Source organism: Oculina patagonica, chromosome 9 (assembly GCF_052425735.1).
Source record: "Oculina patagonica isolate OP01 chromosome 9, crgOcupat, whole genome shotgun sequence".
Taxonomy (NCBI): Eukaryota; Metazoa; Cnidaria; class Anthozoa; order Scleractinia; family Oculinidae; genus Oculina; species Oculina patagonica.
The window spans coordinates 20,595,032-20,658,069 of NC_135766.1; the positions used below are offsets into that span (position 1 = coordinate 20,595,032).

The 63,038-nt window shown below is 38.2% G+C and overlaps 5 protein-coding genes and 2 pseudogenes across 5 annotated transcripts in view; 3 read left to right on the top strand and 4 right to left on the bottom strand.

Moving 5' to 3' along the window:
- Positions 1 to 1,698, bottom strand: part of LOC144665014 (uncharacterized) — an 18,031-nt gene extending 16,333 nt beyond the window's left edge. Inside the window, exon 1 of the mRNA XM_078526200.1 lies at positions 1,629 to 1,698. Within this exon, the coding sequence (XP_078382326.1) occupies positions 1,629 to 1,698 (70 nt within the window). The remainder of the gene's footprint in view (positions 1 to 1,628) is intronic.
- A 16,686-nt stretch (positions 1,699 to 18,384) lies between these two features.
- On the top strand, positions 18,385 to 19,389 carry LOC144665016 (melatonin receptor type 1B-like). The gene has a single exon (XM_078526201.1). The coding sequence runs from the start codon at positions 18,385 to 18,387 to the stop codon at positions 19,387 to 19,389; it is 1,005 nt and encodes a 334-aa protein (XP_078382327.1).
- Positions 19,390 to 24,794: 5,405 nt separating this feature from the next.
- On the bottom strand, positions 24,795 to 25,745 carry LOC144665017 (melanocyte-stimulating hormone receptor-like). The gene has a single exon (XM_078526202.1). It carries the CDS (start codon positions 25,743 to 25,745, stop codon positions 24,795 to 24,797), a length of 951 nt encoding a protein of 316 aa, XP_078382328.1.
- A 10,221-nt stretch (positions 25,746 to 35,966) lies between these two features.
- LOC144665018 (uncharacterized) lies at positions 35,967 to 50,644 on the bottom strand. The gene is made up of 4 exons (XM_078526203.1): positions 50,603 to 50,644; positions 47,566 to 47,785; positions 44,776 to 44,885; positions 35,967 to 36,200 (listed from the first exon to the last, which is right to left on the bottom strand). The coding sequence occupies exons 1-4, from the start codon at positions 50,642 to 50,644 to the stop codon at positions 35,967 to 35,969; spliced, it is 606 nt and encodes a 201-aa protein (XP_078382329.1).
- Positions 50,645 to 56,301: 5,657 nt separating this feature from the next.
- LOC144665019 (uncharacterized protein KIAA1958-like) lies at positions 56,302 to 57,892 on the bottom strand (annotated as a pseudogene).
- Positions 57,893 to 58,553: 661 nt separating this feature from the next.
- Positions 58,554 to 59,899, top strand: LOC144665598 (uncharacterized protein KIAA1958-like; annotated as a pseudogene).
- Positions 59,900 to 62,518: 2,619 nt separating this feature from the next.
- LOC144665020 (uncharacterized) overlaps positions 62,519 to 63,038 on the top strand; it is a 1,868-nt gene continuing 1,348 nt past the window's right edge. The window contains exon 1 of the mRNA XM_078526204.1: positions 62,519 to 63,038. This exon is cut by the window's right edge and continues 158 nt beyond it. Within this exon, the coding sequence (XP_078382330.1) occupies positions 62,519 to 63,038 (520 nt within the window).

Genomic DNA, 63,038 nt, shown 5'->3' on the forward strand with positions numbered 1-63,038 from the left:
GCTAAATAACTCCTTCTGTGGGTATGACTCCATTTTGACGGGAACACTTTATAAACTTTAATTAACTTCGCCGCTTAACAAATATACCATAACTGAAAATAGATAAAAATCGATTAAAAAGATTTTGCACCTTTTGAAATTGCAAACTAGGCAAAATATGCCATGACCTTGACTCACGTTGGCTGAACAGGCGGAAAAAGTATTTTGTCTAATTCCATAAATATTTCATTCCTTTTAAATGTAAAGTTACTGTGAATAATATAATCATGATTTACGGTTGAAATATTAATAGTACTTTGATTTGAGAGAAAGACGCGGTATTGAGTAGCAGAAATGTGAAAAAAGAATACCTCTTGACTTAAAAAAGAATATGCTATTAGACGTAATTAATCTTACTTAGTATTTAGGTAAAATAGCGTTCGAAAGTGATAACCTTTTTTTTCTTTTGCAATATTACTGTTTTTGCCAAACAGGAAAATGTATTTTAACTAACAAATGTTATTATTTACAGATTAAACGAGCTATTATTAATTTCTGCGAACACTGCATTAAAACCCACACCCCTATACAGGTTGATTATTTATTGGCAATCAGTCACGACAGTACGCCAGAAAAAAATGATGAAATATTGAAAGGTTTTGCCGTAAACTGTTTCTTGCGACACGGATTATTTGGAAAAAGTTTCTGACTTCTACCAGATGTTTGTCAATCACTTATTTCAAGTTGAGTGCCAGAGTTGCATACAGTCAAGCAACCCTTCAAAAATTGGAAATAAATACCAAAAACCTGTGACTGATCCGTGGAAGCTATAGCTTGATTCAATTCGTTTCCATTTGTGATTTTATTAGGGGGTTTCCCGTCATTAAACGAAGGCAAGATTAATTTCTGCTCGAAAAAAACTTTTAAACCTTTAACAACTAAGTCTACGCAGAAAGAGCTACGTACAAACACGAATGAGTTATATTTAAATGACTCATTAAATATCATCGATTTGAGCTAATTCAGTGCATAAATGAAAAGCCCTTTTCCGAGTAGCTGCATTGTGCCTATTATATAGGTGACAAAATACAATGCATCCAATCAGATTAACCTTAATCCGTTAAGTACGAAAATTATCAGCGAGTAATGGGTTTTGAGCTAATGGCTGTGAAAAATAGGAAATTAGGACAGCCATTCCTTTATGTAGTGAAATTGTCAGCGGGTAATAGGTTTTGAGCTTTTTGCTGTGAGCAATTTGTAAATTAGGACAACCATTTAAGTGGCAACATCTACTCAGAATTTAAACTTCATCTCAGCTAACAAACAAAGAGTGGTAAAACTATAGTGTACTTTCAAAACACTGCTCACTGTCTCCATTTTGAAGATTGGTAAACAAACTTGTAGAATGGTCCATGCACTCTTTACCACTCAACCTATTTCCGAATAATTAAGTGCTTCCTAACCAATTTCTTGACACAGTGCAATACAATTATCTAACTGCATTTTTTTACAACCCAAGGATGGACAGAGTATCATAGATTACATTTAGTGGCAAATAAAGATTTGCTCACGTTTGCAAAAAGATTATGATTTTGATATAGAAATTGTGTAGAGGGATCAAATGAAAGGTTTGTGAAACCGGCACTTACCAGTAAGAAGCGACGTAGTTGCGACGATTATCTGAATGAACTTAATTCCGTTTTCTCCAAGGAACGCCATGTGGATTGAAGCAGGTATCCGTGGATGTGTATCTTGCAGCTCTTGCTTCAGTGCAGAATGAGACTGTTGTCTCTAGCAGGACATCTCATGGCGATAATGTTATGTCTGAAAAAAATATCAGGTTATTTATGGTTAGCTGTCAATCATTAGAAACAGGCTAATGCCACGCTTCGTCATTTATTTTTTACGGCAGGACCGTGACAGTGTGACAAAAATCACAACGTTTGCTTTGAGCATTTACATCAAGGGACAGTTGTCACAGGGACTTGTCTCTTCGCGTATTCCGTGGTTAAAGTTGATGAACAATTCCAGGGAACTTGGACCAATTGAAATTCAAATTACCCGTTTGAATTCGAGGAATGGGTCGCTCATCGAGGAATGAGTACTCATATTTTGACAAAAATGAGTAGTTCACACGAAGAAACGTGTCTTCGAGACTTGTTGCAGGAACCAGTCGCATGCAGGGATTTGGTCTCGTGCGTGCGATGCCCAACGTTAGTATTTCTGTGAAAAACCAAACCAACTGACAGACATTTTTGCCCTAAGCATTCATTAATGTTTAGCATTTAAGACCGTTAATGTGGAGTTGATAGGGTGTATGTAAATGTATTGGCCACTATAATCTTACATTCATTTTTATTTATTCTTTCATGTCCATTCAAAGAAGACCTACCATCCTCAGTCTGTTTTTAGTCCGTTTATCGTGAGAATGAGTTTAATACTAAATATTCTGCACGTTTTATAGCACTTAGACACTTAACAAAGTTTATATTATGACCAGGATCACTTTCCTTTTCCGTTTGCACTTATAATCGCCAGATAAAGAAAAATAACATTCAAATGCACATTTTTCTTTGGAGAAGTGGAGTAAATAGCTAGGGCGATGCGATATAGAACGAACTGTCATCGATGCATATGCATGACTATATGTATCTATATTGAGCATCAAACCTGAACATACAGTCAAAGCTCTCCTTGAAGGCTCTATTTGCAACCACCGTTATGAAACCCTGTATAAATTGTCACTCAAACTCTGTAATCAAAAGCCCTCAAGCGACCGTGACCACCTCTGGGAATTACAAACTGGTTTTTTTCTTTGTTTTTTAGCTCTCGTAATCGACTAGTCAAAAATTCTGATAAGAAGTAGTCAACAACTTGATCTCATTTGCCGTAATATAACGTTATCTAATAATAAATTTAGGTTGATAAAGATCTCCGATATAAAATTTCAAGATAATTTACGGCTGGAGAAAAAAGGTTTCTCCGAGACTTAGGTAGTGAGCTTTATGCTAAAAGAACCGTAATCATTCTCTAATGTTGCAGCGTGTGGTCGCTTACGAAAGTTTGGACTGTGACTACCGTATATTTCAAGCTAAAGCTACCTTCAGTTGAACTTTGTCAAAATGATTAAATCTTACTGTTTTCAATAACAAAGCAAATATCTTAACTGCAAGTGTGTATCGGAAAGAAATGAAGAGAGAGAAAGATTTTACCGAGCTAATTTACTAACTCTTTAATATTTTCATTGCAGTGTGATATCGATGAATCGATAAGCGGCGCGTTAGAAAATAACATAATGTTTGAATGCTATATTTGTGTCTGGTTATATTTGTTATATTTGTATTTGATTCCGATTTTTCGTTGAGCATATAAAGGCAAAAAAAACTTCTCTGGAGTTTGCGAATTGTGTTTACAAAATAATTGACCAGGGCGTCATTTTTGACTCCCTTCGCCGTTCAGCAAGTCGGTCGTTATTACTTATCACCTTCTTTTATTCCGTTCTTTTATTTACTTTGGGGAAAAAGTCTTATATCTTGAATTCAAAGTTCCATTTGGCAATGATCATTAGCTTTTATTTGAATGTTTGCTTGTTATGGTTTCCTTCACATTATTAAAAATCAGCACCACTTTAACAACATAATAAACAGCGCCACAAGAAAGTGCTGCTTAACAGCATTTATTTGAATGGCCACTCACCATGGTTTACTACAAGCTTCTTGAGAAGTAAGAATCGTATTAATGGACGAAATATTTGACTGTGGAAATGAAAAGCTTGTTTTAAAAATATAAAATGCGTGAAGTGCGGTTTGGTTGGCATTTATTTTTGCAAGCAAAGTCGTTTAATTAACATCAATGCAGCAACTCTCATGATAACATGTTGTGTGCGACACAGAGGAAACATGTCACAGAATACCACCTGTTCTATTTGAAGCATCAATTCATGCACTCGTCACTAAAACAGTTTACTAAATTTCCTTGCTTAAGAGCATACGTTTGCTTTAAAGACTTAGGTTGAATATAGTGAAGAAACTTTGCAACATATTGTAATGTAATGGTTTCGTGTATAGCACATTTGCAAAGCTCAATGTGCAGCACTTTAAGAGTCAATGGATGAGATCAGACATTAGCATACTCCCAGGCACATTTGGCAGCCGTTTATCCATCCATGTATATGATTTCGTCCCTTCACCCAACCCATGGATTCATGTGAATAGGACAGACCACATATTCCTGGTACAAGATCGTTTGTTTACTAATATCGTACTATTGAAATACAGGTACGTTACGAGAGATCTAGGGATTAAAGTTTTTGAATATATTATCAAAGGCTGGAGTTTGAAGAGCTTTTGGTAACATTTGTCTAAACTATATGATACTATTATAAAAGTCAGCTATGCTTCTTTTAACTTACAACCTACCTTAAAATCCTAAGAAGCCATCAGTTGGATAGGACAGGTTCTCTTTTTGAATAACTAAGCTCTCCTAAATGGTAATTTATGTGCAGAAAGCCGATCTAGGGCTAAAAAACAGCAATGCATAATTTATAAAACACGAATGTGTCATTCGTTGTTGTGCAAACACTGTCAATTAAATAGACAGTGTTGCAACTTCTGAATGTATCATGATTGCTTTTTCGCGCCAACATAGCGGTTCTTTGCTTTTTAATGAGGAGTTTTCAACGTAATCCTCTTATCGTTCTAAAAACGTCTCTATCGATCTTATCTGTGTTTCAATTTCTGTTTTAGTAAGATTTCGATTTTTATGAAGATTTTGAATCCCAACATTTTTTTATTTTCATAACAAAAATATTGAAGATTTTCTGACACTTCTAAAGGGCAGGTACAAGCTCAATATGATGCCATATCACCACAAAAATAAATACTTTTGGATGCCTTATACTCCACATTTGGTCGATTCTAATTGATCGAATACCTTTTGAGATACAGAGCACTGGAACTCAGCAGCACCCAATGAAAAGACAATACAGTCAATCCACTTTTTCCATTGTTCCCCCAGAAGTCATATTCCTTTATAAACAGCCTCATATATCAGTAGCAGTTCTTGGTTTACAAAACATCCCAGTAGCTTTATTAACTTTATCGTAAATGTGATGACTAACATGCGATGCAAGGTTGGCGATTCGGTAAAACAAAAAAAGACCCTTTTTATGATGAAGTGTCCCATGGAATATTAGCAAGCTACAATAAGCGATCTTGTGCTGTTTAGAAAATCTTTTTAGTTGTGATTTAATGTTTGATTTTTCATTTTAACTTTTATTAATCACTAAATATACGGCTAGACATAGCTATCTTTGCGCGTCTTTAATTAATAAGTAGCACAAAGAAAATGAACCGAGTCTTGTTTATGGTCATCCTTAAGACCCATGAGATGAACAGATGACACACTACTATCATTATGTGACACACACGTACGATATCATATTTTCAACAGGACCTTATGCCAGTTTTCCCATTTTGACATATTAATTTATGGTCAGGCAAATTCGTAAATTTCGCTGTTGCAAAGTTGGTGATTATAAGGCATATTTAAGGTTCTGCATGTACATGTGTCCACGTAACCTTTCTTCGACATGCAAACATACAAATTTTAGCATAAACGGAAAAACATTGTGGAATTCTTGTTCTAAAAGTGAGTTGGTCTCCTAAATGAGCTACACTGAGTAAACTTAATATGGACAAATCTGCTCGGTTGTGTCGACAACAAACAAAGAACGAATTTCAAAAACGCTGGAATTGGTTTTGCCGATATTTCGGTTGTATTGACAACAAACAAAGAAAATACTAATAATAATAATTTCTAATTCTTCTATCGTACTTTGGATCGTTGAAACGATTCAGGGATTCTACCTTTGGTCTGAATTCTATACACGGTAATATCGTTTTGCAAATACAGATAAATTTTATCACTTTGAATTTAGTGTTGTGATTAGAAAACATAAATTTAAGTTCCGCTCCTCTAAACAAAGAAAACATTTACAGTAAATAGGTCGTGTGTGAATCTATTTTTTAATATCTAACGCACCACGCAAATTCGACCAATTCTTTTCTTTAAAATAATCTTAATCAAAATCTATATCGAAAGCCTCATTACAATGATGTTGAAAAACAAGCACTACCACTTTTAATTAAAGTACCGCTTAATAGCTTTCATTTGAACGTTTACACGCCGTGGTTTCGTTGACATTATTAAAAGTTTGAACCGCCTTTTACAGTTTAAATAAACAGCACCACATGAAAGTGCCCGCGTTCATTTGAATACACACTAGGGTGTCATCCACAGACTTTTGCTAATGTTACAAACACTTTGAATAAAGGTTTGAATCTCTTTTAATGAAAGAGTTGTTTTGAGTAAAACATTGTGTGACGAATTCGGTTAAAATAACCTTCAGCCAGCTTCTCTGCTGGGTAGAATTGGCATTGTAAAGAGGCGCCGACTGCCTCGATAGCGCATGTATAAGAAAAAACGAAGACACATCTAAACCACTCCATCTGCTCCATCTCAAATATTAGACACAGAACCCTAAATAAATTTTTCATATAACTCCCGATCTTAACAACACAGGATCTCTTAATAACTCTCTTAAAACCATAAAAAACGTTATCTTTACACATCTAAAGGAAGATATAACCTTAATTTGCCGATAGAAATCAAGCTACGGCTATAAATATCGATTTTTTTGAAGACAACAACTTGAAAAAGTAAGCCTTACTTTTTTTAAGTTCCAATCATTTCCACCAGAGCCATCCGAAACCAAAGATACTCATTAACAGTTTCAGTGCTCTAATATAGCAATTTTTAATAGAAATGGACCATTATTAAATTTTGGCTGTTCAAAAATCTGGCGCGGAGTTGAAATCTCGGACCATGTTGCTGTACCACTGTGTTTCAAACTTTCAATACATATACGTGCTTGTAAAATGTACGAGCTAGAATAAGTGATATGGGCAATGAAACCGACATTTTGATAATATTATCTAAAGCCGTATTCTCAAGCTTTTTTCTGGGAAGTTCATGGTGGAACCCAGATCTCTCGGACCCTTGATTTCTCGAGCCAGCCAATAACTCGAACCAAAAGATTTAGTTAAAACCTGAAATTTCCGAACCAATCGTTGTTTCGTTTGTGAAAAAAAGCTGTTATAAAAGTCTGTCATGTTGAAGTTTTTCAAGGGCATCTTACCTGAGAGTTACAGGCGTTTGTACGGGTGGGTTTTTCCAAAAGGTAATTCCTACATAGTATTTTCCGTGCGTAAGACTGATCATTGTCATAGGAAAAAGCATGTTGATTTATTATTGATGGATCTGTCAAAACTTTTATGCAAAATCTGCCAATTTACTACAGCGATCTTTAATTAAGCGTTGGACCACCTCATCGACACATGAAAAACTTATCAAGAAAAGGTTGATAAAGTCTTCTGTATCTCTCAATAACCTTAAATGGCTATAAACAGACACATTTTAAGGTCCATTTTAAGGCCATAGATGAAAAATCGGCAAGTCAAAATGAAATGATGGTTGGTTACCTAGGCCATTTGACATGCATTTTAATTAAAAAAGAAGGAATGTATTTTGTTTTTAGACAGGGTACTGTTTCAACACAACTCACGACACAACTTCACAGTTGTCCTTTGAAGCTGTGTGAATCCTTCTTTTGATATTATAATTATCAATACTTTTTATGCTTAGCAGCCGTAGGTATAAAGCATCGACTTGATTTTAATGCAGGAAAATGGCAAGGGTGATGTTTAAAAGCATAAGTTACTAGCATAGATTTTCGACCAGCGGGTGGTGCGTATTCAAGTGAAAATCATCCTGCAGGGTCGTCAAGGATCCCGGACGTTAGTCGGAAAAGTTGTCTCGATCATTGCTCAGCCAAGCAACTTGTGTTCTTTTTGGAATTACATATTTGGCTTTTTTTTCTAACTTTGTCAAAATTATCGTTTCAAAGTTTGCTTCGATTTGAAAAAGAGGTTATAAAGCTTGAAGAGTGAGTCGCATAGTCATGCCGTAGGCATACCAATAAGACTAGCGTTGTGTTCGATCATGTCGATTGCGAGTAATATAAGTATTCGTTATTTATTTATTTTTTTCAAAAGACGCAAAGTTTTGTTAGACTTCTGCGCCCTACAGATTGAGAAGAAGAATATACACAACCTACTTGGTTTAACAGGCGCCAAAATTACAAAACGACATTGGATGATTAGAACGGAGAAATCGGGAATCAGGAAATGCCAGTTACTGAAAAGAACCAAGATCCGGAAAGTTCAGTGACAAAAATGTACAAAGAAAATCTGGTCGTGATATTCGTCAACGTCACAAAAAGCGACGCAAAAGCGTTTATTATTAGTTAAAACGAGTTATCCGCGTTTTAACGTGCCACTCACACGGAAAGAAAAAAAAATAAGCTTACAAGGTTATTGCCGGCGAACAAAGACTTCAAGACCAGTGACGTGCTTGGAGAGAATATGCACCCACTGAAAAGGTCTGCCTTTTTTGGTAAGGGACTAAAATCGGGATTGGGATTAGCCGATAAAAACCGTCGGGATTACGGGATTAAGGTAAAATTTTATTCGCGATGGCGGGACTCAAAACCCCTACTGGGAGCATCGGATAAAACTGACGCAAAATATTAATATTTCCAAGTTGCCCTCTGGCCTCTGTTGCCCTCTTCCTGATTTAATAGAAAGACATCTCGTCTAGTAAGCCAGTTTTTGCATGCCAACTTCCCCTCGAGACCATTGCCATATCAGTTGACATTAGAACCGCCTTTTTTCAGCTTGGATAGATAATAATAATAATAATAATAATAATAATAATAATAATAATAATAATAACAATAATAATAATAATAATAATTTAATAATTATATAGCGCACATGTGCTGATCAAAAGCGCTTTAAGATAGCACCAAATAAAAAGAACTGCTAGATGCAGCGTTCACTTAAATATGTTTCATCCACAGACTTAAAAAAAAGTTAAGAGCACATAAAATATGAACTTAAAAAATGTTTGACTCATGGACAGGTTGTTTGTAAGTAGAAAATAGTATGTTTTGGTTAAAAAAAAAAAAAATAATAACTTTTGCCAGCCATCTAAATTAGCATAAAAATGGAAACTGTTAACGATCTGTTTATAGTGTATGATAAGAAAAGAAGGAAAAAAAATAACATCTGTTGATCTCAAAAATCAAGCAGACTCGGCCATTTTATTTTCTAAATTCTCTTAAATACGCAACACACCACGGACTGAAAGAATAGATCTAGAGGAAAACACTTCCGAAAATTTGGGTTAAGACCTTTTCACAATTGAGACGCATATTAATCCATACAAGATATACTCTGTCTAGTGCCTTCCGTAAAAACAGCGTCGTTTCCGTCTCGTGCTTTTCCGGCTTCAGGTACTGAAGGGAATGACTATTTAGACTGTTTATCCGTCTCAGGGAAGTTCGCGTCTTAGTTTGTCGTTTACGGGCTAGACGTACCTCCACTAAATACTTTATCTGAGGCGATTATCTGCTCCCTTCAAAACTGTTATATATATACTAGTTATGCAACGCTTTCAAGTGGTATATTATGGAATATCCCCGTTTTTTTTTTTTCTTTATCCGCTTTTGGGGAGTGTATAAAAAAAAAAAATAAATGAGATATGGGTATTTTTTTTTATGAAAATTTTTTTTTTTTTTTTTTTTTTTTTAAAAAAATATTTTTTTTTTTTTCAAAATAAAACCCCGCGGGAGGGGGGTGTTCATATTAATTTTTTTTTTTTTTTTTTTTTTTTTAATATAAAAAAATATATAAAATCAAGATGCATCTTACCTAGAAAACTGAAAGAGCCTCCGATTTTGGCGACACAAATCTCTCCTAGACAGATTAAGCCCTAAATAATATTTGTTGTGCGGAAGGCTGATCTATGTTAGAAGAGAAAGAATATTTAATTAATTTGTAGCAGGTGTGTCAATAACCTTTCTGAAATAAGTTTTAATTGGCTAAGGGTGTCTTAATTACGCCTTAGCTCCTCTTTGGAGCACCTTGACACCAAAAAGATGGCAACGTACTGTGAATTAAACGCCAGAACGAATTTCAAAAGTTAAAGTCTCTCTCTACAATCATATATAGATAAAAAAAATTATACAATAAAGTCTTAAAGCCAAAGGTAACAAATTTGAAAAAAGGGAAATAACCGTTAGTTACCTAGGCGATGTAATGCATTCTAGATAATCTTGGAACGCAAACAATTGGACGTGCATATAGTTGTATTCCAACCGAGTGTTCCTTTGCAAATTTGAAATGTACTGTGAAGTTATACGTCTTTTTTGCTTAGTTCCTTGCCCCCGGGTTGGGGATAGGGGCGAAATGCGTCTTTTACGTCTCTTTACATGTTCAATAAATTTCATTTTAGCAAGCGTCACTTAAGCTAGCGCCTTAAATTCAGTGTAGTAAGATGTTTGCATTAGCAGCATTTTTTTCTTCCAGCAGACCGAACGCATCTTTAGGCGAAAATCGCTGTTAAGGAACTTGGCCCAGCTTACGGAAATTGAATAAATAATTCATCTTGTTAATTCCCCAGTTTAACGGTTTTTGTTCCTTATAGTTTAGTGCTTATCTGTTTGGTATTTTTCTTATTATTAATATTATGTCATTCGAAGTTCTCTGTGAATCATTTTCTATGTGAGCAAAGCGGTAAATCTGAGTAAAATGACTCTATTTATCGTGGCATAACGATTCGATCAGTCACATGCACTCTGTTGGCACAGACTGACAATAGTAAGCGTTATGTTTTCGTTTTCTAATAAAGAGTGAGTGATGTTATTTTAAAAGAAACAAAGTTTAATTACTTGTAGACTTCCGCCCCCTAGTGTCCGAATAATGCAAAACGACATTGGAAGATTTGAAGGGAAGATATGAGCATTATTATGTACATATTGACTGGGTGGCAGGGCCGGAGAGGTAAAACCTGGCTCGAGTTCAGGACGTACGGTCTGAGCCAGCCAAGTTTTAATTGTCGTAATTTTAATTTGTGCATATTAGGGTTTCAATATAGCCCATAATCTGTTGGCATGTGTTCGTTTTCTGTATGCCAGGGTCCTTAGTATGCGGTTCTTGTGGTTACCATAGAGCATTAGGAAAAGCAATCTCTTCACTTTCCTGCGACTCTCGGTTAGCTAAGTCTGGGCCTTTTGTTTTGTTCCCTTAGACTTAAGTAAAAATGTCAGTTTCGTTTCTGCGTACGGAGTAAAAAAAAATAGTCGTTTACTGCAGTTTAACGAAACTAATTATAAAAGCGGTATCGTTTCCTGGCGTGTTACAAAGCGTGTTTAATTTCTCGATGTTTTGCATCACAAAATCGGCGATGATAATGAACTGAAGACTGGCTAGCTATGGCTGTTCTTTTGCACCTTTTTGTTGCATTTTCCTTGGTTTTGATAGTAAGACGATTTAAGAAAAAGGTTCAGTGTGCTTTTGTCTGCAACGGTGATACAATAACAGTAGATTGATGTGGTGTCTCGATACATGTGGCAATTGAGTGTGGTTGTTTAAATAATTTGTTTTTTGTGTGTAGGTGACATAAAATATTTTTGTTGGTTTTTAACAAACCCCTGAATAAGAGAAAAAAAATTTTAACCCCCAATTTTTTTTTTTTTTTTTTTTCGTTTTTTTGGTTTTTTTTTTTTTTTTTTTTTTTTTAAAATTGTTTTATCGATTCAGTACCCAGTATCAACCTTTTCAGTTCATATTTAATTCGCAGAACTTTATACCAGCGTCAACGTTGCTCCAAGTTCACCTGCTTTCTTAGTAATTATCATAATAATCAATTACGTACTAATCAACTCGCACAGGTTCTTTTAAACCAAGTTGGTATTCTAGCTTATTCTAGGTGTTGGGACTCGCTCCATTGCGAGAATTCTATTCTATAGACTGGCTTCAAAAAGTGCGGTTCGTTCGCTAATTAGTATTAATATAAACAAGCATTCGCGCATAATAAGACAGCGTTGATGCTTCCTGCTTTTTATTGACACTAATAAAAAGAGCTTGATTTCAATACCGTATTTAAAACTTAAAAACGTATGACTAAACACTGAACATTTGTTCAAAGTTGACGGCTGATGATTTCACTACTTCAATTAATTTTCATGTTTTGCAATTATACCTACATAAACACTGTGGTTTTTATATTCATATTCAAATGTAAACACAGATCTGGATAGCCAACGGATCTATAATTGCTTCGCTTCAAGTATTTGCACAGATTGGAAGGTTGGGTAAATTATATGGCAAAAATAGTCCAAATGAAATGAGAAATCTGTAGACATATATGTCACATCTAAACAGCCGAAACTATATCCTACAGAATAAAAAGAAAGACAGGATGTTTGAGCTTTTCTGTAAAAACTTTTTTTCTAAATTAAAAATGTAGTTCAAATAGCTTAGATACCTGAATGAAATGAAAGTCTTTGATAAACCGATCCACTAATCCCGTATGTTTAGACGAACAGAACTGCATTTTAGTAGCATATAATAAGTACTGCAATTCGAGCCACTGAATGACTTTGTACTAAGCTTTGTTTAAAAGGTAGTTTTAATTTAATACGTTTTACCTTTGATGCATTTAATTCAGATTGATATATTTTCCAATGTTTGCCGAATACTAGTTTAAAGACGAAAATTGATTTTTAACTTTAAAAACCGCGCAGATACCAAGGTGGACGAAAGGATTTAAATACAAATAAACCAAAATTGATAAATAATACTACAAAAAAAATACTTACACATTAGCTCGCATTCTATACGCAATGTCGTTACATTTCTACTTTCTCTCCGCAGTTTCTTCCACCTCAGAGATTATTCGTCTTCAATAACTATAAGTGGTCTGTGATAACACTTTTTACGCTTTTATTAGTTTTTTGTTTTGTTTGTTTGAGGACATCTGTCTGAAATGCCAATAATGAATTATGTCTCAAATCAAATTTGTAATTTGTTTAAATTCTTGTCTTTTCCTGTTAATTAAAAGCTAAAGCTTGGCTTGTCATTGGTTAGCTCTAAACCCGAGGCAATATAAAAATGTGTTTTCTAAATAGGCAATTTGTCATCTGGCTATTTTCATTCTTAACATGTACATGTCGTTGCAAGTATTATATTTTTGGGGGAACCATTTCAGCTGCCTCCTTTGAACGCTTTCAGAGATTGCATAAATTCGGATTGGTTAAAGCAAATTGGTTATGATTGTGTCCCCCAGAATCTATTTTAAGTTAATGCCAGTCTGACGTTTTGTTGTCGACCTAAAATATCTCAGACAGTAAGGAAAGACGTTTTCAATCATTAACGTTGAAACCAGTTCTTCATATATATATATAGGTGTAAATTGATTCTGGAGAGAATGTGTTTACTAGACAGTCAAAGATATTAAATTGTCCAGTAAGCCGAGTAAATGGCATGCTTTAGTAGTATGCCATACATGTGTATAGTGCTTTTCGCGCGCTCTGATTGGTTAACTCTAAGGTGATAAGCAAAGTACTGTTCACCTCCAAGCAGCTGACGAGAAACAAAATGGCTTCCCTTTTCGATTTAGTTACCGAAAGTGATGTTTTGGTCCGCTAGTTAGTCAACTTGTGTGGTATATACTAAAACAATGATTCACCTTAGTGTCGGTGGAAAACTGTCATTATAAATGCCAAACATCGCTGTTACAGTCAACTCTCTTTTAACGACCACTCTCGTAAGCGATCACTTCCTGTAAGCGACCACTTTGTAAATAACCGTTTTGTTTCTCAGTCATGTACTGAGAATTACTTCTCTCTTGAACATTATGCTAGTCTATAGTTGGCAATTGAAAGCTGCTAAGAAGTACTTTTATGTAGTACTGTTTATTTTTCAATATTTTGCATTGTGAAGTTTGGGGAGTATCGGTGCCAGCCAAGAATATGCAAAGCGCAAAGGACAAGAAAATTTCTTTAGCCAATTCTTTTTTTACTATGATTAAATGTGGTCTAGGATTATCGCTTTCCCGTCGTTAAACTTAATAAATAAGCATTATCGGTGATAGTAATTTGTATTCAGGAAGTAGCTGAATGCAGTGAAAGTGTCATTTGTAATAAGAAAAGATTAGCGTCTACAGTTAATTTCCAGTTGCCAATGTTTTAATCAGAATACTGCCCGGAAACTTAAAAGTACCGGCAAACTATGTTTTAGCTGGGATATGTAAAGTAGAGAGTAAACTCTGCAGTTAAGTGCCGGGAAATAATCCAGGATTTTCTTCTGAGCGATAGCCTAAAAAGGAAGTTGGGGACCACACAAGACAAAGAAAAATTGTTTGGCCTTAGTGCGATTCGAACCCACGACCTCCGGATTAGAACATTTGCTCTAACGACTGAGCTACGTGGCCAGACGGTCATTTTTTTGTCCAAAATTTATATTACCTTCAAATTGAAAGAAACTTCAAAATAGCAGTTTTCTACGGTAAAAAAAAAAGAAAAAAAAGCAATTCATCACAAAAACAAAACAAACAAGGATGCTTGATGGATGTGCGAAGTCTTGGGTTTCTGTAAACAACGACCAAGATTAAAAGGGGGCTTAGTTACAGATTTTAACAGATTTTTGAACAGCCGAGATTTATATTTGTGTCGTAGAAAACTTAAATATTATGGTCAATTTATATTAACAATTGCTCTCTTAGAGCACTGAAACAGTTAACAAGCGTCGTTGGTTGAGGATGGCTAGGATGGAAATGGATTGCAACTTGAAAAATTGAGGCTAAACTTTTAAGTTGTTTCTGCACGTTTTCAAAAATTGATATTTTAAGCTGAAGTTTGATATCTCTCCATAAATTACGGTTATATCTTCCTTTAGATGTTCAAAGATAATTTTTAGATGGGTTAAGTTACCTACTACTAATTTAATTTCACTAATTTTAGCACAGTTTAGACCAAAAATCTGCGAAATCCCCGTGACGTAGTTTCTTTAAGGTGTTAAATCAAAAATAAATAAAAAAAAATTTCACTTAGTAATCCAACTAGTTGGGAAAATTTCCTTCTAATTACAGTAGTGCTGTGCGCCGTAGCTAAGGTTTCACCTTTAATAAACAGTCGATGAAATTCTTTCCAACGGTCCTTGGGAAACTGATGCCATCATTGGTAGGCAAGCTTTCTGGATTGAACGATGCCATATATGCTCTAGTTTAGGCCTGGAGTAGGTCGGGGGTTTGGCGGAATTCAACGTTGTATTGTAGTTTTGAGAGCGGTATGTTAAGCTTTGTTAACGTAGAAGATTAATGTTAATACATTCGATCCTGAGTGGCTGCAGGCGTTTTTTTTTTGTGGAGAAAAATTTCCACGATGGGGAAAAAAATATGTATTCTAAGTGTTGCTAATATGGCATCGACCGCTTACGAACGGGACATGTGCCACGCCGTAACATTGCCATCGCAAAGTTTTTATCATCGTCATCATCATCATCATCATCATCATCATCATCATCATCATCATTACTATTATTTTAAATTTTGACAACTTCGTGACCGACATCTTTTGACAACTTTCGGATGGCTTGAACTGGCCAATCAAAGTGCAAGAACTGTGAGAGGAGAAATTGTAAAGTTGTCGACTCCGCATATCTCACTTCTTCTATTATGGACGTTGGCCAAAAATAAAACAGAAATTATCGAAAGGGCTTATCAGAATAATGTTAAAAAGTTATATATTTGTTTCTCAAATAGATTAACAATTCACCAAAATAAAACAAAGGAAATCAGAACCGTGCATGACTTTGGTTTCGATATGTGATCTTCATTGACATAGATTTTGCGATTTTAGTTTTCCTACCTCCCCTTAGTTTTAGTTTTCATTGAGAAGATATATGCAACACTGGAGAGAGTGTTTCATCGCATTTCCAAACACCTCGCAGCTCGTCAAAAGTGCTACGCTGCATATCGTATTTTCAGCTCCCTTCTCTGTGTTTTGTAATGCGATGAAACACTCTCTCTCGTGTTTAATGTTATATACCAACACAAGAGACAGTGTTTCATCGGGATATCCAAGCACCGAGAGTTGTGTTTGGATAGCCGATAAAACAGTGACTCGGGTGTTTGATATATCTTCTCAATTGAAACAAAAACTTCGGAGTAAATGGAGATATAAAATCGTAAATATCAGTGAGGGATACCGGCAGTCTGCTTTGGGCGAAATGTCTTCGCCCAAAGAAGAAAGGCGTAAACTGCAAATACAGCAGTTTTTGTTTTAACCAATTACAATAAACCTCGGAATGGTACTAAAAAAAAAGAAAACAATTATATAAGGAGCTTAAAAACGAAACAAAAACAAAACAATCCCTAAAATATCAAATGTCTCTACAGCTCTGTCACCGGTTGATTAATTCATGGTTCGCATGGTGCTCTAGATACAGTTAAATCCCGATAACTCGAACCTTCAAGGGAAATCGATAACGGTTCGATATATGGGGAGTTCGAGTTATCGAGGAAAAAAATAAAAAAAAATTGAACAGAAGGGGAAAAGAAAAGGGTGGGGGGAGGGGATACATTTATTTAAGCATTTAGGTAGACGATGCTGTATTTTGCCAAACACCTAATTAAAACCGCTTTTCCGTATTTTTCACAGACAGCGACAGAACAGTCTTTGCTCGAAGTTAATGATCTATCGGTCAGACAATTATACACGATAAATTTGTTGGCGCTATAAATGCCTCATTGACTATATCCATTATCCCTTTCGGTTTTTTTTTTTGTTTTTTATAGTTTTAACCCAGCGTGAGGTCTAGTTGTAGAAATATTAATCGTGATCGATTTTTTGTTCATTTGTTTGCTCTGCTTTTGTTTTCATTAGCGAATCGAGACGAAATCGAGGTCAAGCAATGAACAAAGAAATAAAAAGAGTCTCTTATTCTACATCATTACGAAAAAACTTTAATCAATAATGTTTTTATTGTTTTTTGAACTTGAAAAAGGCTGCCAAAAAATGGTTATCGCACGCAAACGTTCCGAATAAAAGGGGGCGATCCAAATTATTAAATTGCTGGTTTTCACTGTCACATCAACATCTGGCATTTACTTCTGCTATAAAAAGCGGTCCGTTCACCTTTATGAACACGTAAAAATTCACATAAACACTTGTCGTAAAACCTCAACTGTTTAGATTGTTAAAAATAACAGGATGAGGCATTTTCTTCAGGCATTTTCTTGACAGCCTTCAGGCGGCCATTTTGATGTCGTGTGGCGCGAAACACCGAAATTTAAATTGTTCTATCTTAAAGACAACGGATGCTACAGAGCTGAAAAACCTTCAATAAGATAAAAATAAAGACTTCTAATAGGCAGTGAAGGATAAAAAGTCAGGGGTCTCGCGATTCTGGATTTTAGAATTTTGATTACGTCATGTGAAAACAAGGAATAGGGCACCTTGTTGAAACAATCAGACCACGCGTATTTAATTCGTCTTTCGCGCGCGGAGTAGAAGAGTAATAGTGATATTTTTCACAAAAATATCAGTTTGTGCAAAAGGGAAGATAAATGGGGTCGCCCACTACCTCTAGGAACGAGTTAATTCATTGGTTCTTAAAACAATAGATAACAGGTGACAACAATGCACCTAGCCCTGAATAACTATAGAGGTAGTGTTTACAGCGGGCGAATGACAATAGAGGTTCTAAAGATGTAGTATCTTACTGGATAAATGAAGTTCTCGTGCGAATATTTCACATACAAATTACAGGTGAGCTCATTTATTATTAAAGAGTGCACTGCATGTTTGACTGGGCTAATTACCCTGTATTTACTTTCGTGTCAAAAAAGTAATTTTTGGTAGAACTATTTGCATATTGCAAAGAACTAAAAACATATTTTTGATTAAAATGCATCTTTTTGCGAGTTCAATCCCTTAATATCTCTATCTATCGACCACAGAAAGTGACACAAACTAGTGACGAAATATTTACATCATTTAAAAAGGTAGGACACCTTAAATTTTCTAAACAGTAAGGATAGTAAACCCATTACGTATAACTTTAAATCTTTCCAAGATGGAATTTTTAAATATTGATTTCTTTTTAAGAATTAAAAGGGTTTCGTGTAGCTCGCTATTTAGTTAAAAGTACTAAAATCCAAAAATTGAGGTGTTTTATTGCAACCTTAAATTTTTTTAAAAAATTGTTACATTTTTTTTTTTTTGGGTTTTTTTTTGGGTTTTTTTTTTTTTTTTTATTTTTTGGGGAAATATAATTTTTATATTTTATTAATTATCAATGGCATGAACTTGAACTTGGATAGCAGGTGGACCATTTATGTTAAAGAAAGAACCGATATCAAGTTTCGACCGAAAAGTCGAAGTCGCGCGTGCACGAATTAAAAGCAGTTTAGCAACTAAAACGACGACCATCTTTCGCGATGGACAATGAACTGGAACAACGTCCTCTTGCCCTTAACATTCTCGAGCCAGTTGTTCTTGTGGTCATGGCCATTTTGTGTATAATAGGGAACATTTTAACCTGCGTGGCTGTTTATAGAAACCCAAGACTTCGCACATCAACCAACCTATATGTTATCGCCTTGGCAGTCAGTGATCTCCTAAACTCCTCAATCGTTATGTCGTTGGCTGTGGGCGTCTTAATCACTGGGACGTGGCCGTATGGTGATATCATGTGCAACCCCCATGCCTTTTTTACGCTGTTCTCCGTTTATGTCTCTCCATCTACTATGGGTCTGGCAGCCTTCAACAGGTATATTCGAATTGTCAAATCAAACAAATATCCGCGCATTTTTACGCCGGTCCTTTCCAAAATGTACATCAGTGCGGTGTGGCTGCTTGTTGCAGGGTACGTTGGTATTCCCAGACTAGCCGGTTGGACCGAGTATGGGTTTGTTCCTGGGTATGCTGTGTGCACCATCATCCATCCTACTGACGCTGTCAAAATCGCGCATTACTGCATTGTGGTGTCCTTGTTTCTCGTTCTTCCCTTCAGCGTCGCGACTTTTTCTTATTACAAAGTATTCAAGACTATCAAACAGCATAACTTTAACATGGCTTCAACAGTTCATAACGCTGAACACGAAGGTCGAGTCACTGTCAGAGAAATACGAATTACCAAGTCTCTCGCAGTCGTGTTGCTGGCATTTGGGTTGTGTTGGATTCCATTTTGGGCCATCGCAGTAATGCAGCGATTTACTTCAAGTGTGGTGCCACGAAATGTCCAGCTTCTGTGCACGTTTTTGCTGTTCTTCTCCAGTACAATCAACCCCTTCATTTATGCTGGTACGAATGAGGCTTTTAGGGTGGAATTTTATCGTGTTCTGTTGTGCAAAAAGAATAAGAGAATCCATCCTTTCTCAACGGGAAACAGGGTGGAACAAAAGGAGTGTGAGATGAATCGAGTCTCCGAAGTCGGTCAATGAATGGTAATTATCACAAACTGAACTGGAAAACGATGAATTTTTATTTTATAGCCCTTTCTATAAAGTGCAGTAAAGTAAAAACCTTAACAAGCATATGTGATTCAGTTGTGCATGGCGATATCTTATGCAGATATTTAACAGTTATTCCTCGAGCGCGCAATTGATGTGAGATGATAGATAGCAACGAGGCGCGTAGCACCGAGTTCAAAATAACGATCTCATATCCAACAAGCGCGAGTAAAATAATTGATTTATTAAAAACGCCCAAACAATTGCAATATTTGAGCTCCTCAGCTGTTTTCGTTGAAGCGTGTCGGCTACCATATTTATGGTCAATGGTAAATGAGCATACCAATGCCTGTTAACCAATCAAAACTTAGGAATTAGAATATACAATTGGTACTTTTTATTGATTCCCAGTATTACTTTGCAAAGATTTTGTGGTGTGTGTTATAAACTAAAACATCTCAATTCAATACATTAATGCAAAAGACTTTGTCAACAAATCGCTATCGTAATTATCACTTTTTAAATTTCCATTGAAATAGTCTTTCCCCAGTCTGGTCTTTCCCTTAAGAAAATTGCATTTTTAACACATCACTTATTCTTGAGTTTTCCAAAGGAACGTTTTGATATAACTATAGTTACTAATGCTCTTTAATTTCACAAACCCAAATATCTAAAGTTATGATTATTTTCGATACGTCATCAAAATAATTAATTTTTTACTAGCAATGGCCAAGCGAGTAAGGTAATGCAATTCTTCCTCTTGGGAACATACATTTGCATGAAGCAGTGTTATATATAAAGATGTTTTATGTCTCATTAACCCTATTCAGACCGGGGGGGGGGGGGGGTTTGGGTTTTTTTTTTTTTTTATTTTTTTTTATTTTTTTTTTTTTTTTTTTTGTTTTTTTTTATTAAGGCCATAAATAAGAAAGGAAAATAGTGTTGATTAGATAGTATTGAGATTATTACGTCTTTGTAAGCTACTTTGTTGTTAAATAGGACATCGGATCGATTACCGAACACAAGAATTCAGAGATATGTTTCGCTCGTATCCTAGCTTAATACGTCTCCACTGACATTGGATGCTTTTCGATCCCGGGGAAACCGAGAGGAACGGGGGTGGGGGGTAATTGTCATTTACAGTAGGCGCAGGGCAATACTTGTTGTCTCGCTTAGGGGTGTAATTACTTACGGTGTTCAGAACAGAATGACAATATATGCCGTCAAGATCTCGTTTAGTGTTGCACGCTTAAAGGGACTATGTCACGGATTTTACCAGATTTTTGAACCGCCAAAATTTAAATTTGTGTCGCATGAAACCTAAAAATAATAGTCCATTTTTATTAAAAATGGCCATATTAGAGCACTGAATCTGTTAGCTAGCATCTTGTGGCTGCGAATTGCTCGGATGAAAACGAATTGCAATTTGAAAACGTTAGGCAAACGTTTTCAAATTGTCTCCGCGCGTCTTCAAAAAAATCGATATTTATAGCCGTAGCTTGATTTCTATCCGCAAATTAAGGTTATGTAGAATTCCGGTTTCCCTGGGTTTTGTTTTTTGGGGTTGGGGGGGTTTGGGGGGGGGGGAAAAAGGTAAGGGGGTTTTTTGGTGGGGGGGGGGGGGGGGTATCTTAAATTAGATGTTCAAAGAAAATGTTTTTTTATGGGTTAAGTTGCCTACCACTTCTTTCAGAACAGTTTTGACCAAAAAAACTGTGAAATCCCCGTGACATAGTCCCTTTAAAAAACCGTCATACTGTATTGACGGTCTAGATCTAGACCGACCAGACAAAAAAAGGTATCTGTTAGGTGTCGACAATAGCTTAATCCTCGCCCAATTAAGACGGCGTGTTTAAGGGTTTATTTCAAGATATCGACAAGCATTCCCGTCACTTTCATTTCGGCTTCCTTTTCACCTTTCCGGACCACAGACGTTCAAATAACGAAATATAACTTGAAACTACATAAGACACCGAAAAAGCGATCCAACAAAGGGCGTGATAACTACTTCATTTTTTGCGTCACAAACCAGTTCATAACTGGTTTGTTGCTAATAACTTGCTTGTGTTGGAAATGTAGCTGAAATAGTAGTAAAGGTAAAAATGCACATTAATAGTAATATAAAAAAATGATATTGAGTATTTCTTTGTCCCACGCTCGTGTATGTTGATTTTTTCTTTTTGTTTTTTTTTTTTTTTTCTTTTTTTTCGTTTTTTGGGGGTCAATATTTGAAAAACAATGCATATGTTAAAGAAAAACGAGCGTGATACGAAAGGCAGCGAATATTGCCTCATTATTGTTTATCTCTTATTAACGTGATGTATTCTACAGTGTATGAGAACAATTAAAGTTAACTCGTTGAGATGCAATCGCAACAACAGTGCACAGTACATACTGGGTTAATGGCTAAGGACCTTTCTAATGTCGCGGCATACTTCTGTATCCCTTCGATGACTTGCACAGAAGCTCCCATATCAATCGATCCATCGATCCCACTGTGTTTATCTCTATTAACGCAGTTTGCTGTAGTTTTTTCCACAGGCAGACCAACCAATGTGTTCGTGGTTAATTATTGTTGACATGAGACAAACAAAAAAATATTGAAATCTATGAGCCGAAGGCCGAAAGTAATGCATTAAAAAGGCGCTTCAAAAACACTAAGCATGAGTCGATCAACATTTCATTTAACTTTATTGAGTTATTCAGTACGAAATGTAGTTTAGATATGTGTTTTCCAGAGCTTTATTAGTAACTCTCATATAGATTTGCCAACAACAATTAACCACGAACACATAGTGTGGTCTCCCTGTGGTTTTTTCATTGTCTTAAAAGCGACGGGCAGCTAAGTTGACGTTCATTTCTATGGCCCTCAGAATAAGTATTAGCTGAAATAAAGCTACTTGATGATCAGTACAACTTGATAATTTGACCACTTTTTTCACGTTGGTCGTTCGTAACCCTCGTTTACTTTATGTTGACTGTTATTTTTTAAAAATGCTTCACACAAGCGGGATATTGATGCGCGACGCGCGATATACAATACCCACTCAAACCACTCGCGCTAATATTTTCACGGTCGTTCCAGATTCGTGTCTTGTAGTCTTAACTTTGCTTGGCTTATAAGTACCGTCCAAGATGATACTCACAAATTGTGGTTCAGAATTAGTGTCTAAATTAATTTTAAAATGTGATAGAAAATTTATGAGCAATCAGAGAAAATGTTCGCCTTCAAACGCAAACGTATTTCCGGCTGCCTGCGTTGGCAGGCTAAGAAAAAGCGCACCTTCGCATTCGTTAAAAACGAAAAAAAGAAAAAAAAGATGTTTCTCTTAAAAGTTTCTTGAAGCTTTATAATTCTGAGCATTCTGTGGATCAGAATTTTATGTCTAAATTCAACTTTAAAATTTGGTAGTAAATTTTATGAATAACCAGAAAAAATGCTCGCCTTCGCCTTCGCTATTAAACTGAAAAAAAGAAAGAAAAAAAAAAAACAGATGTTTCTCTTACAATTTTCTCAATGCTTCATATCTGAGCATGCGCAGTGGTTTTGCCTTTTTTAATTCACCGCAGGTGCGAGACTTACGTAAATTAATGTTTCATTTAAAAATAAATGTTCCTTCGACTATTTACGCTGTTTTATCTAATGGGAGTATTATATATCAGAAATGTGTTCCGGTAAGCTTATACCTAAAACCAATTTTATTGCCTCTGTTGATTTTAATTTAGTTCACATCTATGAACGATACATACGAGAACTCAAAATAAAGACAATAAGAATAAATTTAAGCATAATGTTATTTTATTGTAAGCTGGGTTTGTTCGACAGCTGTTCAAAATGTTCTGGCTGAATGGTATGATTATATTAATTCAGTCACATGTTCCAAACAAAACATCTCCTTGATGAATACCACACATTTCTTTTTATGCAAGTTGGGAGAATTTAGTGGTACATTAAAACAGTCACCTAGTTGATTATGTTATTTATTCTCATCACTGTCAAATTATATGTTGATCACGTGCTCTTGAGAATGAAAATACATGAAATATCTGATTGATTAGCTATTATTTCTCTTTCGCAACAAGGATTAACTTTTTTGATGGCAACATTCAAAAGGTGCAAATTGGGGGTTGTTGACCAAAATATTTTTATTTTATTTCTGCCAAATATAGAATTTATTTAGTGCATAACTCGTGGGATTAAATTTTGCAGTTTTCATTTGAATTGAATTTAAAAAAAAATCTATTTTATATTTTTGCTATCGAATTTTCAGTCATAAAAAAGATTTTTAACAAACATTCGAGCACCTTTAAAGATGCGTATATAGTTTAAATTGCAAGCTGAGTATGGTAACATGCCGTCTTTGTATGGTATGTTCCTGGCTTAATAAGGAGTTATATAAAGTGTTATATTATAGGAAAACTATACAAATGTTGTTTTAATATTCCGTCAATTTATCGCAGTATCTATACCAGCTACACTGACTTATTAACAAAATATTGTTATTGAGAGCTATGAAAATTTTTAAGTCGCCCTTATATATTACTGGGGGGTATTTTTCTCTGCTTGAACGATTTGATACTAATTTTTCGAGAGCATGTTTATGTAAGTTCACCAGGCTTTTCCGCAGCGGCGTGTTTATTTTTGATTATCTGGTCCGATTAATTTCGTTATCGTTAACCGTCGACTTACTAAACCTCCAGGATAGTGGATATATTATCTGTATGATCAACAAAGGAAAACATTTGACGCCGATCTGAATGCGCTCATTTCCTGATAATCAATGTGTTTATGATGCGACTTTCTACCGTACTCAAAGTATCTGCCTGAAACTTGCACAATAACGTCTTCGAAAACCATATGCCTGTTGTTGAGTATTTCCTAAATTTACTGACCAATGGGGAACTGCAGCTTCTAACTAGTTAGGAAATTAAAAAAGCTTTCAAGGAAACCCAACTCTGATGAAAAAAAATGTTCTTTCGTCGAAAAAAGGAAAATAAATCGCTAGAAAAGAGTTCACAAATTTACGTGCACAGACGGAATTAATCAGATTCAAATTTAGTCTGGTATATAAAAAAGTGAAATTATATTTAGGCGAGGATATGCAAACTTTAAATTAAACCTTTTGTTTATTTAAGAACATTTTAAGTTCAGTACTTATCTTATTTTCCAACAGATACTTTCCGCCGCCGAAACATATTTACCAGGAAACCAAGATCTCATGATGTTGCACGCAAGAAAAAAATGTCCATATATTCCCTCCGAAGCTTTAAAAAAACAAACTGCGAAATTATAATACACGAAAAAGCGATAAACTAGTCTTGTTTATAAACAGTTAATTTTAATCATTGGCAATTAAACGTAGAGTTTATAATTTCTAATTTGATCGCTGTGTTAGCTAATGACAGCTACAACTCTTAATTGCGTTACAAGCATCGTTTACAACTTTGCGAACAGCAATGCGCTTTTCTCTGTGTCGCGCAAAATAGACAGTAAAATTAAATACAGCGTTTAACATCATGACAGTTTCGATGTAACGCCAAAGTATAGCGTGAAGTCCGGCGTTTACGACGGTCGATTTAACAGTGAAGAAATAACCCAACGCTGGGGCATAACACACAGCAAAAATTACAACAATCCCACCAACAGTTTTAGTGATTTTCCTCTCCTGGGCCCTTCTTCGTTCTTCTTCTGGGTTGGCCGGTCCAACAGCAACGCTTCCCAGGCGACGAATCCGAAGAGAAATTCGCACTCCAGTAAAACACACGATTGCAATGCTAAAAACTATTGAAGCGATTACCAGAGCGGTGTAATCGATTATGCCAGTAAAAACGCAGATGCTTAGAAACAAGCGAAAGAGCGCGTATGTGCAGAACGCAATCACGATGCGCTTTTTGGTGACTAATTGGCAATATTTTGCACCGTGAAGAATAGCTATGTAGCGATCGATACAGATGACGGCGATGTTTTGGAGAGTACTGTCAGCGACTAGAGTGATTATGCCGGTGACGATATGTTCCAAAGAGCACTTCCTTGAAGGACAGGCCAGGAAGAAGATCGCATCTGATATCAACAGGGGTTGCATTACAGCGCCATTGAAGAGGCCCACCGAAGCCAAACTGAGCAGGCACATGTTTAGCGGCGTCTGAAGAGAAGGCGTCTTGGTGTACGCTGCAATCCACAGAGCATTCCCCGTCACGGAGACTACGGAAAGGGCGCAGTTTAGGATCACATCAAGAACCAGGAGTGGAAGGTATAGACTGTTCGGTTCAGAGCACGATGTCCTCGCAGGGTACAATGGCCAGGAACAGTGACTATCACTGATGTTCGAAAAGTTGGCGACCGTCATCGTAGTTGTAAATTTAATTCAATTTCGGTCAGAACACGCTCTAAAGTTTCCCTGAAGTCGTTCTATCCCCACCAGTTACGCTAAAGGTCTGTTTCTTTTCCCTAGGAAAGGCGAATTTAAGTTTGAAAATCGGTGTCTTGTTTGTCGATGATGTTGGTTGCCTAGTCACCGAACCCCTCCTCCGCTGTGTTTTGGAAACAGAATTCTAAAGAACGAAGATAAAAGAAGGAAGGTTGCTTGTTTCTAATTGCCAAGATTTGACAAACTATTAGGAAATATAAAGGAACTTTAAATAATATTTACCCTGGGCAACTAGAAATTTAGCACCGAGACACGACTTATTGTATAGCTACTATGAAGAAGTGCATGTTTCTGCGTAGAAACTTGGTTTAGATGAGAAGCTAAGACCCTTTAAAACGTTAATCCTCGTCAAAAACTTAAACTTACATGAAAAAGCAGAGAAATTAAAAGCGATTGATTAAAAAAATGTCAACTCTAACGTTTTCATACACCAACTGATCACATAATTGCCGAACTCAAGCTTGCCGGGAAGCTAAAAAATATTTTAAAAAAAATATAATTATAAATACCTCCAAATATTCCACTTTAGGATTTCCGTTCTGGTCAATTCCAAGTGAAAAGTATACCAAGAGAAATTGTTCGCAAGACGGTCCCGGTGTTTTCTGGTCGATCGCGACGACGAAAAAAACCGCACAAAACTGAAAGATTAGACTTCACTCTCGCCACGAAGGAACAAACTGCGTTGAACAGCGAGGACAAACTCAGCTTTATTCAAATTTCCTTTCGTGCACAACCGGATCTTGCAGAAAGACGCTTTTGTGTTTCTTTTTCTTTACTTTCACCTGTGCCGAATACGGAAACTTAAATCGCATTTTAAATTTCTTCAACACTTCGGTAAAGTGCTCAAAAGCCACTCACGCGCTGGGTAAGGCTTATTTCCGCTCTACTCGTTATAGTGTAGCTTGAAAATCCAAAACATTTGCGTACTTCTATTGTAAGGAACGCTTTTCACTTGCTTTTCTTATATCAAAAGAACAGCCGATAACTCCAAATATAACCTTACTTAAGCACACCAAGATTTTCCCTACATTAAATTTATGACAAAATGTAGGAAACTGACTTAATTAACGCACGTGCGGTTTTCCGATTAGCCGATTGGATGTTCGGCATATTGCGCCACAATTCACTCGTGACTCGCCGTATAACTGCCTCTTGTTGAACCAGAGGCAGTTGTAATTAGGATTTTCAATTAATTTAATACTCAACAGCTACGGTGTTATGTCTCGCAATGATTGCGCAAAATAAACTAATATCATAGGTAAATCAATTAGGGAATTATCAGGCAGACCCGATATGAGCTGATCTGATGCGGTAATTACTGTCAGCGATCATGAATCAAAACACTAGAGTTCCTCGACTGCGAGGCTAATTTCGTTCGACGATCGATAACACGCAAAAATTTTAGAAATCAATGTTTTCACTTAGTATAAAGATGGGTTAAAGGGATTATGTCACGGATTTTACCAGATTTTTGAACAGCCAAAATAAAATAAATTTATATTGGTGTCGCAGTAAACCTAAAAATAATAGTTCATTTTTTTAAAAAAAAATGCTACATTAGAGCACTGAAACTGTTAACGAGCACCTTTGGCTGCAAATGGCACGGATGGAAACGGATTTCAACTTGAAAAATTAACTTGAAAACTTAACTTGAAAAATTAACTTGAAAAATTAGACTTTTCAAGTTGTTTCCGCGCGTCTTCAAAAAAATCGATATTTATTGCCGTAGGTTGATTTCTATTCGCAAATTAAGGTTGTATCTTCCTTTAGATGTTCAAAGATACCCATGTTTTTATGGGTTAAGTTGCCTACGAATAATTTCAGAACAGTTTTGACCAAAGTCCCCGTGACATAGCTCCTTTAAACAGATAATAAACTAACATGTGAAAGAAAGTTTTGTTTTCCCTGGCTGATAAAATCTTCATGTTTCCCTTGAAGAGAAACTCGCGAGAAATTCGAGGGAAACCAAAACTAAATGGTTTCCATGGGGATCTGCGTTTAATTATTTTGCTACTTAGCACCAGAAAATAAAGTATAAATAGCAAGCATTATTTATTTATATCCAATTGCATTGTATTCTGCTAGATACATAGGACCACGTGGTCAAGAAAGAGCCAATGAGCGCGCTCATTGAAACCAACTAACAACTCTAGGTTTTTTAAGTGTACAATAGTAATTGTACATTATTTCCAGGGTGTACAGTTGCAATAACGTCTTTTCTTTAGGGAAATTATTCAAACGACCAGGCAAATGAAACGGACCGAAAAAAAAAATCAAACTACAATTTAGCCAATGTAGCGCTAGTGTAACAAAAAAAGGACAGTTAAGTCAGGGAGCCAACTGACCTGAATAACGAGTGCTCCAATCGGAGAGTGTAGTGCTTGAAATACATGTAGCAACTAAGATTGACACCTCTATTAAGCCGAAGCGGTTACCGTTTAGAAGTACCATAAACAAATGCAACACAACACTGTCTTCCCTTGGTCAAGACGATATAAGCGTTACATGTACGTTTATATTAATTTTACTTATCGCATTACATCACTGTTGATGACAATAAAATCTATATCCTAATTTATTTCGCAATGTAGTGATATCAGTTTAATTTTCGTTATAATCACAATATATATGCGAAATTTTCGCATATTTTCCTCCTCCGACCATCTGACCGCTTATAAACTCATGCTGACTACAGACACTCGGAAAATACAAAAGCAAAACTATGTCACGGACAAGAAATCACAATGAAAATTGAAAAGATGGGCAATACAATCGATAACTATTTCTCTGTAGTTGAATAACGATAGTTCACAAACCTGTCAAAGTAGACTTGGCAATTTTCGGCCCTTAGACTCTTCCAACAGACGAAACTAAACCTATATAACCGTTCGTTAGTTCACAGTGAAGCCACAGTTTCCACGTTAAAAAAAAAGAAAGGAAACCGCGGTATATATATTTTTTTTCTTCAACAGATGAAATCAGCAGTGAAAGTATTGTTTTTGCACTACGAAGATTTCACACAGCACTCTTGTTAAAATGTCTTTTGAAGAAATATTCCGCTGTCAAACAAAATTTTCATTCTTGGAAGGAAATACTTGAGAAATTTTTTAATTTGCGAGACGGATTGTTGATGTGCGGAAAAGGTCATGTTGCTTTAAATTAAATTAAATGTGGTAAATTTGGAAATATTCGCTTTAAAAAAAAAATTCACGTTTGTCAAATCAAAGAAACTTTATTTGCCAACTCGAAGTTTTTTGACATTTATGTGTATAATTACATAAACCCTACAAACGGAACATACTCCAGATATAGATTACATTTAAGTAAATATTAATATTAACTGTTATTAGTAGAAACTCAGCTGTGTTCTATTGGAAATCCGCGAATCTGATTGGTTCTCTCACTGTTTTCTATTCGCCGATAGAAAACAGTCGCGCGCGCGAGTAGCTTTTTAAGTGGTAAATTTTCTTAATTTTTGTCTTCAAAGTGCACAATATTGTAATTCACCGACTCGTTAACATTCCAGCAAACCACTGAAATGCCAAGGGAGCATTAAAATTATATCGTTATATCGAGGAATCGTTATATCGAAACTCCCGATATAACGATATGGCCGTAAAATAACCGAAATTATTATGCATTAGAATTACTTTGAAACATGTGATTGGTCGAGAGCATTCAGTCAATATACAGTAGCATGTGAACTTGACATGATAATCCAATATCTGCAGCAGATATTGGGTTATCATGTCGAGTTCAAAGTCCGCCTGGTTTCCAAGCCCCTCGTCCGTGTAGTATCATTTTAAATTAAAACCATTTTGCATGAGATAAAAGTCATCGTTTGCCAATTGTTTGAAAACGTATAATAAAACAATTATTGAATTCGGTTTTCGCATGATATCGTGAATTATCAAAACCTCGTGTCTGTGTTATCTGCCGAAGCCTTCGGCTTCGGCAGATAACACAGACACGAGGTTTTGATAATTCACGATATCATGCTCAACCTCATCCAATAATTGCTTAAGGTGGCGTCACACGGGTTTTACTCTGAATCGAATTTTAGGCGGTAACCGCATTTTCTCTCGAGATCCTCCACGCTACGTATACCTTGGGTGTTTGCCTTCATCTCAGTGGAGTTTCATCGAAATCTACAAGAGGAATTTTGAAATATCTTGGAATTTCTTTTTAGATGGTATAATTTATGCGTAAAATAAAGTCAAGACTTCATATAAAGAAATTTGCTTCTTTTTTATGTTTAATGAGAGGATTTAGCCCCCATTTCTTTTAGAAATGTCCCATATACTACATCCAAACCTTTAGAAGAAAGTAGACTTGCGCGATTTCGAAATATATGAAATATATGAATCATAGTGAAGCTCAATGTTTACCTCTATTTACCATTTTTACGGCTACTTTTGCAAAAAAGCGATTATTTCAAAAACCCGTCGATGAAATTTTTCCAAAATTTTTCAGGATAAAAAATAATCAGTACACCACACAATCCCTAAATTTCATGCTCATTGAAAATTTCTAAGGTTGTCTAAACTAAACGCAAAATTGAGTAAACATTGAAGCGATGTCGAAGTTTGAGATAATTTTGTGCTCTGGGATTTCCTTTTGTTTCGAGGTAAGCACAACATCGAATTCCTGTGCACCACGCGTGAAATGACTACGCTTGGCTACCTTCCGAAAGCTTTCCGAAATCTTTCCGAAATATGGAACAATGAAAAAGAAATTGTCACGCATTAGCTTTTCTTGTTGGGTCGACGTCTTGGCTGAGATAAAAGTTAACCGGCTTTGAGTTTGGTGTTGAGTAACTGCTTTCTTCAGTTGGAAATGTATTCATTCATCCATTATTGTTTACTTGAACTCGATGCGAGATTACCATGTTCCGAACTATTTCGGAAAGCTTTCGGAGGGTAACCAAGCGTGGACATTACACGCGTGGTGCACAGGAATTCGATGTTGTGTTTAAATTGAAACAATAGGAAATCCCAGAGCACAAAATTATTTAAAAATTCGACATCGCTTCAATGTTTACTCAATTTTGCTTTTAGTTTAGACAACCTTAGATATTTTCAATGAGCATGAAATTTAGGGATTGTGTGGTGTACTGATTATTTGTCACCCTGAAAAAACTTGGAAAAAATTCATCGACGTGTTTTTGAAATAATCGCTTTTTTGCGAAAGTAGGCGGAAAATTTGTAAATAGAGGTAAACATTGAGCTTCACTATGATTCATATATTTCATATATTTCGAAATCGCGCAAGTCTACTTTCTTCTAAAGGTTTGGATGTAGTATATGGGACATTTCTAAAAGGAATGGGGGCTAAATCCTCTCATTAAACATAAAAAAGAAGCAAATTTCTTTATATGAAGTCTTGACTTTATTTTACGCATAAATTATACCATCTAAAAAGAAATTCCAAGATATTTCAAAATTCCTCTTGTGGATTTCGATGAAACTCCACTGAGATGAAGGCAAACACCCAAGGTATACGTAGCGTGGAGGATCTCGAGAGAAAATGCGGTTACCACCTAAAAATCGATTCAGAGCAAAACCCTGTGTGACGTCATTGCCACGTGATATTCATTCTGATCGCCAAAAAATTTATATCATATTGAAGTTCAGTCTATGTGTAATGCATGTGATGTAGTAGTTTTGCCGTTGACATCAATCCCTTTAAGTATGAGGGTTTCAAAGTTGTTAGGTATCGCTAGAAAAAAACTGGGTCGAGCCACCTTAATATCGTTATATCGGGGTAAACCTAACAAGTACTCTTTACTGCATATAAAATGAGGATAAAGAGAATAATTTTGATAAAGAGGCTAAGAACACAGTATCATTATCCTACATCATCGCACAAAGCTGTTTACAAAAACGTTAGAGCTCACTCCATAACTGTAATGTTATTGCATTAAATTCGATGTTTTGCAAATAAATTGTGACTGTGAACTGATAATATCGTTATATCGGGAAGATTTTTGCGTCCGGTCCGCTAAATTCTCATCGTTATGTCGGGAATATCGTTATACCGAGGATCGTTAAATCGGGATTCCACTGTACATCCATCTCCATCATTTCTATGCCGTCGTCTTCTGCTGCACCTTTTCCGAACAAGCAACAATTAAGAAACCTCAGTACCGGGAAGGTTTTGGGAAACACAATGCAGTCATCCTCTTTTCCATCAGGTTGGACCACAATGTCGAACTTGCTCTTTCGCATGAAGGCCTTGAAATCCTCTCTGTCAAGAACATCCCAAATTAGCAGAAATCCATTATAAACACCACTTTTGGAATTTTTCTCCCTGTCTTTCAATGTCTCCATTACAGGAATCTGAAAGGTCCCATCTTTTAGTAGCATTTTTAGCACCTCCATTGCCTCAATTTGCGACAAAATATGTTGTTTTCCTTCCTCAGTGTCCCTTACCATAAGGAGAAGTTCAACTAAGGTTGATACTTTATCTCCAATGGCCTCCGGCCTTTGAAGAATTGGTTCACTTGCAGATTTACGCGAGGAAGACAGTTTCGATCTTGGGAATAGGGCGGGCTCCGCGGAGACCGGATGAAGACAGTAATCCATAGATACTTTAAGTGGATGTAGCATCAGTGGGTCCGAACTTGATTTTCCTGTTTTTACCATAGTCAAATCCTGTTTAATCAAACCAAGGATCTCTAGAACTTTGTTTGCTGACTTCTCCTTTGTTTATTGTCTTCTTCATCGCACCAACCAGGACATAGGATGTCTTCCAAGAACGTGAGATCCTTCATTTTCAAAGGTAGCTTTGTCGACTGGAAATTGATGTCCAAGTTTTCGGCATATAATCGTTCACCTCCCCTCGTTGCTACCAATTGTTCTTGCAGTGCTGGTAACACAAGAACATACTAAGACATAACATAATAAGACATAACATAATAAGAAGATTTCTGCTTCCTTAATTACATCCAAATCTCAAGTTGATTGTAATAAAAGTTATTTGTAATAAAAACAATTGACCACGTTGTTGTATGAACAAAGAAATAACGGCTTCTTCTCACCGACCCGTCGGTCTTCCAGGACTTCCAAATGCCCCAGCAGGTAAACGTTGTAGTTAACTTCGAGAAGAAGACAAAAACGATCCATAAATGTTACGTTTATAGCATAAACTCTTAGTGTGCGTTCCTTTGGGATGTTCCGGATCAGGATCAGTGATCCAAGATCACTCGGATCGTGGTGCATCAAAGGAACATATGGATTCACTCTGGAAAAGGATTCACTGGTCCCTTTGACGCACCATGATCCGAGCGATCTTGGATCAATGATCCTGATTCGGATCATCCCAAAGGAACGCACCCCAAGACGATATCTTTCGCAACAAGTACATACACTAGCTATGCTTGTATGTATTCACTTTTATACCATGCCATAGAAAATACAGCCAATCAGAATTCAGGAAAGCCGTTGTATATTCGACGGTATTCAACCCAACCTTCCCATCGTGCGCTGCGATCTTAGTCTCGAGGAAATTTATTAAGCGTATTTTCTATGGCATGGTATAAAATAGTCACACAATACTTTCTCGTTATATACTTAACAATTATCCTGCGAAATCGCGCGGAATATCGCCTGATACTTAGCCGACGAGGCCGTAGGCCGAGTTGGCTAAAATCAGACGATATTCCGCAAGATTGAGCAGGATAATTGTTTTATTATTCAACAAATTGTGAACAAAACAAATTTCGCAGATAGAAAAACTGTAATTACGAAAAGCTTTAGGGACGGACCATTATTTTTTTTGGAGGGGGGGGGGGGGATGAAAAATATTGAAAAAACTTGTTTGCACGGCCTAGAAAGACAAAATAAATTGTTTGCAAACACGATATGTATAACAAAAAATAGTTAGAATTTCGAAAAAAATGTTTGCAGAGGTGCATAAACTAAAAAAAAAAAGTTTGCAGAGGAAAATTTTTCATCTCCCCCCCTCCAAGAAAATAAAGGTCAGTCCCTTACAAGATTTCGGACGAATCTTCGCAACCTACGTATATCGCAGGATATCTGTCATGTACGGTTGACAGATAACGTTAACATTTTGACCATATATGGGCAGCGCGCGCTTTTGTTGAATAATAATATGGAATATCCCACTTATCACTTGTATTTTCTTGAAATACACACTCGCCTAAAGGCTCGTGTGTATACCAAGAAAATACAAGTGACTCGTGGGATATTCTATAGTATACCACTCGAAAGCGTTGCATAACTACATATGTATGTAGTTGTTTGACTTGACTGTGTATAGAAAACGACAAAGAGACCCGAATAGAAGACGATAAGCAAATTGACGGCCGATTTAGAGTCAACGGCCAGTGTTTCAAGAAGGAGAGCAATTTATGAAATAAAGTCCCTCTGACAATTAATAGGTTCTTAGCAGAAGAAACTGCATGTAGTTGACTACAACTTACTCGATCTTTTGTGTTTGTTTAATCACAGGCCCACCCGGCCATGACGGCCCCATGGGACTACCAGGACCCCCCGGAAACCAAGGCGCACCTGGAGAAGCTGGGCGGCCTTGTTAGTCCATAATTTTACCTATTTTTTCATATAGAAACTTTTAATACAACAAATCGAATATAATCGTTAATTTGAACTTTGGTAGTCTTCCTTTCGTTCAATCGATAATCTTAAAAGAGTCAATCGATGCTGCAAGAAGCCTGTGTATTTGCTGAACGAGCACAGTTCTTTCGAATGTCTTGTAGTTAATCGATTTCTAGCGTATTTTAAATCTAGAGAATCTGGTGATAAGATGTCAAACTTATACGCAAAGTTTAAAGGGTCAACATGATTTTTTTTTTTTTCATTTTAGGACCTCTTGGTCTCCCCGGTGCTGTCCAGTGGACAGGTGTGTTCTCATTCATGCATCCGATCCTGCCCGCCCCCATGTTGCGGTCGCTGATGAGTACCTCTAGGCAAGTTGCGTTTGAGCGATCCTGTTGCTTCAGATTATAGTAGTTTGAGAAAGTTTGAAAATGGTGTTTTCTTTTTCACTAATAAAATGATTTGTCGAAACAAACGTGTTTGATTTTTGTTTTTGCATTTTTGAGAACAACGTAGAACGACATGCGGCAAGAAGCTGGAAAACCAAAATAAATTATTTGACGTGTTCCTTCATTTCATTTTAACTTTTTAATTTTTACTTACCGTATAGGGAATTGAGAAAGCAAAAACTACACATTCAATTTCAGTGCCTTTATTGTGTCGTTAATAAAATGTTTTTGTTACATGGACAGTCACGCTCGTTCCTTGAAACATCGCGTTTCACAATGACTTAGACAAGTCGACTGTACTGGGATTTGTTTGGCGAGATCTCTAATTTTTTTCTAACTTTTTCGCTATACTTTCATTATCGTACCTACATTTTTACACATTTTGCTATCTACATCTTTCTTAATCGGTTCAACGTTCTATCGCTTACAAGTTATGCATTACATTCAATGTTACCTATATTCATCTTCTGAAATACACCCGCTGTTGACGGGATTATCTTAATTCTACAATGTAGCCAATATCGCAATGTCGTTATAATATTTTGAAATATTATCGACGGTGCATCAGTTAAGTGTTTATCTCAAAATTCACAAAAACCAATTATTAACTATTTTAAAAAGTTTCAAACAGGGTAAAAATTGCAAAAAGCTATCTAAAGAGTTCCAAAAAGGACCAAATGCATTCACTGCCCTTCTACCCCACACACTACCCCTCTTATTACCGCCTTGGTATTCCAAAGCGGTAGTCAATAACGGCTGTAATTTTCTAAAAAAAAATTCTGGTACTTGGTTATAAAGAAAATAAAGCGCAAAATGTTGAGCATTTTTTGGCTTGTTTCTACGAATATTCTAATCTGACTCTGTTCGCGCCTCCAAAAGCAAACAGATTTTGTTACATTTATGCAAACGATCAATACTATATATAAACTACAACTTTTACTAGCCGATTTGTTGAACACCCGACCTTGTTATGTTTAACAGAAAAACTCCTAATGCAATCATCTAGCAGTGGTTTATAAAAAAAAGATGCAGCTGCAAACTATCGATCTACTAGTCCCTAATAAAAATTCTCGGTTTCTACGTTGGAACTTGGAGAGAATCGTTTAGGAATTCTCTCAATTACAAGTAGTCGGGTGTTTTCCTTTTCGTTTCAAAGGACAACGATCGCTGGTTCTCAGGATATTTAACCAAGTTGTGACGTCAGCAGGATTGAAACCAACCAATGGTTGTCCAGTGCTGTCGGTCCTGACGTAAGTGGGGGACAGAACGCTCTTCAGAGTAGTGAATGTGCAGTCAGTTGTGGTGCACTTGAATACGAATTCGTCGTGATGGTTTAGGTTTTTGATGTGCTATTAAATTAAAAGTAAAATAGAAAGTAAATACAGTTCTTAAGCTAAAAGATTAGAATACTAGGTTTTGTGCATTTTACGTCGCTTGCTCAAGATTCACCCCCTGAACATCGTTTACAAACAATTCCCTTTACATCTACATCCTACATCTACATTTTTTAAGGTGATAAAATCTTGTAAGATGTTAGTCCACACGCCCAACAAGCGACAAACAGGAACATCTAACTTTAATACGCAATCGAAGCGTTTCACGCCATCTTAGATTAACAACCTTCTTCGCCTAGTGCCAGTCCCCTATCGTTCTATATATAACTAGTTCCAGTTCTCTACATTTCTCCCTCTCTGAAAAAAGATGTTGTCCTCAACATGAACGAATAGACAATAGTCTCTTCTTGGTTATCTCATATAACAGTTTTTTGTACACTTGTATCTCATCCTGGGGTTAACAAAAGTACTCTGGTTGATCAGGCCAGCTTATGTTGCACTCAAGATGTCACTGTTCTATCTTTGCAATACTTATGCCTTTTTCTATAACACGACTTGACTTCCTTGTACAAAGAATATTCCGAGATAAAGAAAAATAATTCTCTTAATGAAACGAGTTTGAACCTCTATACACAAGCAAAACGTTGTACGAAATTATACAATACCAAAAGGAAACATTTAACAGTCTTATCTAGGATGAACGTAGCTTCAATGCAAATCAGTTCCGTTCTTCTCAAGTTAATGTCTAAGGGCCTTCTAGTAACACCACATAGGCACAGGATACATCGGCTGTGATGATACTGGAAAAGGTGCAAAATAGCTATAGGGCTGCAGAACAGGTTGTAGCATCCATGATACTGTGACAGGTTGCCACAACTGCTGTGGGTACGATACTGTGACGCCTTGAATTCCTGCTGTAGAACTTGTTTGGAAGGACGGTTGTCCCATTACATCATAGGTCATCCTAAGAGGTGGTCTGCTCATACGATGTGACTGTCTTATAGGTAAGCTATCTGCAGCTTCATCATCTACTGTACCAACTGGTTGCTCCGGGTCTTCTTCTTCTTCTCCCTCTGAGTCTGGGCAATCAACTATACAAGGGTCAATGTCCTCTTCAACTACATATGACTCTGGTCTCGTAGACTCGTAAAGTTGTTGAAGCTTATCAGGTGTGAGGCTAATGTCCTCATCAGTAGTTCCGGTTGTCTCTTCTTGTGAAGCCTGCTGTCTGTTGGACCTCCTAGATACTGTACGGCGACTCTTTGATGACTTAAGTGGGGTCTCAACCGGCAAGTAAGAACACGGTAATAGCATGTTGCGATGGAGAACTTTTGACCTTCCATTTCCACTCTCTGGCTTTACTTCATAAACTGGCATATCCTTCCTCTTCTGAGTTACAACATAGATTTCTTGCTCCCAGTAAGGTCGAAGTTTTCCCGGGCCACCACGCTCACTCATGTTTCGTACAAGAACACGATCTCCTTCACACAGCGCAGTGTGTCTGACTTTCTTGTCATACTGTTGTTTCCCCATGTCTGCACTTTTCTTTGCATGGGCAGAGGCTAAATCGTAAGCTTCCTTCATTGCTCTTCGCCAATTTCTGACATATTCAGGATATGTAGAAAATCCCTCTGGAGGTTTCAAGCCAAACATTAAGTCAATAGGTAGTCTCGGGTTTCTACCAAACAATAGATAGAAAGGTGAAAATCCAGTAGAGTCATGACGCGTACAGTTGTATGCATGAACTACTTTATTGAGATGGTCACGCCAGCGGGATTTCTGTTTCTCCGGTAAGGCTCTCAGCATGGATAAAAGCGTCCGGTTGAACCTTTCGACCTGCCCATTTCCCTGCGGGTGATAGGGTGTTGTCCGTGAATGTTTAATCCCACTCAGTTTCTCAAGGTTGTAGAAGAGCTTGTTTTCGAATTCTCCACCCTGGTCATGATGGATGGTTTCTGGGAATCCAAATCTCATGATGAAGTCATTATACAATTTATCAGCAGCAGTCTTTGCAGACTTGTCACGTGTAGCATACGCTTGAGCAAATCTGGTGTAGTGATCCATGATCACCAATATATACTGGTATCCGCCCGAGCTTGGTTCGAGATGAACAAAGTCCATGGAAACAAGTTGGAAAGGTGCTGTAGAAACAATAGGTTGAAGTGGTGCATTAACGTGAGTCGCAGGTTTTCGTTGCTTAAGGCAATGGCACACTTTCGTGACATAATGGGTAATGTCTGCCCTCATGAACGGCCAATAGAAACGTTCTCTAGCTAGTTCCACTACTCTGTCTGCACCCAGGTGCCCCATGTTTTCGTGTAGTTCTTCATACACCTTTTTGTGGTATTTCTTGGGTAAGACCATTCGATCTCTAGATCCAGATTTGTGGCAAAGAATTCCATCTTCAGAAATAAACAGTTTGTTCCATTCATGTAAGAGCTGTCGTACACTAGCTGACTCTTTCTGTTTCTCCTGGTAGGTTGGACGGCTTCCGACTTGCATTAAATGTAAGACACGACCAATTGTCGGATCCTCTTGTTGAGCTGCGATAAGTTCACTATGTGGCATAGTTGGAACGTTAACACATTCTTCCTTTAAGATATCAGGCACTGCTGTTAGTGATGACAACCAAGCGGTCTGAACAGTGTTAGTTACATGGATTGAGGAAGTGACAGCATCCAGAACATCTTGACTAGCTACTTCTGAACAACTTTCCATATACTCCTCAAAGCTGATTGGCATTCGGGACAGGGTGTCAGCATCCGCATTGGCTTTTCCTGGTCGATACTTGATTTCAAAGTGGAAATCGGCTAATTCATTAACCCACCGCAAACCTGTGGCATTGAGCTTCGCTGAAGTTAGAATGTATGTCAACGGGTTGTTATCCGTGAAAACAGTAAACTTTGGAGAGTAATAAAGGTAATCACGGAAATGGTCAGTCACTGCCCATTTTAGAGCCAGAAACTCAAGCTTGCCTGCATGAAGGTGGTACTTCTTTTCGGCTGGTGACAGTGCTCGTGAAGCATAAGCAATTACTCTCATGACCCCATCCTGGTTTTGGTACAGCACTGCCCCAAGACCATCTTTACTTGCATCAGTGTGTAGAGTGAATGGTTTTGAGAAATCTGGGTAAGCCATAACAGGTGGATGACTGAGGTGTCTCACTAACTCTTGAAGGGCGAGTTGCTGTTCCCTACCCCAACAGATCGGTGTCTTTGAGGGTGGTTGACCATCCTTCCCAGTGCTAGTTAGGAGATCATAAATTGGTTTCGCAATTTTGGCAAAGTTCTTAATGTACCTGCGGTAGTAACTTAATATTCCAGCAAGCTGTCTGACTTCACCAACAGTTCTAGGTGACACTTCCTTTAACTTCTCAATAGCCTTAACACACCCTGGGTCCATCCGGTAACCATCACCTGACACAACTCTTCCTAGAAACTGGACCTCACCTTTAAACAAACTACATTTACGCGGCTTCAACTTCACTCCATGTTCACGTAACTTTCTTAACACTGTCCTCAGATGCTCAACATGATCCTCAAAGGTCCTGCTAAATACTATGATGTCATCAAGGTATGGAATAGCCACTTTGTCCCTCAGTTCACCCAAACACCGTTCCATACACCGCTGGAAATTTGCAGGCGCATTCATCAATCCAAATGGGATTCTTTTCCACTCATACAGTCCCCATGGTGTAATGAATGCTGTGGCTGCTCTGCTCTCCTTGCTTACAAACCCCTGATGATATGCTTTACCCTGATCGAGAACACTGAACCAACTATTACCACCAAGACTATCCAGGGTTTCTTGGACTCTAGGGATGGGATGTCTGTCAGCAATAGTCCTGCGGTTAAGTTCTCTGTAGTCGATGCATAGTCTCAGAGACCCATCTTTCTTTCGGACACAGACAACTGGAGAGGAATATGGAGACTTAGATTCAGTGATAAAATTCTGGTTCAGAAGGTCTTCGATGTACTGTTTCACCTCTGGGTACAATGGTCGAGGGATCGACGTGTACTTCTTTTGCACTGGCTGGCTATCCTTCAGGTTAATCTCCATTTCCAGATCAGGGATGCAACCAATATCTTCTTCACTAGATGAGAATGACTCATGCTCTTCCCTCAGCATTGTCTCAGCTACAATCCGCTGATCATGGTTTAAGCCACTAAGGTCAACTGCTGGGAGATGGTTTTTGCTTTCTCCATCTTGCTGCCCAGAAGGAGTTGGTCTTGTTGGCCCTTGAGGCTCGTGCTCCCTTTGATGTTGTTGGTCGGTCTGGATACTGCATTCACTCAGCCTCACGTCTGCCGCAGTCACTGATTTCACTGCCTGAAGAACTCCTAATGAGGTGCGGCTCTTTAGTGTGATGTCATGATCTGTCCCATTGTATACAGCAACTTGTACACGGGAAGTTTTTCCTGGTTTGATGTTTAACAAAGTCTCATTAACTTCTAAGCCCTCTGGCAACAACTGTGCTAGTCTGTCTGGCTCGAACAACACTGGTGTTTGCTTGTACACAGGTCCTGTATTTGCACGACAACTGACAGCGACTGTGCTATCCTTAGGTATGACCACATCTTTTCTTCCAGTTCTCACTTTACAAATGGCATCTGAACTTGAACTCTGAATAAAGTGTACCAAGGCATCTAATTTTGTCTTATCTTTTCCAGGGAAACTGTTGTAAATAATTGGCTTTGGATTCTGGTCCTGGCTTACCAGCTCTTCAATGACATTATATCCCAGAATAGGACAGTCTAACTTTTCTGATGTTACAAGGAAAGGCACTAACAGTTCTTCTTGACTACTATCACTGCTGAGAGAGGTTAACTTCACTCTGACTTCCACCCACCCAATGTAAGGTACCTTGGTCCCATTTACTGCTGTTAAATTTAGATTTGTATCCAGGAGCTCTGACAACTGTCTAATAGCTACTTGTCCTAGGTGTTGCTGAAGTAATTCGACTGATATTATGGATACCTGGGCACCAGTGTCCCATAACAAGTCACATTCACAGTCATTGAGCAAGCACTTTACCATACACTTCTTACCAACAAGGCCAATAACTTTAGCATGTTCACTTGGAGTTAAATGGCTAACACAGGCTGGGTCTACAAAATCTTTAGACTTACGTGTACTTGCCTCAGAGAGGTGACTTATTGCTTGGCACAACACCTTGTGATCAGACCAGTGTCCTTTCTGACATTCTGTGGAACAATACCATACACTTCGACACTGACTACATCTTTTAAGCTGTCCTTGCTTGACTCCGGTTTTACAGCAGTTGTTACATTGGTGAGACTTTGGTGGATTTACGACTGTTTCCCGTCTCGCGGAAGCAGTCGATTCCTGTTTAACTGCTCCCTGCATCCTCTTGCAAAATGAGAGTGGCTCCCACACTTAAAACAGTGATTGCAATACTCCTTCTTGTTTTCAAGGCAGCTTGAACACAAAGGTGGTCTTCTTCTCTCCGGCCACTTCCCAGGGGGTACACTTTGGTCGGTGCTCTTCTTTCTGACCTCACTTTTCAATGCCTCAACTTCTGACTTGATTGCACTGATAGCTGCTAGAAGATCATTCTGAGGGGTGCTTTTCTTGTTTTCTTCCTTTCCTTTAGATGAGTCATCAGATACTGTAGACACTGATAATGCTGGTGGTTTGGTCTTGCTATTGTTCCTTAGCTTCTTGTCCCTCTCCTTTTCTGCTGAGGTTGCCATACTCATCTGTTGCATTAACACTTCATCTGACACATTGGGGTCCTTTAGGAATGGGCGAATCTTAGCACGAATACTTTCATCCTGTAAACCAGTTTCTACTGTTCGAAGAAACAGACACTGTATGTGCCCAGAATCATACTGTAGGGATGTGTCATCATCTCCTTCACTACATGCAAACAGAATCTGCTGCCTCAGATCTAGGGCATTCATCAAAAACACTTGAGGTGATTCTTTTGAGCTCTGACATAATGATGCTAGTGTTTGATAGAGTTCTGATGTGTTTTTCGCACCATAGTGGCTACGAAGAATCTTCTTTAAACGTTCCAATGTTAAGTCTTTGTAAGTTTCCAGATAACTCCTAAGCACCATCCCAGGTGTGATTGAACGAATCACACCATCAACAATTTCATCTTCGGCATAACCCTGGGCCAACCCTGTCTGAATCTGACGTGCAAGTGAAGAGAAGCTAATCTTATCTTTTTGTTCCGGCTCCCCAATTTGACCACTGATCTTAAACTGTCTACGTAAAGCGCTGGTCGCCAACAGTTTTTGAACTGAGTCTTCCTTTGCTACACTGGGAGGTTTGGAAACACTTGGAACAAACTTGCCACTCTTACCTTCGTCCTTGATGCCAGAAGGTTTTTCTGTCAACAACTTTTTCACATCTTCAAGGTATGGCACAACTTCGGCTTCTTTCAACTTGCCAATTCCTTCCTCGAGTTGCTGAACGATAAATTTCGCCACGAATAGTTTGCTCTTCCCTTCAATTTCGACTTTAAAGAACTCCGCAATTCGCTCGAGTGAACTCCAATCCGCGGCATAAATGTTAGACTGTATTTCAAGTTGAAGGTCTTCGGCCATAGTGTGTCCTTCGTTCTTCTCCACACGGGTTGACAAATATGGCGGGCAACTTACAAAGCACGTGGTCGCGAAGAAAAACACAGATAAGCTCAAAAACATACCAAAATCGTTCGCCACAAGTGGTTCCTACAGTCCTTCATTGTCCTTGAGTTTTAGGTCCTGGCGGGGTCGCCAATTTTGTTAGTCCACACGCCCAACAAGCGACAAACAGGAACATCTAACTTTAATACGCAATCGAAGCGTTTCACGCCATCTTAGATTAACAACCTTCTTCGCCTAGTGCCAGTCCCCTATCGTTCTATATATAACTAGTTCCAGTTCTCTACAAAGACATCACATCAACTATAAATAAAAGCCAAAATAAATACAAAATACCGTAAAATTCCGGCTATAAGCCCTGGGCTTATACAACTTCGTAAGGGGTTTTGGGTGGGCTTATAAATGGAGGGGCTTATATCCGGGAGGGCTAATAAGCGGAATAAAAAGAACGTTTTGAAATGAGCCAAGGTAGTGTTAATCGAAATACGTTTTTGAGTAAAAAAAACGCATAATAAAGTAACATTTAGCCCTGTTCAGTTCTGTCATCCGACAAAGGGGGGCTTATATCCGAGAGGGCTTATAATCGGATTTATTTTTTTGTTTCCAGATACATGGGCCTATAACCGGGGGTATAAGCGGGAGGGCTTATAACCGGAATTTTACGGTATGTACATATGCATAAGTTTTTACATCTTCTTCATTACATGCGCTCTTTGAGAATTTGTCGATGTTAAACATGAAAGGTTTGTACATGAATGGGAAGCGGCTTCGCTTCATGACATATTTTACTTTTTCACCGTTATCCACCCTGTAAAATAGTTTAATTATCCGGAGATTGTATAAGTAGTTTAGTCTGCTCCATTTCGTATACTGGTAGACTTCAGCGGATGGCATATCATGGGGCAAGTTGTAAATCACTCTGGCCACCCTACAATGGAGCACTTCCAAAGAATTTAGTTGCTCTGCATTAACGCAACCGCCCCAAACGACAAGACCATAAAGAACTGAAGGCAGGATGACCTTAAAATATAAATCCAGTAGGGCTTCGCTTCAGTACACTTTTATGGTGATTTTTAACAAATTTGGACCACTATTCGTAGTTTCCATATGACTTTAGCCTCTTGAGTTTTTGAAGTGAAACTGGCGACAGTTTCCCAACAATTTCTTATCAGAGTCTGAAAAAATGAATTTCATAGTTTACAAGCTATTGGCAAAATCTCACGTCTTTAAAGCGATTCAGTGGAATTCAGTGGAACTTCGAAGTTTGGTTTCGAAAATTGGTGTTGTTAGAAATGATTTCTTTTGATAAGATACAGTAAAAACCCGCGAGTAAGAACCTAACATTTAAGAACCTGTTAGGCTAAAATTTGCAAATTAGATACCATTTTTATAAGAACCTAATTAGCCTAAAATTTGGAAACAGGTTCTTAATTTCTAAAATTGATTAAAAATGTCTACTTTTGGGAAAATAATTTGGACAAGACATTACTGTACATGTATATAATGTTATGTTCTGAATGATCAGTGCTTCATTTTTACATAAACACTATGTGGTATGCAGATTTTATATAAGAAAAAGGCTGAATACCACTAAAATCTCTATAACAACATTGAAACCAACATTGAAATCAGTTAAGAACCTATTAAGAACCTAATTAGCCTAAATTTGTGTTAATAACCCTTTATGTAAGAACCTGTTTAGGCTAATTTTAAAAACAATAGGTTCTTACTCGCGGGTTTTTACTGTATTCGAAACCGTATCACAAAAGTTTACAATAAGATGTAAATAATTTTGGTACACAATTTTGTCCAATAAATACTCGAAGTCAGAAGTCCTGGCGGACTCCGTCTTAAATCTTTTTCAATCGAGCCCAGATCCGTGCTCCTAAATTATAAAATCACATTGCGGTTTCTCTCGATCTGACGGATAACTAGAGTTAACGATAGTGTAACCCTGCACCAAACAATTCTCTTACCTCTATTACCAAAGTATTGTTTCTTATTGCTACCATGTAACGTCGTTTACAATTCCACTGGAATCTTACAATCAGTGATCCATTTAGGTGTGTCTTAAGCATTCGAAATTCTGTAACAAACAAGACCAGAAATAGTTAAACAACAGCAAGTTTCAAACCCCCTTTTGTAGCTATCTGCGAGACTGAGATTTTGGTTGTTACGTTGAGATGATACTCTAATTATAATATTACAGTAGAACTCCGGTAAAGGAAGCGAAAAACAGTTCGAGTTAGCGGTTTGAGTAATCGGGGTCGATTGAATATTCAATTTGCCATGTTTATAATTGATAGTCCACTGATTTTTCAGCACTTCAGTATACAGTACAGTGCAAATTAAACTTCTCTCGGCAGCAACTGTAACACGATTATGCACTCTTATGATAATACAGTATTGGGAATGTATATATGACTTGCTGATTTCGGGAAACTGACTGTCAAGTGTGTGATCATCCTCGGAGACCCAGGGGCAGTTAGTGGGGGCAACGGGCAGCTTATCGGGACAACGGGATTTTCGGGCGAAAGTTTACAACATAGAGCGTAACAGCCCCTGGGCACTTTGTCTTACCGAACCAGTTCCAGAAGCGTTTGAACTCCTTCCTCTTGATTGGCCACAAAAATATTTTTGTAGCCAATCAGCGAGGTTGACTAGAAGAGCGACTCTGACGTCTTCTTACACGAAGTTGTTTTCCTCATAGACTCGTCGTCGTTGTTAAGCCCGTCCATCGGATGATACTACGTGGGTCTCAGATAAAAAAGCAAAACAAAAACAAAACAACGAGGCCTGGGAATATGTTAAATGTAGCATAGCGCAAGGAAACCAAAAGTTTTTAAAGCTATACGCGAGCACCTCTTGTTTGTAAGTTTTGTTTTTGTTATTTAAATATCCAACAAATTAAACAAAAACCCTTTGTTTTAACTGTCAAGCTGGCAACAAAATAACAATAGGTGACGACAGAGATATATTCACTAACGCGTGGCCCGTGCAGTGAAGTACCCAGACCGTGGCAAGTTCCAGAAGTCGGTCAACGACCGAGAAAAAAATAAGAATTGTTGTTTACTCGAATTACTATTAAAAAGCGCGCAACTAACAGTTTAGAACTGGCAGTCGTCTAAGGCTTATTTTTTTTCTGAGACTCTCCATGTAATAGCATCCGATTGATGGGCAGAGCATCCACGACGAGTCTATGAGGAAAACAACTTCGTGTAAAAAGACATCAGAGTCTCCTGGCCGGTCCTCGTCGCTGATTGGCCACAAAAATTTTTTTGTGGCCAATCAGGAGGAAGAGTTCAAACGCTTCTGGAACTGGTTCGGTAAGACAAAGTGCCCAGGGGCTGTTACGCTCTATGTTGTAAACTTTCGCCCGAAAATCCCGTTGTCCCAATAAGCTGCACGTCGCCCCCACTAACTGCCCCTGGGTCTCGGAGGATGGTGTGTGATCTGTTCTTTGCACTCAGTAATTAAAATCTAGTTCCTGTACTGTTAGTTTTAGTGTTTAAATCCCATTACACGACAAGAAGAGCTAATGCATGGGATATTTCAATGGGCTTCCGTGGCGAGTTCCAAAAACCGGAATTCCAGTTATCTGCGTAAATAAGACCCAAATTTTGATCGAGGGAAACGAGATTTTGGTGAGTTAATTACCAGGGGATTCGAGTTATCCGAGTTCAAGTTAACTGAGTAAAAATGGAAAAGTGGGGACAAATCCAAGAGAAATGGGACTAACTTGGAGTTAGCGGGGGAGTTCGAGCTAGCTGTCCGAGTTCGATGTTTCTGGGGTTCTACTGTATTATTATCTCCGTTTCAAGCCGTTTTAGGTTCCGCCAGCAAATGTTTTCGATTTTAGGCCTTTCATCAAAGCAAAAATAAAATACACACATATTCTTAGAGGGTTGTCTCCTCAGCCATATCATAAGATTCATTCAATTCATTTTCCGTTAAAAAAAGGCGTAACAGTTGGAAATAGGGAAGTGCATGGCTGGTTGCTAAACTCTTGTGTAAGAATAAGGAAGTGTCGCTCTTTCTTTTTTTTTTTTTTAGTTTTTCTTACAAATTACAGTGGAACCTCGATTCTCGAAGTGCCGAGGGACTGGGGAAATTTGTTCGTTATATCGAGGGGTCGTTTTATCGAAAACCTCGATATAACGAATTTGTGGAAAAACAGCTAAAATGTTCGTTATATCGAGGTATAGTCAGTCATTGTTTTTACGCTGTTATGTTGCACTAGCCAGCATCCTTTGATCTGAACGACTGTCAAAAATAATATTTGTGCTTTAATGTCTAATATCCACATAGATATGGCCATGTCTTTAAAGTTGTTCTCCTTTTACAGGATTATTGGTCTGTTCTACATTCATCTTTTGTCGCGTGTTAACTATAATTCGTTATATCGGGTTACATTTTACGATTGGGCTTTCCGGATTCTCTGATTGTGTTCGTTATATATCGAGGTTTTGTTCCATACACTTTACTGTAATTTTGGCCGGGCTGAATAATATCGTTCGTTAAACCGAGGTCTTCGTTATATGGAAGTTCGTTTAATCGAGGTTCCACTGTAGCTCCAGGTTGAATATTAAATTTTAGGCACCCCAATTCCCTCTTTTCGTGCGTGAGAGCCTCGTTTGACGGTTTCCCAGCTTTGCCACTTTGTAATCGTCCGTGAATTATTTCCTGAGGTGGTTTTAACTAAGTTAACACTTGAGTTTCTTTATGTATATCATTACGTTTATTATCTTGCTTCATAGATTACTGACCGGTATATTTTGCAGAGTCATTACAGGAACCAGTGAAAGACAATCGAGTTGGAGCGAAAGGGGCATTCAACTGCAAATGGACCCGCAGTAGGTTTCCGTTCCCCGCTTGACCACTGCCGTGCATCTTTCGAAAATAAGATTGTAACAAGCATCTTGTCGTTTGTGGCCTTCCAGCACAACAACAAGAACAAACAGCAATCAAAAGGAGCACAAGGTGGACCTGTAAGAAGGAAGAAATTAGTCTAACGTCGAGATTAGTCCAGTCTCTGAAGTTTCTCTTCCGCGCCCCCTTTATTGGGGTTGAACCCAGGCGCGCGAAGAGAGAGTCCAGGATAACTTGCATGATCATGTTCAGAACGAACCAATCAGAAGCGAGGAGTGTGGCGTCACTTGTGTGGGACGCGCGCGCTGGGTTAAAAGACTTCCTTAAAAATGCTCGCTCAAATGACGAATTCAACTACGCGACCAAGCGCGCGAATAAATGCAAGAAAAAAAATTGCTAAAATGCATCCAAAACCAATTCAATAAACAGCTACAAAATACTAGGAATAGTCGACGGATAGCGGATTGTGTTTTGTCCGTTACTTTTTAGCAGACACTGACTGGAAAGCAAGGCTTAGCCGTAGTCGTTCACGTTCTTCAAAATACGCAAAATTTGGTTATTTGGCACGTTGTTGTTTTGCAGAGAATGGCCTAAAAATGTACATAACGCACATGCCGTCGTAGTTTTTAAAGTTCAAAATCTGCTTTATTTTTCCGTACTTACGTCTGCCACATTTGTGTCTCGGGCACTTGAAACAACCACTTGACAAAGGCCCTTAAAATACCGTTTTTTCTGCCTTGATCCGCAATTAGTTGAAATCAGGCGTAATTTTCCGCGCTCTGTGTTAACTTCCTGTCTTAATGTGTCGCTCGAAAAAATACGACTCGTTCTTTTTCATGCAACGTCGCATAAAGAGAATAATAAGAGCGCGAAAAACCGCTGCCAGATCTTAGGTAGAAGCTTTAATATCGTGAGGGTGCGCTCACTGTCCAACAAAATAAAGATACGATATTAAAGCTTCTACCTAAGATTTGGCAGAAGTTTTTCGTGCTCTTATTATTCTCTTTATTGCGGATCAAGGCAGAAAAACGGTATTTTAAGGGACTTTGTCCAGTGTTGTATTAAGTGCCCAGCTTTTGCGCACGGATACACTTCAAACTCTATTACTGGCAGACGTGTGATTGAGCAACAGTGAAATGTGAACTGGAATAAAAGTTTTGCAATGGTCATGTCAGATCTGCAGCTCGTGCAGAAAGTCATCCTTCAATAACTATCACAATTCTCATTGACTATATTCTTGTTGTCATTAATCTCGTAATCATCGTCGCGTCTTACATCGACACCCACATAAAGTTGATTTGATTTAGTCAGTTTATTGAATTTAGCCAGTGAGCTTTTATTCTTTTAAACGTTTTCCTTCTGTTACACTCGATGTCATTTTAGACGAAACGTCAAACCCTTCAACCCGACCTCCAAAGAAGAAAACCCCATTCAAGTTTCGGAAATATGGGCCTTAAAGAAGCCATCAATATAATCGTACTTTATATATATAACCCTAAAGAGAGAAATAAACAATAAGCCGTGGTACGAACCACCGCCTCCGCACTAAATCCGGCCGAAAGTCAAACTCCACATCAAGGGGCTCTTATCACGCTCACGAAATCCATCGTGTCCTTCGGGTCGCTTTTTAAGGTAGACTGTCTTCAAGCAATTCGCAGCCTGGAGCAAAGATTTGAAACTTCCCTTCAGGTGTACAACACTGTGTCTGTTGTTTGGAAAATGTTCTGACGCAGTTTGTCTATTGTTTCACAAAGTAACATATTTTTTTAAATTAAGTTAGTTAAAGAGGAACGCAAATTTTGCATTGTTCGCCAGGCCCTGTAGTCTGGTGGGGCAACCTCTATCCAAATGTCCCCACAATAAAGAACAATTTGATTCAGATATCAACGCTATCGATAGATTCTGGCTAAGGAAGTTTATGCTATGAAATGCAAGTTTGCCGGAAAACAAGAAAGAAGAAGACATTTCTCTGTCCTTGGGAAACCAACGTAACGGCTTGTACCTTTGGAACCAGGGGTTTTATTTATCATTCGCGAAGAGGGGTGAAAGCAACAAAATCTAAATTGCGCTTTAGCGGCTTTGCCGCACATATCATGGGTACAAAATCCCTCTAGCACCTTGGGTAACCGCCTTGATAACTAAAGATAAACTCATCACATTCCATCCAAAGAAAATAATCGATTAACGCCTTCCATCCACCGAAAGAGCTATTTGCATAAGTCTTAATTAAAGTTGTTAGAAATGGTTGGATGAAATTAGTCTGCAGATAATCTTTGCTTTATCACTTCTATTACTGGTGCAGAAAGCCCATGAATTAACAGATGATTGCCGGATTCTGAGCTACATCAAGGTCTTAGTTGTCATGCCCTCTTGTAGTAACTGTTACATTTCACCAGAACTGATGCATGGGCAGCCGAACTACTCAGCTACATAACTAACGCTATATATTTTGGTAATGATGTGTTATTCCTTTTTTAAGTCACTACCCGTACATTTATTATGAGGTACAGTAACGTATACAGGAAAACCAACAAGGCCTTCCTGAATGGATCATTTGTATGAATGATGATAAAAAATCTGATTTGCTCTTTTCACCCACTGAAGCCCATTTTGAGGCCTCGCGATTCTTCTTGGGAACTTCTCTCCGGCTACATCCTTTTTTGTTATTCCTTTTTATTAGAAATATATTGTTATAACACAAACAGGTTCTCTCGCAGCTTTTCGGCACTACAGTCGTCTCATATTAACGGAGGCCTTTCCACATCTGACGCTTTCTTTCTTTGTCGGAATAAACGGGAATTCATGGACATGCCTCCAAAAGCATATCCTAACTCTTAGCTGATTTGTGGTTATTCAGCAGATCAAATCATACTAAACCCTACGCCAAACAAACGCTCATTTAAAAACTAGCTCCGTAAATGATAGAAAACATACCTTTGGTGTAACTGCCAAATCTTTAATCTTCAAGAACCTCATCGCGCATAGAGTAATGAAAAATGGGTTTAATTTTTGTTTAAGCAGTTTTAAGAACAAGGTAGAATGGCACGTGACAGGAAGCTGAAAAACCAAAAAAGATTATTTGATTATGTTCCTGTACAGTAGAATTCCGCTAACTCGAACTCTGAAGGGAAACGAAAAGCAGTTCGAGTAAGTGGGGGTTCGAGCTATCGGGGGTTCGAATTATCAGGGTCGATTAAATATTCATTTTGCCATGTTAATAAAGTAAAAACCCTCGTGTAAGAACCTACTTTATTCAGAGTTTGGCAAAACAGGTTCACTTGTTGTATTATGGGGTACTTATTGACAGTTTAGGCTAAGTAGGTTCTTAATTAGGTTTTTAATTTCTATAACGTAGACATTGTTGTTGATTGTCAGAAAATAGTATAAAATCTGGTCTGTTCTTCATAATAAATATTTATTAATGTACCCATGTTGCCAAAAGTCCAACAACATTAATTGATCAATGATACAATGGTAAAAAATGATACAATGGTAAAAAAATATATAAATTAAATAGTTAAACCCACAAATGAGAACCTGTTGGAATTTTTTGGCTAAACAGATTCTTATATTTTAGGGTATTAAAAAAGCAAATTTCTGCCAGAAGGTTCTTTAATCCCTAGGTTCTTACTGACACGCGGGTTTTTACTGTAATTGATACAGTTTACTGTATTTCAGAACTTCAGTATACCAAGTACAGTGCAAATTAAACTAATCTCGTTAGAAGCTCTAACACGATCATACATTCTTAGGATAAGATCGGGAAATGACTGTCAAATATGTAATCTGTTCGTTTCACTAGTCTAATTAAAATCAAATTGCTGCAGTGTTACTTATAGTGTTTAAATCCGATTACACGACAAGAAGAGCTAAAGGGATATTTCAGTGAACATGCCTGGCGAGTTGCAAGAACACGAATTCGAGTTATTGGGGTAAATTTTGATCAAGGGAAACGAAATTTAGTTCGAGTTAGCGGGGAATTCGAGTTATCTGAGTTCGAGTTACCGGATTCTACTCTATTTCATTTCAACTTATTAATTTTTCATACAGAATAGGGAATTGTTACAATTGAGAAAGCAAAAACTACACATTCAATCTTAGTGCCTTTATTGTGTCGTTAATAAAATGTTTTTGTTACATGGATATCTCACGCTCGTTCCTTGAAATATCGCGTTTCACAATGACTTAGACAAGAAGACTATACTGGTACTGGGATTTGTTTGGCGAGTTTCCTAATGTTGACTAAGGATTTTCTTTTTTACTTTTTCGTTATACGTTATTATCTTATCTACATTTCTAAATATTTCTTTTCAGTGTTACCTAATGTACATCTTCTAAAATACATCCGCTCTTGACGGGACTATCTACAATGTAGCCAACCTCCCAATCTCGTCATAATGTTTTGAAATATTTTCGACAGTGCATCAGTGAAGTGTTTATCTCAAAATTCACAAAAACCATTTTTTTAACTACCTTATTACATGAAAGTTTCGCGACACGTTAATTTCGCGACACTTAAATTTCGCGATTTTGCGAAAATTTTGTATTTTGAAACACTTTAATTTCGCGTTTTTGAGTAAGATACAATTTACATTTCCTTGGCAATATTTTTAACATACCCCTGGAATTAATTAAAACGACTTCATCAAAGGAACAATAACGTCAAAATTAACAAAAACGCAAAGGGACTAAATCTCGGCAATAGCAACAACAGAGCAGTTCTCACAATGTCAACAAATAGGTCATGCTTGTACGTGCATGAGTTACTGTTCTTGAGTCAATTGACGACAACATCCATTTACATTGAAAATTCATTCCTTCAGTGGTACTAAACTTATTGTTTCTTGATTATTGGCAAAATGTGAGTCACTTAATTTTCGCGTCATGTTATGTTCGCGACACTTATTGTTCGCGTCACTTTAATTTCGCGATTTTTTTGGAATCGCGAAATTCGCGAAATTAACGTGTCGCGAAAATTTCATGTAATAACAACGTATTTTAAAAAGTTTCAAACAGGGTAAAAATTGTAAAAGCTGTCTAGTAAGGAGTTTCATGCAAAGAGGGCCAAATACACTGCCCTTCCACCTCAAACACACTCCCCTCTTTTTACCGCCTTGGTATTCCAAAGCGGTACGTCAATAACTGCTGCAATTTTCTAAATATTTGTTTTTTTATTTTTTTCAGGTTATTGGTTATAAGAAAAATAAAGCGCAAAATGCTGAAAATTTTTTGGTTCTTTTCTACAAATATTCTAATCCGCCTCTGTTCGCGCCTCCAAAAGAAAACAGATTTTGTTACATTTATGCAAACGATAAATACCAGCTAAAAACTACAGCCCTTACTAACCGATTTGTTAAGCACCTGACCTTCAGTTGCTTCTTTTTAAAGAAAAACGTCATGTTCATGCAATTAGCCAGCAGTGGTTTATGAAGGAATTGCAATGGCAAACTATCGATCTGGTCCCTGATAAAAAATCTCGGCTCTTTTGTTGGAGCTTGGAGAGAGTCGTTCAGGAATTCTCTCCGTTACAAGAGTTGGTCGTTTTCTTTTTAAAGGACAACGATCGCAGGTTTTCAGAGTATTAAACCATGTTGTGACGTCAACAGGATTGAAACCAACCAATGGTTGTCCAGTGCTATCGGTCCTGACGTAAGTGGGAGACAAGACGCTCTTCAGGTAGTGAATGTGCAGTCGGTTGTGGAAGTTGTTGCGCACTTGAATACGAATTCATCATGATGGTTTAGGTTGTTGATATGCTATTAAAAAGAAAATAAAAGGGAAATACAGTTTTTAGCAGAAAGGTTTTGTGCATTTTACGTCACTTGCTCAAGATTCACCCCTGAACCTCGTTTACAAACAATTCCCTCTACATCTTCTTCATTACATGCGCTCTTTGAGAATTTGTCGATGTTAAACATAAAAGGTTTGTACATGAATAGGAATACTATTTCAAAAACGAGTGGAGATCACGATCACACGAGAAAACAGATGAGCACGAGGCCGCTCGCCGAGTGTATTGTTTTGAGTGTGATCGTAGAAGATGAGAGTTTGAATACAATACAAATTTGAGTGTCGTTTTTTCCTTCTTTTTGTGATTTGTTAAGTCGGATATTGTATTTGTGAGTTTGTTTTTTTATCAATAGTTTCGCGTGTTTTATTAAAAGGTTGTGAATTGAAGGATTTAATTTGTTTTGCAGGAGGAGGTTTCGCCCCGAAAAAGGATTCGGAGAGAGGAGAAGAAAAAATATGGAATAGGGATTTTGAGATGTGTGTAGTTGATAGAGGTGAGAATGTCATATGTAAGGAGGATAAAAATCAGTTTTGGATATTGGTTGTTTTTTTTTTTATATATTAAAGGATTTTTTTTCCCTGACCGAGGGGGTTGTTGTTTGATGAAATTAATGAGTTTGAGAAGCTATTTGAAACATGGGAAGCGGCTTCGCGTCATGCATTTTTTAAGTTTTTCCATACATTTCTTTGCATATTTGGAAAGGATCTTAGCGCAGAAATATAGAGAAATGTACAAAATAATGATGATAAAACCATAACTATTATAAGATTTAACACTTTCACTGCTTAAGTCGACTTTTGTCGACATTTGGAGGCGCAGTCAATGAACCACTTGTGACGTCATCAATTTGAACGTCAGCAGATTTTGGTGATAAGCATCTGATAGAGCTAGGTTTGACCTTTTCACAAAACTATTCATTTTGCGTATCAGTTGCATCCTGACAGAGCTAATCGAGAAATAGTCAATCAGTTTTTGGTGCAAAATGGGTGCTTAAACAGTCCAAAACACCTGTAATTGTTCGAGGTCCTCTTTTCAGGGTTTACCAATGTTTTGATCAAAACTTTTTTAGTCTAAAGGAAGGACGGAAAGAGTAGAAAGGAGTGGAAATAACAAAGCCGAGGAAAACGAAAAGAAAAGGAGCAAGAAAAAAAAAAATGGAATTGTGGAAAAGTGCTTTTTAAGCAAAGTTAGGAGAGATTCAGGATCGTAGCGCCAAAAATTCAGTATAATGGTAAAAAAAAAACGTGTTTTTTGAGAAATTTAGCAGTGAAAGGGTTAATCAGTTAAATATAGTGGCTAGTATCTTAAACTTGTAATTAATGTTTTTTTTTTTTGGGGGGGGGGGGGGGGCGGAATTCTTTGATATCGGATTCACATAAAAGTAATAGTAATAACTTCCGACGTATTTGCTTAGCGAGCATAATGGCGCCCAGCGACAAAGATCGTATTAAGTAAGTTGTATTGGATTAAATCTATTTCAATCAAGCCCTGACCCCTGCTCCTTTACTATATAGATAACGATTTAAACCCAAAAAAATCACTTTTCAGCTTCTTTCGATCTGACGGATAGCTGGTTTTTAGGATACCTAGTGTTAGCCTACTCCTCACAAAACATTTCTCTTACCTCTATAACCAAAGTTTTGTTTCTTATTGCTACCATATAACGTCGTTTATAACTCCACTGGAAACTAACAATCAGTGATCCATTTACGTTTGTCTTAAGCATATGAAATTCTGTAACAAACAAGACAAAAAAAGAGTTAAACAACAGCAAGTCTCAAAGACAACCCTCTTGTAGCACTCTGCCGAAGAATTTTGCTGTTACATTAAGGTATAAAGATGGCTTAAAGGGACTATGTCATGGATTTTACCAGATTTTTGAACAGCCAAAATTTATATTGGGGTCGCAGTAAACCTAGAAAATAATAGTTCATTTTTTTTTTTAAAAAAAAATGCTATATTAGAGCACTGAAACTGTGAACGAGCACCTTTGGCTGCGAATGGCACGGATGGAAACAGGATTTCAACTTGAAAAATTAAGGCTTACTTTTTTCAAGTCGTTTCCGCGCGTCTTCAAAGATCGATATTTATTGCCGTAGGTTGATTTCTATTCGCAAATTAAGGTTGTATCTTCCTTTAGATGTTCAAAGATACCCATGTTTCTATGGGCTAAGATGTCTACCACTAATTTCAGAACAGTTTTGACCAAAGTCCCCGTGACATAGCTCCTTTAAACAGATAATAAACTTGAAGTAAGTTTTGTTTTCCCTAGCTGATAAAATCTTCATGTTTCCCTTGAAGAGAAACTCGCGAGAAATTCGAGGGAAACCAAAACTAACTGGTTTCCATGGAGATCTGTGTTTAATTATTTTGTTACTTAGCACCAGAAAATAAAGTAGCCAACTGACCTGAATAACGAGTGCTCCAATCGGAGAGTGTAGTGTATGAAACACATGTAGCAACTAAGATTGACTCCTCTATTAAGCCGAAGCGGTTACCGTTTAGACCATAAAAAAGATGCAACACAATACTGTCTTTCTTTGGTCCACGATATAAGCGTTACGTTTATATTAATTTTACTTATCACATTACATTACTGTTAATGACAATAAAATTTATAATGGTAATTGAACTGAGTGGAGTGCAATTTGGTCTGAAATCATACGCGTGATTTCAAAATCGAACGAGCGCGGAGCGCGAGTCGATTTGAAATCACAAGTTGATTTCAGACCAAAATTGCACGACACGAAGTTCATTTACCACTTTATTACATCCATTTTGAAATCGCACAATAAAATCACCCAATAAATACATTTTATTGATCCAGTAGCCGGCTTATAAAAAAGCGGAACCGGAAACACTTTTACATTTCAAAATGTCAATCTCAAATTACTTGTCATGTGTCAAAAAGTTAGTCGAGCGTGACAAAGGAAAAACACGTTTCATTCAAAGAAATTCAATTCAAGCAGTTCTAAAGTTCAATCAATTCAATTCAATTCAAAATTCAATCAGTTAAAATTTCAAGCAATTCAAAGTTCAATCGTCGTCATCTGACTCAATGATGTAGGCCCGCCTTTTTTTCTGTGGTTGTGGCTGAGACTTCTCGCTGTCTTCGGAGAAGAAATTAAACGTGCAGCCTGTGTAATTCTGCGATGACACGGGACTACCAGCGCTAGCACAAGTGAAGGCTGCCATGCGGCTCTGAAATTGCGAAGGAAAACTTGGTGGAAATGCTGAAAATCCAGCTGGCTGAAAACCAGGATTGAAGCCCATCTGATACATTTGGCCTTGTTGTTGGACGTGATGAATCGGAACCAGTGGTGCTCGTTGGACTGCAATGTGTTGATTTACTGAGGCTTCATTTCCATTTGCAGTCTTTTGCTTGGAGGCGTCGTTTGGTGGATTTCCGTTTGGCACTTTATATCCACTGATCAAGTGAGATAATTCTTTCCTTTGATTCTCGTCGATTCCATCGTAGTCGTCTAACGAAGATTCACGTGCGTGGCCAGTTATTTCACAAATGACATTGCGCGGTTTTCCAGCCATCTTCAATTTTGACACCAATGTTTTTCTCATGCTGTGGTTGGTCAACTTCTTATTTGTCTTCAGACAGGAGGCCATGGATTTCATGATATTGCCGATGGTGTTTTGTCCCATTCGAATTTTGGTGTACCAGACATCTGTTGATTTTGGACCACTGATGATGCTCAGATAGAGTGGCCCTGTGTCCTTCATTCCCTCGGGTCGCTTGGACAACCAAAGCTTGAAGAGCCGCACTGGATCGGTTTTTCCGCCATCGGTGCTGTACATGACTTGTGGTGTTGTTCTTCGTCTGATTGTCAGACCACCGCTTCGTGTTTTGGTGGGACCTTCGCGGAACTCTACGACTTCAGTGCCATCTTCTTGCTGTCTTATGATTAGGTCCTCCACGTAGGCATCATAGTGCTTCTGGCGACTTCGTAATCCCAGTTGCTCAGTCAAGTTTTTAAAGTTGGCATTGGTCAAGACCTTTCCATTGAAATCACCCAACTGACCTTTTTCCCACAGGGCTGACTCTTCTTCTGGTGTGAGTGGCTGGGCTTTATTGGGTCTCTTTCCCAATTCCTTGCTGGCGAAGAGAAATGGCCTTCGCGTTGAGGATTTCTTGGGAGCTGTGAAACTCCCTCGATCGCACGATGCTCACTGGATAATTTTTCTCCTTCAAGTACCGCTCAATGGCACTCTGCATGATTTTGAGAGATTCTGGCTCGTAATCGTCTCCGTTCTTTTTTTTCGACCTCGGCGTAGAACTTACTTAGGACCTTGTCAAGTTCTTCCGGCGCCATTGTTTCAATAGTGACATTTTCAAGATGGCGGGACTGGCACCAGCTTGTGTTTTGTGGAGCGGGACGTGTTTTTATTTGCAGCGACAGACTTGAGCTCTTGCATTGCATCATTTGAAACTACAGGAAACCTGGACACATCTACTTCTTGTGTTGGCTCTGGATTTGTTGTTGTCTTGTTTTCGTTCGTTTCTGTTTTGCTGGACTCGGGATCGCACGGATATTGAGTAGATGGGACAGAAAAATCGCCAAAAAATTCGTCAAAATGGAGACTGAAAGTTGGAAAGTCCCCCAATTGCACATCTTCAACTTGAAGGAGCTGATTATCGTCATTAAGGAACTGTAAGTAATTGAATTCATCCATTTTTTAACTTAATAAAAGTTTTGCAAACAAAAGTTGCAAAATTCGCCACACAATGGCTTTCTTTGTCTTTCATTTTCCTGCAATTTGATTGGTTACTTCAAACCAGCCTTGAAATCTGATTGGATGTTTTGTTTTAGTGTTCCTTTATCATTGGCTGGGAAAAAGATGCGATTTAGAGCAGAAAATAGTGCGATTCGTGAATAAATCGCACTCCTGAGAGCCAATCAGATTGCAACGATCACCAGTGATTTCAAAATGGATGTAATGAATACAGTAATCTCGGGAGCAACGTATTGTTTCATTTTCACTCGACTTCTCTACAATTAAATTTGGGTTAAAATGTACAGTGTATGAATCGAATACAGTGAACACCGTTTTTTATATATTTTTATATATACAAAACAATGGATGAATGTTTTCACAAGCTGGTGCCAGCCCCGCCATCTTGAAAATGTCACTATTGAAACAATGGCGCCGGAAGAACTTGACAAGGTCCTAAGTAAGTTCTACGCCGAGGTCGAAAAAAAAGAACGGAGACGATTACGAGCCAGAATCTCTCAAAATCATGCAGAGTGCCATTGAGCGGTACTTGAAGGAGAAAAATTATCCAGTGAGCATCGTGCGATCGAGGGAGTTTCGCAGCTCCCAAGAAATCCTCAACGCGAAGGCCATTTCTCTTCGCCAGCAAGGAATGGGAAAGAGACCCAATAAAGCCCAGCCACTCACACCAGAAGAAGTCAGCCCTGTGGGAAAAAGGTCAGTTGGGTGATTTCAATGGAAAGGTCTTGACCAATGCCAACTTTAAAACCTTGACTGAGCAACTGGGATTACGAGGTCGCCAGGAGCACTATGATGCCTACGTGGAGGACCTAATCATAAGACAGCAAGAAGATGGCACTGAAGTCGTAGAGTTCCGCGAAGGTCCCACCAAAACAGGAAGCGGTGGTCTGACAATCAGACGAAGAACAACACCACAAGTCATGTACAGCACCGATGGCGGAAAAACCGATCCAGTGCGGCTCTTCAAGCTTTGGTTGTCCAAGCGACCCGAGGGAATGAAGGACACAGGGCCACTCTATCTGAGCATCATCAGTGGTCCAAAATCAACAGATGTCTGGTACACCAAAATTCGAATGGGACAAAACACCATCGGCAATATCATGAAATCCATGGCCTCCTGTCTGAAGACAAATAAGAAGTTGACCAACCACAGCATGAGAAAAACATTGGTGTCAAAATTGAAGATGGCTGGAAAACCGCGCAATGTCATTTGTGAAATAACAGGCCACGCACGTGAATCTTCGTTAGACGACTACGATGGAATCGACGAGAATCAAAGGAAAGAATTATCTCACTTGATCAGTGGATATAAAGTGCCAAACGGAAATCCACCAAACGACGCCTCCAAGCAAAAGACTGCAAATGAAAATGAAGCCTCAGTAAATCAACAGATTGCAGTCCAACGAGCACCACTGGTTCCGATTCATCACGTCCAACAACAAGGCCAAATGTATCAGATGGGCTTCAATCCTGGTTTTCAGCCAGCTGGATTTTCAGCATTTCCACCAAGTTTTCCTTCGCAATTTCAGAGCCGCATGGCAGCCTTCACTTGTGCTAGCGCTGGTAGTCCCGTGTCATCGCAGAATTACACAGGCTGCACGTTTAATTTCTTCTCCGAAGACAGCGAGAAGTCTCAGCCACAACCACAGAAAAAAAGGCGGGCCTACATCATTGAGTCAGATGACGACGATTGAACTTTGAATTGCTTGGAATTTTAACTGATTGAACTTTGAATTGAATTGAATTGATTGAACTCTGCCTCGTCCCCAGGCGCCGATTGGCCGGACGTTGAGGCGGTAAGGCGGGCAAACAGGGAGCCCGGGGATTGATGGTTAGGGAGCGCCTTCCCGTCCGCATCAGGCCCAGAACGTCAAGCGAACCGTGCACGTCAGTCCCACAACGCCAAGCGAACCGTGCACAACCAAGGAAAAGGACGCCTGGGGACGAGGCAGGATTGAACTTTAGAACTGCTTGAATTGAATTCTATTTCGTCATTGGTCTACGTCGCTAGTGAGTCACGTGAGATAGAGCGCGGGAACCTGAGCATTCAGTTTTGAGCGTTGACCTTTGAGCAGTCAGTTGTGTGATCGAACGATCCACAGAAAATGACAGCAAAAAGCAACAAAGAAGACGTCTCTCTTCAAGAGGACGCTTTATTAAGTGAAGAACCTGATCATGGAGTTATCATTGAAAGAACTACGAGCGGTAGTGATAATGTCACTGCTTCTATCCTTCAGTCGCTGACCCAGCTGAATACAAACATGGCAGCCATGGGCGAATCGCTCAAATTGCTGCACACCAAAGGGGAAACTCTGACCCCCACAACGGCAGAATCTGCCAGAAAACGAAAATCCTCATCAGCAAGGGATGTCTCTGAGACAGAGGAATCTGATGCAGATAAACTTCTGGACGCAAACAAACGGCCAAGAGTTGCCGGTAACGAGAGCAGTGGCTCCACGTGCGAAGACAGCGCAGGAGATGACGATAGGCGATTCCTTGCTGGATGAAATCGCGCAGTCGCTCACTGACACGGAGAAAACTGCCCCGAAGGTATCGGATAAACTTGCCAAAATCGTCAACTTGAGGTGGCTTAATAAGCTAGACGATACACACCTCAAAGAAAAATCGGAGAAATACCTGCGGCCGTTAAATTGCGATCGGCTAATCACTCCGAAAGTCAACCCTGAAATTTGGGGGCGCCTCGATCGACAAACGAGGGGCAAGGACCTTAGGTTGTCAAGCTTGCAAGCCACACTTACAAAAGTTGGCAATATTACCGCACAAACAACGAATCTGTTGTTGAAGGCTCGTGCCGAGAACAGCAAAATTGACCTCGAAGGTATTATACGAATGAATACTGACGCACTGGCGCTTCTTGGGCACATTAGCTTCGAAGTATCACAACGAAGACGTGATGTTATTCGACCGACTCTGCACAAAGATTATGCCACGTTGTGTGCTTCACACGTGCCTATAACCACCATGTTGTTTGGCGACGAACTGCAAACGCAGCTAAAGCACATTCGTGCCTCGAACAAGATTAGCAGCACGGCTAGCCCATCAAACTTTGCACATAAGCGACCCTATACCTACACTAAGTCGCATACAGCGAATAGTGACCAACACGGGAAGCCTTTTTTAGGCAAACCGCCCTCGGGCAACCACTCCAACCAGTCATTCAAGAAGTGGACTCAACCTCACTGGAAGAAACGAACTGGCCAAGCGGAAATAACCAGCGACATAATTACAACACTTAGCACCACTCAGGTAAGCGAGTATGAAGCTATTTTGCCATCACTTTTAGAATATTTTCAGGAGAGAACACGAACATTTAAAGCGGGCAGTTTAGCTGCTTATTCTCACATATGGCATGAATTAACTTCTGATCCTGAAATTTTAGAGACGGTTACTGGTCAGCATATTGAGCTTGACACAGTGCCTATGCAGGAAAAACCCTTGATGCAAACTAAGCTATCCGACATACAAACAGAATCTGTTGATCTGGAAATAGCTCAACTCCTTTAAAAAGGTGTTATTCAACCCAGCAAACATGAAGCTGGGGAATTCATATCAACCATATTTACAAGACCCAAAAAAGATGGTTCCCATCGTATGATTTTAAATCTGAAGTCTTTTAATGCAAATGTAACTCACTACCATTTCAAAATGGACAACATTTGGTCTGCTATCAGACTTAATTTATGAAGCCCGGTTGTTACATGGCATCCATAGACTTAAAGGATGCATATTACACGGTACCAATATGCAAGGAGCACCAGAAATGTCTCAAATTTAAATGGAAAGGAAGCTTGTACCAATTTGTGTGTTTTCCTAATGGGCTAGCACTTTGCCCTCGGAAATTTACAAAGCTGCTAAAGCCAATATTTTCATGCTTAAGGCAACAAGGGCACATATCAGTTGCATATATAGATGATTCTTGGTTGACAGCAGATAATCTTACCCTATGTCTGCGAAATGTCATTGATACTACCACTTTGCTTGACAAAGTAGGTTTTATAGTCCATCCTGAAAAGTCTGTCCTACTTCCAACCCAAAGGATAACTCTCTTGGGGTTTGTTCTTGATTCCATTTTGATGCAAGTGTCACTGACTCCAGAAAGGGCTCTTAAATTAAAAAATGCCTGTGAGAATTTGCTAGCTACTGCCTCCCCGTGTATAAGGGATGTGGCCCAGGTACTAGGGCTTATGACCTCTAGTTTTCCAGGGGTGATGTATGGTCCATTGCACCATAATTTTCTTGAAATGGACAAAACACAAGCTTTGAAAACAAATAAAGGGAATTTTGATAAGAATATGTCTTTATCCCCAGAAGCCATAACTGACCTTAAATGGTGGGTCAGTAAACTTGATACAACATATAACCTCATTAATCATGGGGACCCCCAGGTTACTATGGCAACAGATGCCTCTCTGATTGGATGGGGGTGCTGTATGGAACCAGTTACTTCTGGAGGAAACTGGACTCCAGAAGAAGCCCAGAATGACATTAATTATTTGGAAATGCTTGCTGTTTTCCTTGCCTTAAAATCCTTTTCAAGTACAATCTCAGGGAAGCATGTTAAACTCATGGTTGACAACACTACTGCTGTGACCACAATAAACCAGATGGGCACATGCCATTCCAGGTTAAACAATCAACTCGCACACCAGATCTGGTTGTGGTGTATAGACCATAGAGTTTGGCTAACAGTCACACATATCCCTGGGAAACAAAACACTGAGGCAGATAGAGAGTCGCGGTTTTCCCGAAGAGAAACAGAATGGACTTTACAGAAGCCACTCTTTAATGCCGCCATTAAAAAACTAGGTGTTA

Bases quoted from the DNA above. Each gene is read 5' to 3' on its own strand.
- LOC144665016 (XM_078526201.1), top strand. From the start codon at position 18,385: ATGGACAATGAACTGGAACAACGTCCTCTTGCCCTTAACATTCTCGAG.
- LOC144665017 (XM_078526202.1), bottom strand. From the start codon at position 25,745: ATGACGGTCGCCAACTTTTCGAACATCAGTGATAGTCACTGTTCCTGG.
- LOC144665018 (XM_078526203.1), bottom strand. From the start codon at position 50,644: ATGAGGTTCTTGAAGATTAAAGATTTGGCAGTTACACCAAAG. The intron at 47,786-50,602 runs GTATGTTTTCTA...TCCTTCTTACAG, and splicing joins ATTTGGCAGTTACACCAAAG to GTCCACCTTGTGCTCCTTTT. The intron at 44,886-47,565 runs GTCAGTAATCTA...TGTTTGTTACAG, and splicing joins TGACTCTGCAAAATATACCG to AATTTCGAATGCTTAAGACA.